The sequence below is a fragment of the Phaseolus vulgaris genome, chromosome 7 (assembly GCF_051622355.1).
Source record: "Phaseolus vulgaris cultivar YP4 chromosome 7, ASM5162235v1, whole genome shotgun sequence".
Taxonomy (NCBI): Eukaryota; Viridiplantae; Streptophyta; class Magnoliopsida; order Fabales; family Fabaceae; genus Phaseolus; species Phaseolus vulgaris.
In genome coordinates this window covers 22784773-22843404 of record NC_143504.1, presented here as the reverse complement: position 1 = coordinate 22843404, position 58632 = coordinate 22784773, and the positions used below count along the sequence as shown (strand labels likewise).

Sequence of the window (58632 nt, the reverse complement as noted above, 5' to 3'; positions counted from 1 at the left end):
GTGCCTGAACAACACCCCATCTACCAAGGTATATCTTACGGCGTTCCTTTTGATTTTCTTACCCTCTTCAGGGTCCACTGGAAGGGCCCCATCAAGGTATATCTTACGGCGTACCGTTTATAGGGCGTCATCCAGGTGTCTCCCGTGGACAGGACACAAACCTGCATCTGCTCTTCCTCAGACACACCCGCGTACATACTGATGTGGGGCGCCCTCTGCGTATCTTGGGTTAATGAGGAGTGACTCCTCGGCCTTCCCCTTGATGCATAAATCTGGAGGACATCCACTCTGTTGTCTTCCACGAATCGACGCGGAGCTTTGAGGGTCTCCTGGATCACTGTCCTCTGTCTACCCCCCTTGCCTGAGCTGGCCAGCTTTGCAAGCAGGTCAGCTCTGGCATTCTGCTCCCTCGGGACGTGTATCAACTCAAGAGCGTTGAACGCCCCTCTCAACAACTGGACGTATTTGAGATACGCCGCCATCTGTGGGTCCTTCGCCTGGAACCCACCCGACACCTGCCCCGTGACCAACTGGGAGTCGCTCTTCACCAGGAGGTTCTGTGCGCCCATCTCTTTGGCCAAGAGCATTCCTGCAATCAAGGCTTCGTATTCTGCTTGGTTGTTACTTGCCTTGAAGGCAAAACGCAAGGCCTGCTCGATTAGTATGCCGTCGGGTCCTTCCAGCACTATTCCCGCACCACTCCCTTGCTGGTTTGAGGAACCATCGACCGAGAGCAGCCACTGTGAACCCGCTTCCACTTCTTGCTCACCTCCGGGCGAAAGTTCTGCTACAAAATCCGCATACACCTGCCCCTTAATGGATCCTCTAGGCTCGTACTGTATGTCGAATTCCGACAGTTCCACAGCCCAGCGTACCATTCGTCCTGCCACATCGGGCTTCTGCAGCACCTTCTGTATGGGGAGGTTGGTCATTACCACCACCGTGAAACTGTGAAAGTAATGACGGAGCCTCCTAGCCGAGAACACTACCGCCAGTGCCGCCTTCTCCAGCGCCTGGTACCTTGTCTCGGCTCCCTGTAAGGCTTTGCTTACAAAGTAGATGGGCTTCTGACACTGGCTCTGCTCTTGTACCAACACAGAACTGATGGCCCTATCTGTTACAGTAAAATACAAACGGAGGGGCACGCCCGTTACCGGTTTGCAGAGAACCGGAGGCGTCGCCAGGTACTCCTTCAGTTTAACGAAAGCCGCTTCGCATTCCTCAGTCCATGCAAAGCGACTGTTTCTCTTGAGGCACTGGAAGTACGGGTGCCCCTTTTCCCCTCCAGCGGAAACAAACCTCGAGAGCGCCGCCATCCGCCCTGTCAACTGTTGAACCTCCTCCACCGATGTCGGGCTCCGCAAGGCAATAATGGCCGCACATTTGTCGGGGTTCGCCTCTATACCCCTCTCGGTGAGCAGAAAACCCAAGAATTTACCGGCCTCTACCCCAAAAACACACTTCTCGGGGTTCAACTTGAGGCGGTACTTGGATATCGTGTTGAACAATTCCTCCAAGTCTGCCATGTGCTGCATCCTGTTCTGCGACGCCACCACCATGTCGTCCACATAGGCGTATACATTCCTCCCGAGCATTGGCGCCAAGACCTTATCCATTAAGCTCTGGTACGTGGCGCCCGCATTTTTGAGTCCGAAAGGCATCACCTTATAACAATAACTGCATGTTTCAGTCATGAACGCAGTTTTGCTCTCGTCCCTGGGGTGCATCTTGATTTGGTTATAACCTGAGAAGGCGTCCAGGAAGCTTAACACTTTGCTGCCAGACGCGCTGTCCACTAGGGCGTCAATGCTGGGCAGCGGATAGGAATCCTTCGGGCACGCCTTATTCAGGTCCGTGAAGTCAACGCACATTCTCCATTTCCCGTTTGCCTTCTTCACCAGAATGACATTGGCGAGCCACTCAGGGTACTGAATCTCCCTAATGTGGCCAGCACTCAGCAGCTTCTGCGTTTCGTCTTTCACCACCTGTTGTCGCTCCTCATTGAATTTCCTCCTTCTCTGACGCACGGGGCGAACCGTGGCGTCCATGCTGAGGTGGTGGCACAGAAAATCGGGGTCGATGCCCGGCATGTCCGAGGCGGACCACGCGAAGGCATCCATGTGGCGCGAAATCACTTCCGCCACCCCTTCCCGTTCTTCTGGGTTTAGCGAGCTTCCTAACTTGAAAGCTTTGCCGCCAATCTCCCTCTCTAGGATGTTGGTCGCGGGTTGCTTCCTATTATCATCATCGGCGGGCGTCGCTTCTTCTACGGGCGCCGCCTCCTCCACGTGTGCTTCCTCCATTGGCGCATCCGCTTCGGGCGTCGCCCTTTCTGCTATGGCCTCTTCGGGGGTCTGCCCAGCGGGCGTCGCCTCGATCATCGTTGCGTCCGCGCTCGGTGGACGCTCGTACACCATGAAAACGCCTCTCTTCGTCTTCAGGCTGTTTTCGTAGCATTTTCTTGCCTCCTCTTGGTCTGATCTGATGACTATCACCCGGCCACTGAGGTCCGGTAGCTTCATCTTCATGTGCCGGGTGGAGGATATTGCACTCAGACGATTTAGCGCCGGTCTGCCCAGCAAAATGTTATAGGCAGAATTGGCGTTAACGACGAGGTACCGAATGCTCTCTGTTCGGGAGGCCTCTCCGTCCGTGAACGTAGTCCTCAACTCCAGGTACCCCCGGACCTCTATCTGGTTATCCCCGAACCCATACAAACATCCCGTATAGGGGCTCAGTAGATCGGGGGACAGCCGTAACTTATTAAAAGTCGACAAAAACATGACGTCTGCCGAGCTTCCCTGATCAACAAGCACTCGGTGGACCTTTCTTCCAGTCGTGACGACCGAGATGACAACGGGATCGTTGTCATGGGGCACCACATCTCGGAGATCCCTTCTTGTGAACACAATATCTGACTCCCAGGGCTCCCCCGAGAGCCTCTCTTCGATTGAATTTACCCCCCTCGCGTATTTCTTCCGCTGGGAGGCGGTGGGTCCTCCGCCGGAAAAACCTCCAGCAATGGTGTGGACCTCGCCAAGCACAGGCATCTCGTGCGCTGGCTCATCCGCCGGCGACGGCAGGGTGGCGGTCGTGGTGGACTCTGCGACGTAATCTTTCAAAAACCCAGTCCTCACCAGCTCATCTAGCTGGTAGCCCAACGACAGGCAATTATCAATTTGGTGCCCGAAAGCCTCGTGAAATTCGCACCAAGAGTCTTTACGGGGCCCTAGCACTTTGTCGGTCTTCGCCGGTCGCCTCAGCCTCTCGGCTATGTTGGGCACGGCGATCAAATCCTTCAACTCGACTACGAAGTTGTACCTCGCCGGTCTTGCTCTTTCTCTGGTGGGGCGTTCACCTCCTGCTGGGCCCCGAGGCTGGGGCTTTCTGGCCTCGTAGGGGCGTCTCGCCTCTGGCTTCTTTCTCCCCGTCGTGGTCTCATTGACTCTGACGGGTTGAACTCGCGCCGGTCCCCTTGGGCGTGAGGGCACGGTACTAGTGCGCTTCACACCTACCTCCCCTTCCGAAGCGATATGCTCCACCGCCCTGCGCCGTAATTCTGCGAAAGTCCTAGGGCGATTGCGGATAATAGATTCTCCAAAGGGCCCTGGGCATACGCCTTTCACAAATGCGTACACGATCATAGGCTCCTCGGTTGTACCAACCTTCACGACCTGGGCCCCGAAGCGATTGATATACTCCTTCAGGATCTCCCCCTGATACTGCTTCACATCAAACAGGTCGTAGGAGACCGGCGGCGGGGCCTTGTTGGCCAAATACTGTTCTCTGAATAACCGCGACAACTGGCGGAAAGACGTGATATGGCCCTCGGGAAGGCTGATGAACCAGTCCATAGTCATCCCGGTCAGGGTGCTCATGAAGAGCTTGCACTTGGCGGCATCAGAGCCGCCTATCAGGACCATCTGCGTGTGGAACGCCGCGAGGTGCGTCTCCGGGTCCTCCATCCCAGTGAAAATTGCCTTGGGTCCCGCGAACGTGTTCGGGATTGCTGCGTCTAGGATCTCTTGTGAGAACGGAGTGGAAAACTCCCTTGGTGGGGAGTGATTCTCCATCTCATCATGCCCAGGCCGCCTCCTATCGTTTCTCAGGCCCTGGCGCAACTCCTCATTCACACGGTGGAGCTCTTCGTTGCGCTCATGCGAGGCGTCAAGATCTGCCTGCATGCGCTCCTGCTCCATCTTCGAATCCGCCATGTCCTGCTGCAACCCCCTCATTATTGCCAGGACCTGCTGCATGGATAGGTCTGCGGGGGCTGCACGCGCTGATCTTCGTCTGGTGGGGGCCATTGTCACTCCAACCTCCTTCAGCACTACCGTAACCTGGTAGATTTTCACGAACTTGTGTGATGGGACTGATGTTTTATATCGGCCCCACGGTGGGCGCCAAATGTTCCGTCCGGTTGACCGGGACGTCTTCGTGCGTGGCCTCAATCGTCAGCTAAGGACTCCTTCCCACTGAATGCCTGCAAATTTCCTGCAAAAAGAGGGCAGAGTGGCGCCCTAGCGGCCGTTTGCACTCCGACGCTCAAGTCAGCCAGCAAGAAACACCAAAAACTGTCCACCCACGTATCTGAGCACCGCGTGTGGCACTCTGAAGGGTGGTAAAAGAACTGTGTATATGTGTGTGTGTTGTCCCCTTCAGGCAAAAATATTCTCCAGTCACTTGTGCGTAATCCTAAAGCACGGGCAAGCAACCAGAAAGTTTCTCGTAAATTTGCCAAAGGTCCCAACCCCTTTTTCTGACATTCTCAGCGTTATTTAAACTGCCCCCAGCATTTAAAGCGCCTTAAAGCGCTTTTAAACTCAAACGTAACGCGCTCATTAAAGCGCTTAATTATGAAACGTAGCGCATTTAAGACGTTGAAACGCTTGGAAGCTATAATAGTACCTGAATGCCAAAAAGGGAAACTGTATTGAATATCTTTAATTACCTGGCACCTGACTAGAGGGTGTTTCTATTCCGGCATTGCTGTCATACACGTGGAGGGCCTCACGACGCCATGACCCCATCCGGGGGCGTTTCTGCCCATCTGGGGACGTTTCTACGTGTGGGTCCTCCTGCTTGGGAGTGCTACTGTGCTAGGGGTGGCTTTTTGGGTACCAACTCATGCCCCCAAGTATCTAGCCACTTACTCTGAGAGCGTATCTGCCTTCCTCTCGCACCCTGCACCCGGTTATCCTGGGCGTGACCTTCCTCTTGGGTCGTATCTGTCCCGAAGGCGTCTCTGGGGCAGCAGGGGTACTTCGCGAGTCAGGCTACCCTTCACTGGTACTATTACTATGGCCTTGGAGCCACCTTTCCTTTCTCTTTATTACTTTCCCGAGATATCGGGACCTGAGGCTTTCCCACGACGTCGCTCCCTCCATGGTCTTTCCTACCCATGGGTATCGGGGAACCACACCATGATTGCCTTGCTTTTACACTGTTTAATCTGGCGACGCCCTCACCAGGGCGACGCCTTCACCTAGGCGACGCCTTCACCTAGGCGACGCCTTCACCTAGGCGACGCCTTCACCTAGGCGACGCCTTCACCTAGGCGACGCCTTCGCTTAGGCGGCGCCTTGTCCTGCCTTGGCGACGCTTCCTCTTGGCGTCTCTACATCTGGGCGACACCTCGAGCTGACTTTGACTTTCCTGTTGTTGACTTTGACCTTGACTTAGTCAACGCCCTGATACGGGACGGTACAAAATCCTTATAAACAATGGTTGTCACAACGAGACTATCCTTACACATAAGAGAAAGAGTCTTCATGAAGGAGAACTCATGGGACAAATTAGAGTTGATAAAACTCTAGAGCTTTTAAAAGGAAAACTTTTGTCCCCCATGAGAAAAGAAGTTCAAAGACATTACCTTAGGTACAATTCTTGTTTTCAAACTACACCCAAGGCAATGTCTCATGAACTCTATACTCCTTCACCTTTTGCAAATGATCCTTGGGAAGATATAAATTTCATATTAAAACTCCCTAGGACAACAAAAGGTTGTGATTCAATCTTCATGGTTATGGATAAACTCTTCTCTAGAGAAGTCATACATCTTCATGGTTTATCTTCAAGCATAATGTTGAATAGAGTTCCAAATTTCGCAAACCATGATTTGAGGATTTCCTTTGAAAACTTGCAACTAAATTGCACACTTTAAATTCTTATCATCCTCAAACGCATGGTCAAAATATATTTGAAAATCTAGCTCTTTCTACTATGCCTAGAATAAACATGAAGTGCACACACAACTCTAGAGGTGAGCAAACATACCATAAAGTAGTCCACAAAACTACTTATATTTCTACTTTTAAAGTTATGTGTGGGTTCAATCATCTTTCTCCTTTTACGTTGTTACCATCTTCTATAGGATTTATGCCTAAAGAGAAAGTAACCACAAATGAACCTTTTAAAATACATAAGATGATTAGAGACCACACACAACCATTAAAAGAGAAACTTTGTCCAAGGTTGCCAAAACCAAAAGAAAAACAAAAATGGCAACCTAGTAAAATTAATTTGCAAACTAACACCTATGCCTTATTTGATTATTTCTATAGGTGGACGTTTGACCCAGGAGGACAAGCTTTGGCGAAGCAAGAGGCTGCTATCCGAGATCAAGTCTGAAGATCTGAGGATAGATCTTCTCAAAGAAGGAGGAGATGATGGACACCATCCAGCCACAACCATCCCCTAGCCATCAAGAAGAAGAAGCAATGGATTTGAGGACAAATCCTTTTCAAGAGGGAGGGGATGATGGAAGAGGCCCAAGCACAAGCCCACATGCAAGCCCACCAAAGGGTAGATTTGGGCCAACCATAGAGTTATGGCCAAGAGGATCCAAGAAGACGTTCTTTTACATGTTCAAATGCCATAAACTCTAGTGTAGAGTAGACTTTAATTTCTTGTCAAAATTAGCATAGGAACTTTATTTGTAATTTTCTTAGAATTAATTTTGGCACCTAAAACACCAACCTAGGTAAACTTAGAGTTTCTAAAAAAACCTCTAAATTTACCAAGGCCGGTCTAGAAAGCCCATGGAGGGGGTGAACATAAAAACTAGACACACCCCTCCCCATGTGCTCATTTGTGCACCCATGTGCCATGTGCACCCATGTGCTTCACATTTACATTTCATTTGGCTAGCATTAGGGTTGCATTATGGTCCTCCTTAGCCTATAAAAGGAGGAGCCTACACCTTGTATTTTCAAGTTTAATTGAGTAAGGTTATGCTGCCATTTTTGTGCACAAGCTTTACTTCTCCTAGAAATCTAGGCTCTAAACTTCAATCCTTTCACCTTCTCCCTTGAGCTGGCCGAACCACTCAAACACCATACTCATCATGCACCTACAAGGCCAACACAACTCCTAGGAGGGTCTTGATCATCTCACCCATTGCTTCCGCACCTTATTTTCTACTTTGATTCAAGAAGAACACATGAAAATGCCATCAGGAAGCCTCGCCCTTACGAGCCTAGGAAGGACCAGGGCAGGGGCGCGCGAGGGAGAGCAACGCACACCCCAGATTTGACTTCATGGTGGAATTGGCGGAGCAGATCGCCATTCCAGCCATAGCGGCAAGATTACGAGCACCGGAGAAGACCGACAAGGTGCTGGGAAGGAAGAAGAATGTGTGGTGTGAGTTTCACCAGGCTTATGGCCACTCACTCCACACTTGTTTGGCATTGGGACACCAACTCGCGGAGTTGGTAAAAAATGGCTTTCTGAGCGATTACTTGCGGGAGACGCAAGGTGATCGGGCGTCGGGGCCACCAGCAGAAGATCCGCAACACGAGGTACCAGTGCACGGGGAGGTGCACACGATCGCGGGAGGCTTCTCTTGGGGGGGTGTACAGCCTCTAAGAGGAAGAGGTACGCTCAGTCGGTGATGATTGTTGACACGGTGGAAGATCATGTCCCCGATGCTGACATCACCTTCACCAAGGCGGATCTCCAGGACGTTGTGCCTCACGACAACGATCCTATAGTTATCTCCCTCGTCACGGCAGGGAGAAAAGTGCACAGGGTCCTCATGGATCAGGGAAGCTCGGCAGACGTGATGTTTTGGCCGACGTTCAACAAGTTGCAGCTGTCCCTTGCTCAGTTGAGGCCATACCCAGGGTGCTTGTACGGCTTCGCAGGGGACCAGGTGGAGGTGCGAGGCTACATAGAGCTGAGGACCACGTTCACGGATGGGACCGTGGCCCACAGTGAGAAGATCAAGTACCTAGTGGTCAACGCTCCATCCGCTTACAACATACTGTTGGGAAGGCCGACGCTCAACAGGTTGGGAGCCGTACCATCGACGAGGCACATGAAGTTGAAGCTGCCGTCGATGGAGGGGGTAGTGATCACCGTCAAGTCAGACCAGAAGGAAGTTAGGCGCTGCTACGAGAACAGCCTCAAGCAGTAGAGGAGTGTATGCCATGTTACCTCGACACCACCACTAGGTGTGGACGAGAGGCGATCGGAGGGGTACACAAGGTAATGTGAAGATGGAGGAAACAGTGTTGGGGGGCTCAGGAGTGGCCCAAGAAAAAGCTGAGAAAGAGAGAGTGATCACGCCCAGCGAGTCAGGGATCACGACCCCCATATCGGCTGGAGACTTTGGGCGGAGGGGCGATCCCCCGAACGTGGAACGCCACCCACCTAAAGGTCTATTTCAGTTGAAAATGTAAAGTAGTCGCGCTTTCGCGCTAGTATAAACAGTTTGAACAGTTCAGGGGGCACTCTTTTTCCCAGAAGAGGGTTTAAATGAGGCCACCCAATAAAAAAGAAGTTATAAGTATAAAAGTTTGCAAGTTTTAAAGATAAAATCCTCCTCGCCCCAGGCGCGAGCGCAGGTAATCTGTTAGGCCTTCCTCGCCCCAGGTGCGGGCAGGGCAACCGGTTTAAAGTCCTCCTCACCCCAGGTGTGAGTGCAGGCAACTAAGGTTCGAAAAGCCAGGGGTGCTAGTAAGCCCGAAGAAGGGAAAGGAAGGATTTCGAGAAACGCCTTTACCCAAGTGGCATAGCATCAATATTGGCGCAGTAGAACTCTTAGTCAAAAACCCTTCTCACCCCAGGAGTGAGAAGGTGGACGTATGACCCGACGTGTTAGGGGTCGATGACCTTGGGGCAGGCAAGAGGGGTTATCAAGAAACACTCTTCTCCCCAAAACAGGGCATCATCCTTGACCGATCGGTGGGGAGTCCTCTATGCACTTAGCGCTGGAGCGACAAGCAATCCAAAAAGACATAAGGTGGAGGCAGAGCGCGATGACTGATGAGTGGTTGGCTGAAGTATCCTGATCGGTTATCGGTGGTTAGAACGCTATTTGAGGAGTCTTAGATAAGTTCTTACGCGATAGGCCTAAGCAAGCAATGCCACGCCAGAACAGTTATCAAGCGTTGTTAGTCGCGATCAGAGTCAGAAGTAGAGAATTCAAGGTACAACGAAGTTTCATGCCAAGTTTAAGCAGGTTAGCAGTTAATCGTGCATGGCAAGAGATAAAAACTAAAGAAATACACAGCAGAAGAAATAGTAAGAAGAAAGTGGCATTTTATACGCAATCAGAGTTTTTACATTCAAAAGTTTATATACAAAGAGATGTAAACTAGATAAAAGATGATCAAGGGCGAACGATCTTGCCGTCCACCACCTCGAAGTCTATGGCGAATTGGGAGTAGTCAGCCTCCGGAAAGACGCACTTAACTTGCTCGAGGGCCAAGTCGAAACCCTCAGCAAAGGTATCAGCAGCCTCTTCCCAGAGCCTGGCCTTCTCAACCTCGAGCCCAGCCTTGACGGTCTCGAGCACGACCTTCTCGGTGACCAGGGTGGCATTGGCAGACTCGGCTTCCTTGAGCTTTTGATCGTTTGCTGCGAGAGCCTCCGCCATATTCACGATCTGTTGGCGCAAGAAGGCGTTCTCAGCTTCAAGTTGGGTGGCCCTCCCCGTGGTCTCCAACAGATCGGCATCAAGAGCGGCGACGGCATCCCCCATCAACATCTCCGTCTTGATGGTTTCTTGGACTTGCAGGGCAAGCCCTCTCTTGGCTTCCTCCACCATACCCTTCAGCATGTCGTTAGTGCTCTGCAGGGCCTCATAGTCGCTTTGAAGTGACTTTTTTTGGTTGAGCAGCTCGCTCATCTTACCCTCCAGCTTTTCGAGGCGACGATGCTGTGTGGAGAACTCAGGGGAGAGCACCATTTGGCGGGCCAGATGAAGGTCCACCTCGCTGGCGCTCCACTTGATTAGCTCGCGATTTTGGAGCAGTTGTTTAGTCAGTCGGAGGACCCTGGTGAGCCCTTCAGCGCTGGAGCCCGATGCTTGAAGGGAACTCTCGCCACCACCCTCGGTTGTGGTAGCAGAGTCTTGAGGGCATGGTGAGGTTGGGGGGCGAGAGGTTCCCTCCGAACGAGCAGCCCCACTCCCAGCTGTTTGAGTTGGTAAGGCAGGGAGTGGCCTGGCTGGGGGCGGGGAGGGAAGAGGGGCTGGGGAAGGAGAGCGTACAGGAGAAGCCTGTGCTTGAGGGATCCAAGTAACATCTCCCTCAAGGCCCTCGGTTCCCCTCTTTCTCCGTTGGACTAAGGGAGACCCCGAACTCTCCTCTTTGATAGATATAACGGTGGTGGGAGCCTTCACCAATTGTTTCCTCTTCTTATCACCCCTGGTCTCGGGGCCTTCAGCTGGCGCGACCGAGATGGGGGAGGCAGGGATAGGCTCGGCGGTAGCCTCCGTTCCAGAAGACGACCCGACAGCTCATCGGCTCTTAGCTAGCGCAATCAGCTTCTGTCGTCGTTCTTTGTTGGAAGTCATATCAGCATCAGTTAAACACGGCAAAGGGTTAGTGCACAAGGAGCCAAGAAAGCAAACAAGTGCAGAAAATTAATTAACATATGAAAATACGCAAGTATGGCAAGCAAGCGCGAGGATGCATGCCCAAAGAAGTAGCAAGTTAAAGGAAAGAAGAGAAGGCAAACCAATGTATTTCTTGAGCATTTCTGCGTCGAACTCGTGCTTGATGAGGGTGAAGGAGCCGAACTTAGCGCCCAAACTCAAAAGTAGGTCGCACAACTCGCGCTTGTATGGTGCCATGGCCTCCAAGCCTCGAGGTTTTCTGAACTCTACCTTGGGGACCCAGTAAAGCGGGAAGCCCTCAAGTAGAGTCGGGTTGTGCTCGTTGGAGGTGATCATGTAGAACCTACCCTTCCAATCCTTGAAGGATTGCTGGTATAGGCCCAAGATCACCCTCCCTGACACACCATTCAAGCTTACCCACGACCTATCACCTGGGTTCTTGGCCTCAAAGAAGTGGAGGAAGACGTCAGTTGATGGAGGGTGCCCGAAGTGGTTGCAGAGAATTTCGAACGCTCGGATGAAGGCCCAAGCGTTCGGATGGAGTTGGCAGGGAGCCACGTTCAGCTCGGTAAGGAGATCCTTCTCGAAGAAGGTGAAAAGAAGTCGGAGGCGCAACCTCTTGAAGATGGCAGAATAGATGAAGGTAAAGGGCACCCCATTGGTGACCCTATCATCCACACATATTGGCATGCCTCGGGGGGGGATGCACACGCCCAAGTGTGAGTCATCCTCCCTGTCAAGACCGCATGAGGGTTAGTCTGTATTGCTGCTCAGCAAGGTAGCGAGATGGTCGACGGGGAGTTGGCTAGACGTCTCGGCGAGCAGGTGGAGGGGAGCCCACTGGTACACCCGCGCGTAGTCGTGGTGAGGAGGGTGCGCACTCGTTGATGGGGGCGCACTCGTCGAAGGCGATGACGGTGCACTTGCAGAAGGTTGTGCACCAGAAGATGAAGCAAGACGAGCGGTGGTTTTCATACGAGCCATTGTGCAATAGCTACAATGGAGAAAGAAAAGAAGGAGTGAGGAGAACGAAAAAACTATGGTCGAAGGGGTTGGAGAGGCGAAAAAGACGAAAAAGAAGAATCGAAAACACAGAAAATGCAGAAAAACCAGAAGAAACCCTGGTACAGTGCAGGAAAAGGAAAAACAACCCACAACGTATGCACAGTGCAGTTATTGGATTATGCAATCGGTAGAAGGTATTCAAATATTCCATAGATAAAGAAAAGGGGTACCTTTTGTTGATTGCAAACGGTTTCTGGAAGCTTGATGTTGGGGAAGACGAATCGCAGAGAGGAAGTTCGAGAGTCTCAGAGAAGAAGTGTTGGAGAAGGTGATGGAACAGTAGAGGCGCGTAAGTTTTGAATGTAATAAACGCAAACGACGTTTCATGCTAGCCGTTGATGCGTACACGTGTCGCAAGATTAGGGAAGGAAGGCGTAACGTCACTTAAAGCACAGCACGTGATGTGGCGCGTGATGTGGCACGTGACGTGGCGTCACTTGCCACGTGGCCACTGAGGACGATCACTTAGTCTGATGTGAATGCAATAGCAAGAATACATGATTCTTTGACATTCTTAGGAACAACTTGAGTTGGTCATGAATTGGCACTTTAATTAGAATTGGATCAAGGTTCTAATACAAGAACTCACCAAGACTTTGCACCGAACCAAAGCTCACATGGAAGTCCATGTTTTATCAAATTGAATCAAACAACAAGAATGGAAGGAAAACACAATTGAATGCAGCTAATTAAAAGAAACAACCGAATAGAATTGAAAATACAGCTGAAGAAATCGAATGGAATTGAAGAACAAGTGAACTAAAACATGAACATGAAGAAGAAACAAAGCTTGAGAATAGAAAACTTATGCAGATGGAACAGTAGGTGAGTGATCACGCCACTTAGAGTGTGGATACTCCAAGATTAGTGTGTTGCCGCCACTTGAGGTTCACCATAGACACCTAAGATGAGACTTGATGAAGGCACCAAAGCTCTTCCAATTTCTCTCTCAAATTGAGTAGAGTTTTCTTACTTCAAATTCCAAATCTGATTTCTACAAGGCAAGCACCTTTATTTATAGCCTATAAGGTGCTGAAATGCAAAGTAAATCAAATGCAAATGTGCCCCTAAATGACATGTAATTTCGGCGCCAACTAGTGCATGAAGGAAGTGTGACTTTCCTTCCTAATTTGGCACCTCCTAACTCATATCTACACTCCCCCTAGCATCCCTTACTAAGTTCACACCCCCCTAAGCTTCTAATATTTCTAAACTAGAACTAAGGATGCTTTTACAAAAGAGGTTTCTTATGTTTCCCTCTTAAGCACCATCTACCAAAGATATTACAAATAAAGAAAACAATTGTCCATTATTTCCTAAGGCCTTGAACATGCTTCTTGTAAGACTTTGAGGAGGATGAATGATGTCTAGCACAGCTACCTCTTGATCCTTTTCCTCTTCTTGTCCTTGTTGATTGGCTTCTATTTGTCCTTGGCCTTCCATCATAGTCTCTTCGCTGAAAACAAGTATATAGCTCGAGACTGGGGGGCTTGTGATCCGGTCGGTCATCGGTAGTCGGTGACGTCAGCAACAGATAGCCACGTGGACCGTTCTTAATGGGACACGTGGGCCAGGGAAGCTGATGTGTCTTGGAGAGGGTCACCCAGGGGGTGATCGGTGATCAGGTGGTGATCGGTGGTCAGAAAGAATGCGCGATCATCGTCTAGATAAGCGCCATGAAGCAGAGGGCGTGGCGCAATGGGAAACCGATCGGTCGTCTGGGGTGAGTGACGGTCGTCGGGTCTTCGTGTTACGCGCAGTTAAGCTGGGAACGAGAGGCGATTCCCGGCGAGAGCGTTTTATACGAGCCTTGTGTGGCAGAGTATCAAAGAAAGGAGAAGTTATGTGCTTTGTAGTGTCGTGCATGAGAGTGGCCTAAGAGAGCTAGCAGTCAGTCGGTGATTGGTGCTCTCTTAACCCATAACGTGCATGGAGCAAAGCAGAGGTGATCGTTCACACAGTAGGTGACGCCTGGTACGTGCGCTTAGCCAAGCCACACCTTGTACTCATGCTGAGGTTGCGCGAGACACCTAGTGAAAGAAACACGCTAAGTTACTTCGTACACGAATAACTTAGGCGCGCAAACAGAGTATATAAAGGCATTCCGCGCTCAAATAAAGGGAGGTAAGATTCATTCTTGCAAGTGACTAGTTTACACATAGAGAGAAAGAGATAATCACAGAGTGCACACGAGTCTCGCTGAGATTCCTAGTTCTTAGTTCTTTGGTGGTTTTGCGTGGCTGACTTGAGCGTCGGAGTGCAATCGGCCGCTAGAGGCGCCGTTTGTTGTGTTTCGCAGGTTCGCTTGGAGCTTTTGGGAGGTGCTTGGAACGTTCTTGTGGAAGACAGAGTTTGACGTGGCGATTCTGATGGCAAAGTCATGGAGCTCTTCTCGGATTTATGATCAAGGGTGCGGAAGCTATGGATTGAAATGTGCAAGATCCTCCTAGGAGCTATGGTGATCTTGAAGGTGCATGATGTGTATGGAAAGAGGGAGGTTCGACCAGCCCTATCGTAGGTGATGAAGATGAAGATTAGGTCCTAGAAACTAGGCAAAAGCAATGTATGGCACAATGTTGGCAGCATAACATTACTCTCATTAATCTTGAAAATACAAGAGCTAGGCATCTCCTTTTATAGGCTAAGGAGGCCGTAATTCTTAAGCTAAGTGCAAATGAAATGCTAGCTAAATGTAATGTAAATGTGAAGCACATGGGTGCACATGGTCCTTTATTAGTAAAGGCTTCTAGAAACCTTTAGCTAATCAAGGTTACTGCTTCCTTAATTCTAATGTGCAGAAAATTAAACAATTGTCCACATGGTTATGCTATTTACACCTCATTTAAAGCTAAACTACACTTGATGGGCCTTCACGGAATATGTGCTATTAGGCCTTTTCCCATTCATAGCTTGATCCAAGTCTTCTTGTTCTAGACGCTCTTGGCTTGGTCTTAGACGCTCCTAGCTTGATCTTAGATGCTCCTAACTAGGTCTTAGATGCTCCTAGCTTGATCTTAGACGCTCCTAGCTTGATCTTTAGACGCTCCTAGCTTGGTCTTAGATGCTTGGCTTGGGTCTAGACGCTCTTGGCTTGGGGTCTAGACGCTCTTGACTTGGCTCTTGCCTTTCATGGAAGGTTGTGCTTGGCCCTCTTCCATCATCCCCTCCTTCTTGAAAAGGATTTGTCCTCAAATCCAATGCTTTCTCTTTAACTAGGGGGATGAGTGTGGCTGGATGGTGTCCATCATCTCCTCCTTCTTGAGAAGATCTATCCTCAAATCTTCAGGCTTGATCTCGGATAGCAGCCTCTTGCTTTGAGAACTAGGAGTGCCCTCCCGGGTCAAACGTGTACCTACGGAAATCATCAAATAATGCAGAGGTGTGAGTTTGAAAATTAATTTCACTAAGTTGCCATTTTTGTTTTTCTTTTGTGTTTGGCAACTTTTTACGATATTTCTTTTTTGATTGTTGTATGTGTTCTCTAATCATCTTATGCATTTTAAAATTTTCAATTGTGGTTACTTTCTTCTTAGTCACAAATCCTATAGGAGATGGTAACAACTCAAAAGAAGAAGCCCACATACAACCTCAAAAGTAGAAATATAAGTAGTTTTGTGAACTACTTTATGGTGTGCATGCTCATCTCTAGAGTTGTGTTTATCTCTCATGATTACTCTAGGCATAGTAGAAAGAGCTAGATTTTCAATTGTATTTTGACCATTCTTTTGAAAAATAATCTATGCAAGCCTCTTTTAAGGATTCTTCTTTTTTTTATATGTTTGCAAGTGTTCCTTTACAAAAGGTAAGGCTTTGAGGTTGTTCAACAAGACACATATTTTCAAAGGTATGTTCAATGTGCTTTCCTTATTGAATGACCTTGTGGGAAGGAACACTCTTCTCCCACGCCTTTTGTTTCTCAAGGGTTTTCTCATGCTTTTCTATTTTTACATTTTCGTCACTCTCACTAGCTTCTTTTTCTTGGCTACTATTCTCATCTTTGTCCCTTAAGATCATAGATCTTTCATTGAAACATTGAGATGCTAATTGATCATTGCCAAGGTATTCTAAACATGGAATTTCTCTAGCTTGAGTGTGAGAGATATGCTTGGATAGGTTTTGGGAAAGTTCTAGAGATGTTTCTTCCCCTCTATGGAACTCATCCTTGTCATAAGATACATAGTATGAACTTTGTTTTTGACTTGATTGTTTTCTCAAAATTTGTTTTTCAACTTTAATGCTAAGTTGAATCAAGTCATTTAAATCTTTATAAGGTAAAAGTTCAACTTTCTTTCTTATCTCAAGTTTGAGACCACTTAGAAACCTAACTATGGTGATATGGTTGTCTTCGTTAATCCTTGCCCTCTCAATATATGATATCATCTTTTGCCAATATTCTTCTACACTCATATCTTTTTGATGAAGTCCTTGGAGCTTGTCCATCAACTTCCTATTATAATGTGAGGGAATATGGCGACATCTCAAGGTTCCCCTAAGGTCATTCCAAGATGTAATGGGAGGGTCCTTGTGGAGATGTCTCTCTCTTTTTAGGGCATTCCACCAATACATAGCATCACATTGAAAACTTAAGGTAGCTAAGGGTACTTTCTTTTTTTCACTCACATGGTTGTAAGCAAACAATTGCTCTACCCTCATCTCCCAATATAGATATGTTTCTACATCTTCTTTTCCATAGAAATGAGGTAGCTCTACCTTATCCTCCTTTAGGTTTTCTTGTCTCTCTTTTCTAACTCTCCTAGGGGGTGGTTGATGATATTCATTTATCCCAAGACTTTCTTCCCCAAAAGATTCATAAACTTGAGAGCTATATGCATGAGAATGTAATTTTTTTGAATTTTGAGACTTCTCATCCTTTGCTTTAGTCAATACATTAAGTTTAGTCTCACTCTCCAATTGTCTATATGAAATTGATTGCACAGCTTGTGAAACTTCTTTCAAAAGAGTTTTTAAAGATTTTACTTCACTTCCAATAGACTTTGCAGAATGAGAAGAGGAAGACATGACTAGAGCTTTGTGTATAGAAGTGTTTTACTTTGAGAAAAATTAGGGAAGTTAAAGAAGGTAGTTTTCCAGGTAAGAGAGGTGAGTCATAATGGACTACTTAAATACCAAGTCTTTGCCTTAGCCAAAAACTATCCCTCAATGTCTTCACACAAATTTTTCTCTTGGTAAACCACTTAAAACACAATTAAGTTGGAGAAATCAAGATTTTAATGCAAGAAAACAATGCAAGCTAATTAATTAACCAAGCAAGAAGATTTAGCAAAGATTAAACAACGCAACACAAATGAAAAGCGTAGCTAATTAGGCAAGGAAATGCAATTAAAATCAATTAACAATTGCTAATTAGAAAACTCTACACTAGTCGGCCCTAGGTGAGGCTTCTTGGACACTTGGAGCCCTTGAAGACACACTCACCGTCTAATCACGTAATTAAAGAAGTAATTAACAAAAGTTAAGTTGCAAAGAAAATTAAGAAAACTCCCTTTGTTGATCTTTTTTTGCTATTGGCACTTCCTTGGTTGTCTTTCTTGTTGGGCCCTCCAAGTGTTTGTGGTGTTTTGAGAAGTGTTTGTTTCTGCCTTTGCTTTTGTTTCCCTTAGAATTAAGGACTTAATTCTCCAATTCCAGCACCTATCAAGAAGACTAGACCTTACTCAAGTCAAATTTCCACTCAAATAAGCACCAATTGAGAATCAATTCCAGCACCAAATTTAGAGGCCAAAGAATGAAAGCAAGAAACAATTTAATTGGAAAAAGCAGTACCACACAAATGGAGTTAGATTGTGACAACTAGAAAGAGTTCCAAGAATATTAGACAAGCAAATAAAGGCACTCAAATAAAGGTAGGCACACAAAATGAATCCTAAGAATAGCACTAGAATAGATTTCAAAATCAAAAAACAACACCACTGAAAAATTATTGTGGGCCAGAGAACGTGATTTTCCCCGATTTATGCTGAGCTGCCCCTTTAAGATTTGATTCTGAAAATTTATATGCAAAATATTCAAGATCTTCACTAAATTCTGGCGTTGGTTTCACTCCAAACGCATGAACCATTGTTTTTTAATAAATTTTTCAAATTCAGTGTTCAGTTACGCCAACTGTAGCGCCCAGATTAGCACACACTGTTTTTAAAATATTTATCATTTTTTTTTCTATTGATTCTTTTGAGTTGATTCTTTTTTTTTCTTTTCTGTAACACCTCAATCTTGCATAATTCAGATAATCAAACATTTCCTATGTAGGGAAATAATTTTCTGAAACAAAATAGCCAGCACAGAGTATGTAAAACAGGGGATTCTGTAAAAACTGGAAAAAACAGCAAGAGACCAAAAGATAAACACAATGGAATTGATGAAAAAGGAATTTGTGTAGATCTAAACACAAATATGAACTCAAGCTAAAAATAAAAGGCACCAAAAGATCAAAACACAGCAGATTCAAAACAAATATTTAGACCAAAATCAAGAAACAAATAAGCCAAACAAAGTACTACTTATGATTTGATGACATTTTGGAAAAACATGACTAGACAAAACACATATGGATTCAAAAATTAAAAGACTCAAAAACCATAAAAAGAACCAAATAAACTTGCAATAAAGACTCAAATACCTAAAATAAAAACAGCCACTCAAAGGTGTATGGAATCCTACCAAAAATTGCATAAGGATTGCTCAAGATCAATTAAGCAAAGTGCACCGATTGGATTTTCCAAATAGCACACCAAAACAAAGTAAAAATTAAAAACAGCAAGACAAGTATGAAAACAAGATGAACAACATGAAATAAAGAAGAACTCAAAATGAAAAAAGACCAAGAACTACTCATCTTTGAAGAACCTATGCTCATGATACCAAATGATGGCAAAGTCATGGAGCTCTTCTCGGATTTATGATCAAGGGTGCGGAAGCTATGGATTGAAATGTGCAAGATCCTCCTAGGAGCTATGGTGATCTTGAAGATGCATGATGTGTATGGAAAGAGGGAGGTTCGACCAGCTCTATCGTAGGTGATGAAGATGAAGATTAGGTCCTAGAAACTAGGCAAAAACAATGTATGGCACAATGTTGGCAACATCACATTACTCTCATTAATCTTGAAAATACAAGAGCTAGGCATCTCCTTTTATAGGCTAAGGAGGCCGTAATTCTTAAGCTAAGTGCAAATGAAATGCTAGCTAAATGTAATGTAAATGTGAAGCACATGGGTGCACATGGCACATGGGTGCACATGGTCCTTTATTAGTAAAGGCTTTTAGAAACCTTTAGCTAATCAAGGTTAATGCTTCCTTAATTCTAATGTGCAGAAAATTAAACAATTGTCCACATGGTTATGCTATTTACACCTCATTTAAAGCTAAACTACAATTGATGGGCCTTCACGGAATATGTGTTATTAGGCCTTTTCCCATTCATAGCTTGATCCAAGTCTTCTTGTTCTAGACGCTCTTGGCTTGGTCTTAGACGCTCCTAGCTTGATCTTAGATGCTCCTAGCTTGGTCTTAGACTCTCCTAGCTTGATCTTAGACGCTCCTAGCTTGATCTTTAGACGCTCCTAGCTTGGTCTTAGATGCTTGGCTTGGGTCTAGACGCTCTTGGCTTGGGGTCTAGACGCTCTTGACTTGGCTCTTGCCTTTCATGGAAGGTTGTGCTTGGCCCACCTTACGGCTTTCCATACACAGATGATGCTGGTTGGGGGCTCCGATGCGGTGCGGTGCAAGTTGTTCATGAGCACTTTGGCAAGAACGGTGATGGACTGGTTCGTCAGCCTCATTGATGGCCATGTAACGTCGTTCTCGCAACTCACAAAACTGTTCAGAGCATAATACATCACGAATTGAGCGCCCCCCCCCCTCCCCCCGTCAGTATCCGATGACCTCTTTGATGTAAAACAGTATCAAAAAGAGTCTTTGAAGGAGTTCCTCCACTGTTTTGGAGCGCAAGTGGTAAGGTTGAACCTCACAGAAGAAAAGATGATGGTGCACGCGTTTAGGAAGGGCATCGTGCCGGGACCCTTCAGCTAGTCACTCATCCAAAACAACCCTGAGACCTTCGCCGAGATAAGGCGCCGGGCGGTGGCCCATATAGCAGCGGAGGAAGAAGTTAGTGAAAAGCGCACATGCGTGGTCTCCACGCAGCCGCGCGTTGCAGGTCGTCCTCAAACCCTAAGGGTCCACGAGGCGACAACAGAGATGAAGACTCCCGTGAAGCAGCAACCCTATCAAAGGCCTAATATGAGGGGGTGCGGGAGAGATAATGTGCCGTCAAGGCACGACTTCATAGTGGAATTGAAAGACCTCATCGCTATCCCAAACATAGCGGAGAGGATGAAGGTGCATCCCAAGACCTCATCAGTATCCCAAACATACGACCACCCCATACGCAATTGCTTAGCGCTGGGACACCAGCTAGACGAGTTGGTGAAGAACAATCTCCTAAGAGATTATCTGCAAGAGAAACAGGAGACCGAGGACGTGGCGGCAATAGGGGGTGGTCCGGGGCATGAAGTCCCCGTGCATGGTGAGGTCCACACCATCGCATGAGGGTTCTCGGGTGGAGGTTGTACCGCCTCTCAGCGAAGGAGATATGTGCGAACAGTGATGTCGATGGAAGCACAGAGGACCAACGACGCCTTCGACGTTGACCTGGTTTTTACCAAGGCCGACCTGGAGGATGTCATACCCCATGACAATGATCTGGTGGTAATCTCAGTGGTAACCACAGGAAGGAAGGTGCACCGTGTGCTAGTAGATCAGGGAAGCTCGGCAGACGACAACCTCAACAAACTGCAACTATCTCCTGACATATTAAGGCCCTATGGTGGTTGTCTCTACGGTTTCGCAAGAGACCAGGTGGAGGTGCGGGGATACTTGGAGTTGAGGACCAGCTTCACAGATGGCACTGCGTCACGAACGGAGAGCATTAGGTACCTTGTCGTCAACGCCTTCTCTGCTTATAATATGTTGTTGGGTAGACCAACGGTGAATAGGTTGGGAGTGGTACCATCGACAAGGCACATGAAGATGAAGCTACCGGACCTGACAGGAAAGGTGATTACTATCAAATCAGATCAAAAGGAGGCCAAGCGGTGCTACGAGAACAACCTCAAAACACGGTGAGGGATATCTGTGGTCACTAATGGACCGCCGTACATTGAGGAAATTCCCCTGCCCAAGGTCAGTTTCTCCAAACCCGATGAGACCATAGCAGAAATCGCCTGCAGGACCAAATCTGATTCGTTTGGCAACTACGGGGAAAGAGAGATTGGAGAGAGAGTCTCCAACCTAAGCAACGTCCCCGGCCAAACGGCGCAAACCCCGGTTGAGAAGACCGTAGAGTCCAGAATTGAGGTAACCAGTGATGATCGACTAGGCGATCGGTTCGACCCTATAACAGAGACAGGGTCAGTTTCAAGGTCTTACACACAGGGGAAACAGAGTATGCTAAAAAGCCTGGAGAGAAACACCAGGTACCAAGGAATATAGCCCCGATAGTTTCACACCCGGTCACTTCCGTGTGGACAAATTCCCTCAATATAACAAAGATCTTTGGGACGAAGCAAACAGGACTTAAGGCGCTGAAGCAGGGCTCGGTTCCTTGCACATGGAATGCAGCTGATTTCAAGTCTTATTTCAGTTGAGCAAGGATATTGTACATGGTATTAGAGGATACTTTTTTTTTCCCTTACAAGAGTTTTTTAATGAGGTCCCCATATAATTACGGTTGAAATATTTTCTCGAGTAATGTACAATTCAGTTAAGAACTTGTTTTCCTTGCGTTAGAGGTCTTGTGAGCAGAGAGGTAGGTTCAGAGAACACCTCCCCTCTCGAGTGAAAGTGCCAAGGTTGAACGAAATAGTTCGCCAGATAAATCCTCCTCGCCCTTGAGCGAAGTTGAGGTCAGTTAAGGACTTTGCGTTAGAGGTCTCGTGAGCAGAGAGGTAGGTTCGTGAGAGAACACCTCCCCTCTCGAGTGAAAGCGCCAAGGTTGAACGAAATAGTTCGCCAGATAAATCCTCCTCGCTCTTGAGTGAAGCTGAGGCCAGTTAAGCATTTGTTTTCCTCGCGTTAGAAGCCTCGTGGGCGGAGAGGTAGGTTCGTAGAGAACACCTCCCCTCCCGAGTGAAAGCGCTAACGTTAAACGTAAAAGTTACCAGTTAAATCCTCGTCGCCCTCGAGCGAAGCTGAGGTCAGTTAATAGTTATCAGTTAAAACCTCCTCGCCCTTGAGCGAAGCTGAGGTCAGTTGAGAATTAACTTCTCTTGCACTAGAAGCCTTGCGAGCAGAGAGGTAGGTTCATGAAAGAACACCCCCTCTCGTGAGTGAAAGTGCCAAGGAAGAAAACGTCGAGGCTAAATGAAATAGTTCGCCAGATAAATCCTCCGCGCCTTTGAGCGAAGCCGAGGTCAGTCGAGAGTTTGTTTCCCTTGCGAAAAGCGCTAAGGAGGAACAACCTAGTTCATAGTTAAAACCTCTCCTCATGATAAGGGGAACATGCAACAAAACACTAAAAGAAATGTCTTGGCACCAGGCACCATGACAAAAGTAGTTATGAGAGTCAAAAAAGAAGTTCGCCATACAGAAATAAAAACAGGTATGAGTTCGGGAAAGTAAAGGTTGCAGACCGATAAAAGAGTTTGTGCATCAGCCAAATACAAATCAAGGAAGGACCCTGGGAGCGATCTTCCCGTTTTCAACAAGATTCGACGCGGTGAAGGGCGTAATATCCACCCCAGGGTGCACACAAGCAACTTGGGCAAGAGCATCTCTGAATCCCTCGTCGTAAGGGTCGAGAACGTCTCCGATCAGCTCAGCCTCAGCTTCTTCAAGTGTGGGCGAAGGCGCACTGACAAGAGGTTTCCACGTCTCTGGAAATCCCATGGAGACTAGTGAGAATGTCAGTTAACGTCGCTCGTTTTTCCTCACTTAGAACCATACATGCGCACACATTCCAAAAGAAACATGGAGATAAAGCATGCAAATGTGCGGAAGAAAAGCTCAAACACGACGTTACTATAACAAGAATCTGCACCTCTTAGAGTTTGGGGTTTCTTGAATCAAAGGAAACCCAGAAAGTGAGGGTGATTGATGCAGAGATTAAGTAACATAGGCAGTTATCCAGAACCAGAATCAGTAAACAGGTGTGAATGGGAATCAGAGTTCATACCTACGGTCGATAGCGAGAGAATGTGAAATGCATAAAGGAAGCGCGAGAATGCTTGTGGAAGAAGGTGAAATGATCAAAGGGTTTCAGAGAATGATGTAACAAGCGATTGGACGCACGCGTTTTCTAGAATTTAAAAGCAAACAAAGAAGCGTAAGCGACGTTAAACCCTAGCCGTTGATCAAAGACACGTGCGTATTGATAAGACAGGCCTAGAAAGACGTCATTTTGGCGTCGTATTTACGTCCTGTCGCACAGAGCCACGTAGGTCATCCAGGGCAAGGACTTAGCCTCTTCGCTAAACGAGTTGCAGCTCGAGGCTGGGGGGTTTGTGTACCGACCAGTCCCCGGGCGTTGACTAAACCACTGGTAATGTTGGTGCCACGTAAGCGGGTCCCACGAGCAGCGCGGACCAGTACCTCGCGAAGCACGTGCGCCAAGGAACCAAAAGTGGTTAGACATCGGTCATCAAAATGTACCGACTTGCCACTATACAGCGTGGAAAGGTCGGACATCGGAAACTCAAACAGTAGAGATGGGCCACGAGAAGTGGATCCCAGATCGCGCACCAGTTATCAGTAAGGGAGAAGCCTAGATCACGAGTGCCCATGCGTGTAGAGTGGACGACACATTTTGGTGTGACACAAAGTATAGAGCCACTGGAAGGATGTGGCATGCAAGGGTCACGTTCTGGGGCGAGCTGCATGTATGGCACATGAACAGCTAGGGCACTCCCAGAGGCGGGTGACCCCAGAGATCAGGTGCACGAGGAGACATCCAGGTGGTCATCCCGTCAGAGGTTGCACTCTAATTAGAGACCCCATGCGCTAGGTTATCCTGAGAGTAAGGTAACAACTGTGTTGGGCCCACCCATCAGAAAGGCCCATTTCAGGTAAACAAGAACCCTAGTTTCAGTCTATAAATAGTAAGTTAACAAACTTGACAAGGGAGAGTTCTTTTGCGCCGTAACACACACAGTAGCAAGATTATACAGTTTTCGATGTTTCCTAGCCCTAGTACTGACTTGAGCGTCGGAGTGCAAATGGTCGCTAGGGCGCCCTTTGTCTTTGTGTTTCAGGTGTTCATCACAGGAAAGGCACACACGAACGCAAGGACTTTGGACCTAAGAGTGACGTAGGCGTACAAAGGCGTTTCGAGTCAACCGGTAGGAACAATTTTCTTAAATTTAAAAAAGTGCAAATGAATATTCCACATCTCTAAATCAAAATCATTCAGAATCAAACAATCAATACTTACAAAATCTTACACTTCAATTATATCATAATACATTTCAACTCATTCATACTACCATTCAAACACTTCCAACCTCAATCAAAACACATTCATTAACTTTTCAAATTCAACATATATTATACAAAATTATCAAAATAAACAATTTCACATCTAATTTAACTTAGTACACTACTCAAAAGAAAACAATTAGACAAGGAGATTTTGAAACTGGTGACCACATCACCCCACAGATCTTTTAGCCTAGAGTTTTATTGAAAATTAAAACTAATTTCCCTCACCTAAAATTGAGTAGGTGGGCTCACAAATAACTCAAATCCTATAAATCCCAATAATAGCTTAACCTGCGACACAGTCATGATAAAAAAATCTAATTATATCACTAGAACTCTAAACTAACAAGGACTAATCCTGAAACTCTAAAATTCACATGCAACATACCAACCAAACCACCTAAAGATTAAAAACCAACTCAAAGAAAAATTAACAAAAAATGAACTTACTCTAACTGAATTTTTGATAAATAAGTCTTGTAGTAATTACTATTAGGAGTCACATAACGGACTCTGATCATATGATGATAAATGTGTTTAGAAAGCTAGAGAAAAGATAAAAAAAAGAAAAAGAAAATAGAGAAAAAAATTCTTTCAAATAAGACTTGAATAATTAATTTTTTTATTTATATGCTATTTTTTATTTTAATAATTTAATAATAAAATATTTATATATTATTTAAAATATAAGAGTTCTATTTTATACCTATTTTCTTTATCCTTACATTTTATCTTATACATTTCTTTCTCATTATACATTCATATATTTCATTATACTTTCTATCTAAACTACTTAGTGTAAATTTAAATACAATTAAAATATTTAAGACATTTATTTCAGTTATATTATAATTTTGCTGTTAAAAATATTTATTTATAATTATTTTGTTAAATTTAAAAAAGTGTAAATGAATAATGTGATGGCGTGGGTGTTGTATAAACCCTTGGCAGTGAGAAGGATGGAACAAAAGCAGGAACTGAAATTACAGTGCCGAAGCAAAAGCTTAACTCAGCGGGCTTCAAAGGGAGAGAGTAAGTAACCGAGGTACCCTTTCTCCCTTTTCTGTCGTTTTATTGCGAAAATCATTCATTCGTAGCGTCGTTTCGTGTATCTATGTGGAATATCTGTGGTTCACTGAAAGAAGATTAGGAATGGGATTTGTTTATCTCTGTGCCCATAAGCGAGACTAAAATTAACCTTGTTTTTTCAAGAATCGTACACGTGAATTTGAGTTCTTGGTCCCTTTCTAGTTCGCAGGTGGCTTCTAACAATTTAGAATCATGTCCTGGTGCACCATTGAGTCCGATCCCGGTATGCAAAGTTCATGGCATTTTTACTAGGGTTCTGGGTTCATGCAGTATTTTGTTTGATATAGATGCTGATTGGCACATTGTTTTAGAGTTTGATTTTGCTTCTTTTTTTCCCCAGGCGTGTTTACAGAGCTTATTCAGCAAATGCAAGTGAAAGGTGTACAGGTATTTTTGTTGGACTTATTTTATTTTTCATTGTTTTTAGCTTGGTCTTGATGTGGGATGTTGGTTTTTGTTTCTTGTTTAGGAGATTTTGCTTCCCTAGGGGTGTGGTTGGGAATTGGGTTTTGAAGGGTAAGGGAACGGGACAACAATTTTTTTATTTTTTATAAATTAATAAATATTCCCAATTTTAATTATCTTTTAAAATAACATGATATGTTTTTTATTTTTTTTTAAACATTGCATAATTGTTAACCTGGAATTAATAAATTACCCTCCCCTGCTTGTCCCTCTAAAGCCTAACTCCCAAATACTCACAAAACCTAACTCCCAAATACACACTGAAAGATTTATTGGGGGATGTATTGCATTCCTGGGAATATTATGCTTAGGAATATTATTCCCATGAACAAATTTGGTTGGCATTTAGTATCAACATTACAGAGATATTTAATTGACAATTTTTTCTATTTGTTAGTATTGTTGTTCAGGTTGGTTTTTGCGAAATCTTTGTTTTGCAGTCTGTTGTGTACTAGCATCTATAATAATAACCTGTTGAAGAGAATAGAGGGAGAATACAACCAAGAGAAGCTAAAATATCCTCCAAAAACCTTATAAAATGATACAGAAGTAAGATGAACAGAATAAAGGTTGCCGAGCCTCTAGGTAGATGGTAGCTAACTCCCTTGAAGCAATCATGAACCTATGAGCACAGCAGCAATAAGAATAGATTAACACAACCTATCGTGTAATAATTTTAGCAGTAAAGAGACTTTCCTAAAGATGCAAGCATTTAATCCGACCAAATTCACTAAAGAACTATGTAGACTTCACATACTCTTTCGAAAATGTCAGCCTCCTTGTTTTCTCAAAATTTGTAATGAAGTAATGAACCATCAGAAGTGCCTCCAAGCTCCAAAAGGACACTCTCCGCTCAAACAGATATGTTAAAAGGTTATCGCATGGTAGATGAGCTTAAACAATGAAAAGGGCTGCAGGTCAATCTAATAGCAATAAAAAGTGGAGTTAAAGAAGATGATATTTGTAGAATTTAAGGGTTTATGAGGAGGTGGAATACCTTTATCTGAAATTAGATTTCTCATAAAAGTTCTCTGGGCAAGCGGATTGCTTTTCGAACTGGAAAGTATGACCTATAGGGAAAATGAGAAATTATGCTGTGGAAGTGGAAGGGGAAATGGACTGTTTTTCTACTTCTGCATGTCCTTAGGAAAAGCTTTTACACTGTCAAAAAGGATTTATATTCCTGGGCACGAGTGAAAAAAACATTGTTGATTGCCATTTTTTGCCAATTCAGGGCATGGTTGTTTGGAATTATTCTGAGTCTGTTAATATCAGACTTGGAAACTACTAGAAAATTACAATTTGAATTTTTCAATTCGATGACCATGGAATTTATTAAATTTGTTGATCCAAAATAAATCTGATAAATTCTAGGGCATATCAAAATAAAAAAATTTCCTTTTGGTTCTAGTTAGAATATTTTTTGTGCATGCTTTCCTCAGTCCTATATGCCTTGGCAGGTTGAGGAACTATATTCTTTGGACATTGAGTCTCTCAACAGCCTAAGGTTGGTGTGCTATTTCAGCTAGTTTTGAACTTACATATATTGCGATAATTAATTTATGAATGTTTGCCTTCTATCTGTCTTTGGGGATTTTATTCTCGATTTCAGGCCTGTTTATGGGTTGATTTTTCTTTTCAAATGGCGTCCAGGAGAAAAGGATGACCGAGTCGTAATCAAAGATCCCAACCCTAACTTGTTTTTTGCTAGCCAGGTTAATTGTTACTTCTTTAATAATTGAAATCCAAAATCATAATTGTTTTCTGCGTGATTTTACTGATCTTGTGGTTCATTTGTAGGTAATAAATAATGCTTGTGCAACCCAAGCGATCTTGTCCATTCTTATGAATTCACCAGATATTGACATTGGTCCAGAGCTGACAAAATTGAAAGAATTTACCAAGAACTTTCCTCCTGAACTAAAAGGTTTGGCCATCAATAATAGTGAAGCCATACGAACAGCCCATAATAGCTTTGCTAGGCCAGAACCTTTTGTTCCTGATGAACAAAAGGTTGCCAGTAAAGATGATGATGTTTACCATTTCATAAGCTATCTACCTGTTGATGGGGTGTTATACGAGCTTGATGGATTGAAGGAGGGTCCTATCAGCCTTGGTCAGTGCACTGGTGGGCAAGGTGATTTGGAATGGCTGAAGATGGTGCAGCCTATGATACAGGAGCGCATTGAAAGGTATTCCCAAAGTGAGATAAGATTTAATCTCCTGGCAGTGATCAAGAACAGGAAAGAGATGTACACTGCTGAGCTGAAGGAGCTTCAAAAAAGGAGGGAGCGCATTTTGCAGCAGCTGGCAGCATCAAAGTCGGATAGACTAGTGGACAATAGCAATTTTGAGGTACTGAACAATTCCCTCTCTGAAGTGAATGCTGGGATTGAAGCTGCTACTGAGAAGATCTTGATGGAGGAAGAAAAATTCAAAAAATGGAAAACAGAAAATATTCGTAGGAAACACAACTACATACCCTTTTTGTTTAACTTTCTAAAGATTCTTGCTGAGAAGAAGCAGCTGAAGCCCCTCATTGAGAAGGCCAAACAGAAAAGCAGCCCGTGAAGAATGTTTAATACAAAACCTTTTATGTGGATTTCCCCGATATGAGTATCACGTTGCACTTGGTTATTTTTTTAACATTTTGTTAAGTACTGATGCACAACCCTCTTTGGTAAAGATTCATTAGTTCTATTTACTATTGGTTCTGGGTTAAATAATATACTGTTAGGGGATGAATTTAATCTTCAAAGCAAATCTTTACTCCCCCTCCTCGTATTCTCTGTCTGCAGTTGAAGGACATAGTTCAGGAAGACTGGTGATATCAAACTCCTCCTGTCCTCTTTACTAGTGAATAAGAGACATTTCCGAAATATTTAAAGAAACCATCTCACTGATCTCACGAAAACATCTCACAGATTGTTTGACATTCAGAGGAATATGAAACATGAATGTTTACCGTGAAAATTTGATCCGTAAAACACTGGTTTTTCAATTTCAGACTATCGATGCTTTAGGGTCTTGATTCTCTGGCTGCCCCATAAATGTCTTAATTCCACATTTGCCCTTCAGTAAAAAAGTTAAAAAGCATGAGGCATTGGTTGTGGAAGTGTGGCGGTGTTGAAGTTGTTGGTTATTGATTGAAGAGAGTGAGTGTTGAAGGCGCCAGTGGTGGTTGTGGTGGGTTGGGTTGGTGATTGTTTGTGACAATCTGAGGTGAGTTTTCAGCGATGTGTTTTTTGTCTTAACATTTTTTGTATATGTGAATGTGGGTATTTTGGATAGGGTAATCTGGTGCATCTACGGATTGCATAAGCATTTTAAAAAAATAATTACTTTTTGATTTGGATAATTTGGAACTCCAATCTGGATTCGGATTAACATATGCGAGATGCGGATTACTAATCCAAATCCGGGTTAGAAGTTCTGAATTACCTGATCTGAATTTGGTGTTAAGGGTGTTTATTAATGGATGACTACTGGACTATCCAACCCAGGTTCTGGAAAAAAAAAACAGTGGCGAAATGACCTTCATTGAACCACACAGTGCAAGAGAACAATCCAATAAACACAAATATTGACCTGTACAAGCATACAATCACAAGCGAAGGAGCAAAACCTTTGAATCTCTATCAAGAACCACCACAAATGAGACCTTGAAGGTGTTTCATGATGCAATATAGCTTGGGGGTCCCGTGGGGTGAGAGAAAAGAATAGAGAGAATAAGGTGAAATTTGTTTAGAGTTTTAGATTTTTAATTTTTTATTGAAGGAAAAAACAGTAATTTCATATTTACTATTGGGGTGCCTAAAAAACACATGGGTGCAGGAAGAAGCACCCTGATTCTCTTTACAACTGAGTTGGATATATGATAATGGACCAGGCATCTTTTAAGTTTTTTCGTTTTCTTCCTGCACCTTTATACTTTTGGTGAAAGTCATATTTAACTTTAATGAAATTAAAATTTAAGTCCAAGTCCTTGCACCCTCCAGTCTCTTCTTCTTCCTGAATTATATAATTTAAAAGTCATTTCTGAATTAAAAAAATAACTTTTCAAATAGTAAAATTTAAAAGTTAACTTTTTATTCTGAATTGTATAATTAAAGTCATTTATAAATCCAGAAAATAAACATATTTTTGAAATTAAAACAAATATGAAGGAGTATGAAGAAAATATGGAGTAGCAAATTTTTGGTTAACTTTGGTCCAAGTGTGCAACCGATTAATATTTGATCTTGTGTAATGAAATTGCAAATTTACAGGTATACGTTTGCATGAAACCTTCCCGTTTGTAAAAGGAAGTATATAAAATATAAATTGCGAATCACTCCAACCTTGCTGTTGTATTATTAGTGGGTGGTATTTGGAATGATCGTTATATGATTTAAATTAACACAAATTAATAACTATAGAGGTATTAATTACCGCCAATTGTGTGGCTTGCAAATAAAAAATATCCATAATTACGAAACAGATTTATCTAGCGCAGCACCAACCAAATATTTAGAACGGAAAAATTCGTTCATGGACTCATGGAATACTTCATTAGCATTAGCATCACCACTCCCTAAATATAGTAAAATTTATAAAAAATGTGCAATTCACTTTTAAAAATACATTTAATTGACAAATAGCAAAAAAAATTATAGAAATAAACATGAGTCAAAGTTGTTAATGGTATAGGTAACATCAATTGAATTCATTATCTACTTCTTTTTTTAATTAATGTTGTCAACTGAATTGACAACGATTTCAGTTTAAATAAATTGTGAAAAAATTAAACACTGAGTTGACAACTTAAATGTATTTTATCTGAATTGAAGTTGTCAATTTTGTTAGAAACTTCAGTTGAATTATTTTTAAATAATAAATATTATTTTTAATTAAAAAAATATAATAATAATTTTAAAAAATTGTTTAAAATTACATTAAGTGAATAAAAATACTTTGAAAATTTGTATTTATAGATAAATAATATTAAAAAACATTAAAACTAAATTTTGTTTTCAAAAAAAAACAAAGTTACTTTAAGTTGAATTAAAAATAGGTTGTATAATAAATATAAAATATTTAGTACTTTTTAAATATTTTTAAAATTAAAAATATTTTTGTTGTTTTAAAAAAATTGAAATTATGTTCGTGAATTAGCATTTATAGTTGATACAATTATAAATAAAAGGGATAGCGTTTAAACAATATTTATAAAATGATAAATAAGTACAATTTATACATGATTAAAAAATAGGTTGTAATTTCAGGTTAGGGATGAAAAATAAAGTAAACTAAATTAAAAAGTGAGAGGAAAGGCAGAAGGAGGATAGGGGTTGATTTGTCAACATGATTAGAAAAATAGAAATGTTGAAAAAGTTGTCATCTATGAGAAGTTGTGTCACAGGGTGATCTTCTTTGTTGTCTTCGTGGTCGTCCTTGTGGCTATTGTTCAGATGGAACGGTAGGAGGGGACGTAGGTGGAATGTCATCGTCAGTGCCTTCGACTTCATTGTCCTCACTCTGATTTCAGACACCTGTGAAGACATTGTAGGTCGATAATACTGCATGGATGACATTGGATTGTAGACAGATGGGGCGCAGGGGGGGTCACGGTAGAGGTTGTAAAGGGATTTGATGGACCAACAAAAAATTGTTTGTTGAGATGAAAATATTGAGTAGTTGAAAGGTGGTTGATGGAATGACATGTGAGGTTAATCCCTGTATCTGAACAACTGAGTTGGGTGAACACCTGACAAACGAAAAAATTGTTGTTGAAACGATTCAACTTGAGAAGAAGACCCGACATGATGTTGATAGTGAGGTTGTGTAGTCTCATGTGGCATATCATACTGTTTTGAAAATATGTGTTAATTTTGCATGAGTCAATAAAGAATAATAAATGATTTTGTAATTGAACTTACATCGTCATTATACGGTGACTGTATAGGCGAAATGTAGTGGATAATATGGTTGATGTATCATTGTATGTATGTTGACTTGTCATGCAAATGATCATTTCCATTAAACTGATTTTCCTGAATTATACGATTATAATGGTTATAACACATAGTTATCCATGGGGCAGGATATTGTGGCTAATATCAATCAGTTTGTCCTCTCATATCTTCTTTGTGAAGTTGATTAAGGTTCAATGGGTCACTTGGAATACTCTGTCAAAATCCAAATTGACGCATAACCTTATGAACATGATGAAATTCAACCGTTGTGAAACATATGAGAGGAACTACCGCCCGTGCAATTGGGGAAAACTCAATAGTGATCAAAAGCCTAACATAATCCACTTGATATGGAGTCCAAAGAAACTGTAAATAAATGTTTGAAACATCAGTAATATGAAATTTTCAGTTAAAATGGTATGTTAGTTTATATATTGTTTACAACCTCTCTAGCTTTAATGCTATCAAACATTGCTTGTATTTGGGGAATAGTGGTTCCTCATGTATATGTCCTATGCATCCTCCAAGTCTACCTAATGTAAACAAAGAAATATAAAGAAATTTACAATTAAGATAACTTGAGTTGAACTTTGTTTTCTTGTCTCGAAAATTAATACAAAAATAACATACCTTTTCCCGAGTGGGAAACCAACGCCTTATTCAACTTCTTCATCAGTTAATGGTTGAAGTTGTGGAGAAATGCGTGTTAGGCATTCCCACGCCCAACACTGTAAAAGCAGCATGCAACCACCGGGATTACTAGTGGTGATTTAGTATCTTTGTGTGAGTAGTTACTCATATTTGTACCACCCGCTACAACGGTGAAAGGAAATGCAATTAATTTGTCATGTCTTAACAACACTTTTCAAGAACTGCCACATCATGCAATCGACGATGTTATTGCTCAACATGCTCGAGCCCACATATTAACACTTATTGGAAGCCTATTTATGCCTGATTCATTAAGGTACATATAATGTATATATTATTGTTGGTTGACTTAAACAACTTCAGGAATTATAGTTGGGGGTTAGTTGTATTGGCTTCTCTCTACCGTGCGCTTGATCACAAAATAGACTTTAATCAGGATAATATTGAATCTTACATATGAATGTTAATGCAGAATTTTTCCTCAAGAGCTTGTCTTCCTCTGGGAGTCATCCATGGATGTCTAGATTGTAGTAATTTCCAAAAGGTCTATTTATAAAATATACATGATTTATTTCTGTTAGAAATTAGTATTAGCCTCATTATTGATGAATTAACTATAATTGCCTTCATTCTCCTCTATTACTTAATGTCAAGGGTTCAAAGTAATATGAAGAGGAAAAGGAGAAGATGCACCAGAATGAGAGTGGATAATCGCACTATTTGTTGCCCTTATTATATGTTGTTCTGCTTACATTTAATTTTCTATCACTTCCAGGTGCTTTATGGAGCTGATCTAGAAACTGGAAGCATATTGTTATAGAGTTGTACCAAGACTTCTATATCACATGATAATTTGTTGCTTGGGGCTGCAAGGGAAGAAGTACGAGCTCAATGGGAGCTTAATTTGCTGAAAAAGAATACTTTGGATAATTTGCTCAGTAGCCTTGGTGCAAACTCCTAGCTTGAGAATTAGAAAGTGAAACAATTTACATTTTCACAATTTAATTTACTTGTTGTTTGGATTAGTTTGACATAATCAACTTTGTTCTTTCAATGAATGAATGAACTCATCTTTTGATTATTATATTTCTCAATTTTAATTATATTATGAAATTAGTTTATGTTATAACTTAATTATATATATTATGAAACATAATATCAAATTAATTAATATTATAAAATCAAATTATAAAATAGAATTAAATAAATTATTATAAATATTAAAAATAAAATTAAAGTTTAACTATAATATGAAATTAAATAATATTATGAAATCAAATTATAAAATAGAATTAAATAAATTATTATAAATATTAAAAATTAAATTAAATATTTAATATTCGAATTATGACAGTTATAAAGTATATTATAAATGTCATACTATACTGTATTAAGTGGCGGTTAAAACTGCCACTATTTACGTTAGAATTGGTTTACCCAGTTTTAAAATTACGACATTTATAACTGACGCCAATTGCACGCTTAAAACCGCCACATTATACAATGCATACTATGGTGTCTGCTACAACGGTTCTCATTTGACCGCCACATTAAACTTTGTGGCGGCAAGAATTCTGGCGGTACGCGATACCGCCACAGACGTTTTTTTGTAGTGCCTCCAAAAGATTAGTCACCTTGTGTTGCAATGTCTCTTAAGCCTTTCTAAACCTTCCTCTTTTCATGGTAACACCTAAGTCTGAAATTATGTTTTGGTCAAGTTCCTCCTCACCATGCCCTTGGGCTCATGGTTTTCCTCATCACAGATATGTGGCTCATGATGGAGGGTGCCAATGGAGATTACATGCATCTTTTAGTAAATTCTGAAGTCAATGGGAGATAAAGAAAATTGATGCACAACATAGTTGGTGATTGGGAACAATCCTACAATGATCTTCCTAGATGGTTGTAAGCAGTAAAAGAAAACAATCTGAGGATAATTGTGCAGTATATGGCTTCTCCTTGTATGGTTGATGGTGTTCAAGACAAATCTTGTTACACGTTGGATCACGTGTTTTGGTCTTTCAAGCCTTGTATCGATGGCTTCAAGTTTTGCAAGCCAATGGTACAAGTTGATGGGACATTTCAAACCGAAAGATACCATGCAACATTGTTGACCATAATCGCTTAAGATGGGAATTGAAACATATTTCCATTGGCGTTTGCAATTGTTGAAGGCAATAAGACTCAGAAGGCTCTGATTTGGTTCTTCTAATTATTGCGAAAATATGTTACACCTTAATTGAATTTGTGCATGATTACTGATAGAGGAACCGATATAATTTCAGCATAACAATCCAAAGAAGTTGGATGAGAAGGAGACAACCTCATTTTTGTGTATTGCATATGCCATATCACATCTAATTTCAATAAAAAAATTAAAAAATGTCGAGTTCAAACGACAGTTGATTAACATCGGTAATAACATCCCTCACCTTCCCTCAGAGATAATTATGACATTTTACCATTTAACTAATTTCATTTACTTCTTTATGACAACTTATGAGATGAAGCAACCCAATGTAGAGGCAAAACTATCAGTTTTGCAATCTGAGTTCAAGCAAGCAGTTTCCTCGATAGATCGCATACTGTTAGAGAAATGGACTCAAGCATACTATGGGGGAAAGAGGTATGGTCATATGACCACAAATCTAGCGGAATGCATTAACTCCGTGCTTAAGGGGATTCGTTCCTTGTCGGCGACCTCAGTCATATACAGTTAGATTAAATTATTGGTGGTGTGATCGTGGCCACTTCCAAGCTCTTCAACTTCCCTGTCGTCACACTATTTTCGTTTGATCCTTTTGTCATTTACTAATGACGACATTCATTGATCCAAATTATAGCCTCCATACGATTAGAAAGACATATCAAGTTGAATCTCATCCCATTCGAAACGAGGATTATTGGTCTACTTATATTGGGTCAAATTCCATACTTAACCCCCACATGCAACGTAAAGACTCGAGACAACCAATTACAACTTGTTTGCATAATGAAATGGATCAACCAATTTAGAACAAGTCAAAAATACATTCTTACTATCGCAATAAAGGTCACAACTGAGAAAATTGTTCATTTAGATGGTAGAATCATCCTTTGTAATGTTATATTCAATAGTTTAATTTTTTTTAATAAATTTATTTTAGCATAAATACATGTATATTATTACTTTTTACATACTATATAATCTATATTTTCATATATTATATAATCTAAAAATTTATACATAAATCATATCTTTTTTATAAGTATATTTTTAACTTTAACAATATTTAAAAAATAGTCAATTTTTTTAATTTATCACACAAAGCATTTTTAACCCAATTTATTTAAAGTTATTGTAAAAAATTCATTTTAATTCTTCAACTTTATATATCATTTTCTTAAATAAAAAAAATTAAATTTTGGTATTATTTATAAAAAAAAAAATTTAACTATATATTTTTATTTCAAAAAATATTAATTATCATTCATTTTGAAAAAAAAAATCAGCTGAACTTATCAACAAAAATGACAAATTAATGAATTTAATTGATATTGCCTACATTATTAACAATTTTGATTTGGAACTGTCATTTGTGTAATTTTTTATATTTTCCTATCGTGTAATTTTAAAAGTAAATTGCACCATTTTAGTAATTTTTCCCTAAATAGTGGAAGCAAAATTATTATTTTTATCTTCATAAAGTAAATTACACATGCTTAATCAAATGATTAGATGGTATCGTGCCATGGAAACGGTGGTTGTTACTTGTTTGACAAGAATTTATTTTGATAAATTCATTGGAGAAGAAGAAAAAGGTTATGGAGAGAGAAATTGAAGGCGATTAAATAATTTATATAGTAAAAAAGAAATAAAAACCAAGGAAAGTTAAGATATGATTATGGGAAGATAAGAAATTAAAAAGCACGTTAAAATGAAGGTGGCCCGAGCATTTGCATTTCCCTCCTCCACGATGCTACTTGCTTCAATTTCTCCTCCTCCTGTTGTATTACGTTGAGGAAGAGTGTTGTATGTTTCAGATCCTTAAACGGTACTATAGCAGGAGTTATAGTTATTATAGGTAGTTGCATGCGTGGTTGATCAGTGATCAGATCAGAATTGTGATCGTGGATCGAAGAAATGTTCAAATTCTTGAAAGAGGTGGTGGCTGGATCTGGCACCGGCCTCAAAGATCTTCCATACAATATCGGTGAACCTTACGCTTCTGCTTGGGGTTCGTGGCTTCATTTTCGCGGCATCTCCAAGGTACCTCAATCTCACCTATTTTTCTTATTCCTAAACGACTAACTCCTAAGTCCAATTATACGTGCATAATGTTTATGACAATGTTAGCTTCAATTTGGAACTATACCTGACTAATTTGGTTTTGGTTTCAGGATGATGGTTCTCCAGTGTCAATATTTTCTCTGTCTGGGAGCAATGCTCAGGATGGACATTTAGCTGCGGGTCGTAATGGTGTTAAGCGTCTACGCACTGTAAGCGCTGCTTGTCTTGTGTTGCTGCGGGGTTTCAAATTTTGGATGATTTTCTCCTTTTGATGGTGCACTGTTTCAGGTTAGGCATCCGAATATTTTGTCTTTTCTTCACAGCACAGAGATTGAAACTGTTGATGCTGGTTCTCCCAAGGTTACAATTTATATGGTGACCGAGCCTGTCATGCCGCTGTCAGACAAGATTAAGGAGCTTGGTCTTGAAGGTACCCAAAGGTATCAATGGAGTTCCCGCTTCATGATGTGCTTCAGTTGCTGAAGCATTGTTTGGCAACTTTCATTGCACATGATTTTGAGTGTAACATTAAATTGAAATTATGCAGGATGACAGCTATGACTTTGATTTTGAACTTCATTTTGTTGTTTTGTATCAATTGGTTTTTGAATTGAGTAAATAGTATTCATTTATTATATTTTACAACTTATTGGGATTGTAGGGATGAATATTATGCTTGGGGCCTGCATCAAATAGCAAAGGCTGTCAGCTTCTTAAATAACGATTGTAAACTCGTGAGTGTTCATGAGCTAATATAAATATGGTTTTTATGCTCACTGGTTACTTTTTTGGTTTTTTCTTGACAAACTTTGCGTGTTGCAGGTTCATGCTAATGTTTGCTTGGCAAGTGTTGTTGTCACACAAACTTTGGACTGGAAACTCCATGCTTTTGATGTTCTGTCAGAGTTTGATGGGAATAACGAAACTTCCTCTGGGCAAATGCTGGTAATTTAGTGTTTGGATGTATACCTTCTTTTCTTGTCAACTTTAGGGTCGATTTTTGGTATGGGGTTAAAAAGGGATGGCCTTACACTTTAGCAGACCCAAATGTGACATCAAAACTTGTTCTCAAGCTATGGCTATGTATTCTCTCTTGAAAGAAGGAGTTTTTTTCCCAGGGTGGGGATGGGGAGGACCTTTGCTAGGATTTGTGAACCTTTTATCGTTAAAAAAAAAACAACTCAAGCAGTGAAGAAACCTAATATATATTCCTCGCATGTTTTCCATTCAGCAATATGCATGGCTTGTTGGAACACAATACAAATCAATAGAACTGGCAAAATCTGACTGGTCTGGAATTAAGAAGTCTCCTCCATGGGCCATTGATTCTTGGGGCATGGGTATGTTATTCTCAGTTATAATGCATTATGATGGTAATTTAAAATATTGGGTAGAATGCAACCAATTAACATTCTGGTATTGTTACAGTTTCTCTTGCTTGCTGATGGTGGCATTTCATGTCCTCTGACTAGCCTAATAAATATGGTTGTACCATGGGGCCCAGAACTTGTATTTTGGAACTCGTTTTCATCTATTGCTGGCCATAAAAAGAAACATGTATTTGTGAAACTACATTAATTTTCTTACTAAAGATATAAAAACCGATATTGAACCTTCATCAAACATCTTAAGCTTTTGCAAGAGTTGGTCCTTGACATGGTATCAAAGTTTCTATGATAAAATGGTAATGAATTTGATCCTCCACCCCTTCTTCTTGTTCTTCTAAAAGCTGAATTTCAGCAAGAGGAAGATTCCCTGTAAATTATTTATGCTTCTTACCCAAAAGGCTTATTTGCAAGGAGGTATTAGTAATATAAAATCTATCTTGACCCATCACCTAACTGCTTAAGCTTTTGGACAGTTGGTCCTTTATAGATGCTTACATAAAGAAGTGGTGCTATAAGTTAACTAAACCAATCCCCATCTTTCCAGTCCTAGTAAGTAGCAAATTGTATTTATTTTGGAATTTATTGTTTACGTATTTTTTTTAACCTTTTCTCTCATAAATATTCTTTAAGAGTATGTTTATATATTAGAAAAAAATGTTACCTTTTGTCCATGCATTAGTAATATTGGTTCAAACTATGTAATCTTCCACAGATATTGTTGGTTCACAGAATAGACATCTCAAAACCAACAAATTCTTATTTTATAGGTTGTCTAATCTATGAGGTATTCTCTGGTTTAAAGTTGGGCAAAACGGAGGAGTTACGGAACACTGTCTCCATTCCTAAGGTCAGCCTGCCTGCTTAGGAATTTACAGTTGGTTTGTGTTTTAGTTAATACTGCATATAATGTTTATGTGAGGCTTTACTCTGTTGGTTACGTTTTTATATCTCATTCTAATGAAATATTCATTCTTCATCTCTGCATGTCTTTTGTTTGTGGCTTACAGTCTCTGCTCCCAGATTACCAGCGGTTGCTGAGTTCTGTGCCCTCTCGGAGATTAAATACATCAAAGCTTATAGAAAACAGCGGTCAGTGCTTCTTGGTATATTTATAATTATTTCTTACAGAAACTTTGTTAGCTTAGCATTGTTGTAGTTTAACTCCTTTGTTTGAACTTTGAAGGATTGTTTTGAAGTTTGTCTTATATACTATAGGATACAGTATATTCCTCTATAAGGCTACTTAAAATTTTGCTTGTTATATCTAGATATTTTCCATTTGGTCTGGCTTTACTGCGTTAGGACTGTCATAAACTGTAGTTTAAAACTGCATGGGAAACATTGGTAATGATTGGCATTTTGACAATACACAGTATTAGTTATAGCTAAAGGGTTTTTGAGGTGGTTGCTTAGCATTTTTGGAAAGAGATTTCATGTTTGATTTAATGCATTCAAGTAAAGTTTTTAGCATATCAGAATGCCATTAAAATTGAATGTGTTGTATATCTCTAACTTCCTGAATAGATTGTATACAAGAGAGTAGAGAAATTTGATGGCTTTTCTTGAAAAGAGGATTAATCACGGGGAGGGGGCGCAGAAATGCATGCAGAGGTTATGGTTTATATGATAAGAGTGTTGTTGGGAGCACTTTCTAATATAAATTGATCTTAGCTTTTTCAGATTTAGGACTTAGGAGGGAATTCTTCTGCTTCATGATCAGGTGAAAACAAGCTAAAAGAAAATCCACTTCAACAATCTATACCACATTATAAATGCTTGTTTTTCTTGTTTTGAACTTCTGATAGTTATCGTTTTCTGTCCTGATATAATCTCTGCAACTTTTAAGTTTGTTGGTAATGGACGTGCAGAGTATTTTCAAAATAAGTTAGTAGACACGATACATTTCATGGAAATTCTTAGTTTGAAAGATAGTGTTGAGAAAGACACTTTCTTCCGCAAGCTTCCAAATTTGTCAGAGCAGCTTCCTCAGCAGATTGTGTTGAAAAAGGTCTCTTTGCAAGTTCAAATTTAAAACTTTCAGTATGTTCAACATTTTATCCCAATTGATAAATGCGACAATTTTTGGTTTTCACAGTTACTTCCTTTATTAGCTTCTGCACTTGAATATGGTTCAGCTTCTGCCCCGGCTTTGACTGCATTGTTGAAAATGGGTTCTGGGCTGTCAGCTGAGGAGTTCCGTGTCAAGGTGTATAACAACTTCAATACCTTTTTGATGCCCCTTTTCTTCCTTCTTTCTTTGTGTTTGATTCTCTCACCAACCAGGACTCATCTCATGCCTGTATTGGATTTCACTATATATAGGTACTTCCAACCATTGTTAAACTTTTTATATCAAATGATCGAGCTATTCGAGTTGGACTTCTACAACATATTGATCAGTATGGGGAGTCATTATCAGCACAAGTTGTTGATGAGCAGGTATGTTGTCAGAATAAGATTGTTTAATTTTTTTCCAGGTTTAATATACGAAGATTCATCTTATCAATGTGGATATTTTGCTTCTATTGTGGACATTTTATGATCAGGTTTACCCTCATGTAGCTACCGGGTTCTCTGATACATCTGCTTTTCTGAGGGAACTTACTCTTAAGTCCATACTAATTCTGGCTCCAAAGGTATGTCTTTTAATATTCATGTTGCAAAAGAATATTGTCTTCTCATTTTAGATTAAAAACGAGAGGTGTTCTTGGTGTAATTAGAATTTCAGGCACTCAGTTTGTTATTACAGTAATATTGCTAGTACCAATTTTCTGGTGTTTGCATGATATGTTTTGCCTGATGATTACAATTTAACACATTTAGCACATGGCTTAAATTAGTTTCAGCACATGTATATATCATTAGAATTTTATTAAAGTTTATAGTGTAATATTACCATAATATCTTGCCTTGTTAAGAAGAGGCGTGGGTTGTGTCAGTGCTTGGGAATTAGCATCACGGTCGGAGAAGCTGCAATTGCTATTAGAACTACCAAGAAATTTTAACTACATTAATCTGTGTTTGAATAAGTACATGTTTGGAAATTATTAAATTTTAGGAAATTATTGCTTATTTTTCAAGATACATTACAATTTTTCAAAGAATGATATTTTTTTTTATCAACAAAGAATTAAATAAATTAGATGAGACATTAATGGGGTGTCAACCCATATACAAACCAAAACTCATATCAGGAAAGACATAGGTTTCTTAAAGAAAAACAAAATTACAAAGAAACACCTTCCACCTGCACAACAGTTCAAAAACAACACTTAAGGGAAGCCCAAGTGCCGCATATAAGTTGTATATATATGCAACCAGAATGCCACTGCAATGCAGCAGAAGAACAATAAAAAAAAGCTAAGATTAAGGCTGCATCATGACATAGCTATAGCAATAAAGAAGCAAAACTGCAAAAGAACAAGCCCATCCAAAAAGAAACTAATCAGCTGCTGATTTTCCTTATGACAACATCAACCGCACCAGTTCCCAAGCCTTCAAAAACACAGACCAAGAACTTCCCCAAAAGCAGAAATGGCTCTAGTAAAGCTGCTAAAAAACTCCACCCCTCTGTCACATAACCTTCTTGGTATTAGCTATGGAAATAGATAATTCTGCTCCAAAATGCATATAGCATCTGCACAAACCCAAACCAATACTTCCCCTGAAAAACAACTAAGCCGAGACAACATGATCCTCTTTCTTTAGAACTAAACATGGTCATTACAGCAGCACCAACAGGCAGGACGTCATTAGCAAAGGCCAGGGATTGCCCTATTTTGCAGCACCACGAGACAACCTGTCTATTCCAAAAAGGCAAACATCAACCCACTTATAAAGAGTTCCTTTATCTTTAGTGTTCCTTTTCCTTCCCAAATCTTCTCTTCTATCTGATAAATCTTTATTAGCTAATTTTTCTTTGTTAAAATGTTATTTCTCTCGTAATTGCAGTTGTCTCAAAGGACTTTTTCGGGGTCATTATTAAAGCATATGTCAAGGTTACAGGTACCGACCGCTTCAACCATTAATGTGTGGGGAATGAAAGCTGACTGGGAAAGTGAACAATTTTCCTGTTTTTTGCTTTTCAAAAATTTATAAAATCTACAATATGTTCTGTAGGTCGATGAAGAACCAGCCATACGAACAAATACTACCATCTTATTGGGAAACATTGCATGCTACTTAAATGAAGGGGTATGATTAAATGATGTTTTCTAGTTCAGATAGTTGATATACTTGCATTTATTGTTAGAAAATATTAATTGGTTAATAACTCCTCGAGCTCTTTTTCAGACAAGAAAAAGAGTGTTGATTAATGCATTCACAGTCCGTGCTCTACGTGATACCTTTCCACCTGCTAGAGGAGCAGGTATTAGACTTACACCGATCGACCTATTACATTTTTTCTTCAGTTTTTCAACAAAAAGTGTTTTTTCGCTATTTTAAATTTTAATTTACAGGCATTATGGCTTTATGTGCCACCGGTTCCTACTATGACATCACTGAAATTGCAACTCGGATTCTTCCTAATATTGTTGTACTCACAATTGATCCTGACAGGTTATATCCTACTTATGCTTTATTTTCTTATATTCTCTTGCAATTTGTCGACAAGCTTGCAAGTAACTTGATTTCTCTATAACTAATATTTTTTAGTGGGTTAAATCCTTTTTTAAAGAAAAAAGTTCTTGTATTGTGCAGTGGCTTCTTAATTCCTTTTTTTAATGTTTTAATTTTCTTACGTTAGCCTCTTAAATAATGGATGTTCTTTATATTTGTGCTATGTGCTAATTTGTATGTTTTGCCAATCCTCATATTCTAAATAGAGATCTTTCTTGTCCTTCGAATTTGTCACCTTTTTCAGTGATTATATGTTATTCTTGTCATGATTCAAACAGTGATGTGCGATCTAAGGCATTTCAAGCTGTTGATCAATTTTTGCAGATGGCAAAGCAATATTATGAAAAGGTATACTATGAAAGTCTTTTTGACTGTTACCCAGATGCATAATATGGTTCTAAACATTGACATGTATCTTTGAGAAGAATATAAGTTTAAGTCCAGAGTTAATTTTTTAAAACCCTACTTCTGATTTCATGTAAACCACTCCAATATTTTTATTAAAGGAAAAGAAAGAATAGGGTAAATCCCTTGTGTATATTGAACACATAGGGTTATGTTTATATAGGAAACGAAACATATGGGCTAAGCCCATTACATAAATATGAGATATCTAACAATATCTATAATATCTCATAATATCAAATAATATCTAATTATATCTAATAATATCTAACAATTTTAAATCAAAATACGCTATCTTAAAGGCTATGTTTGGATTGATGGAAAGGAATGAGATGAAATGAAATAATACCAGCTTCCATTAATTGGATTGTTAAAAATAAGATGGCATGGGTGTTCCATTTCATTTTGTCAGATACCCTTCTCCCTTCCAATTCAGGTATGGGATGAACCAATCTGTTTTTTCATTCCATCATAAAATTATCCAAACAATGCAATTGTAATTCTGTTCTATTCCAACTTATTTTATTCCATTCTACTCACCATTAGATATCCAAAAGCATATTCTCCCTCAAGGAATTATTAGTCATTCTTAACTTCTTATAAATTCAAAATTGTAGTTGTAAATTAATAACTTTAAAATTTAAACGGGCAAGCCTTGGTGCAAAGGTAATATTGTTTCCTTGTGATCAAAAGGTCACAAGTTTAAATCTTGGAAACAGCCTCTCTCTGCTTATAGGGGCAAGGCTCTGTACATCTACCCTCACTGTATACAACTAGGTGGAGCCTTGTGCACTGAACACTCTTTTTTTTCTATTTTAATATATATTTTTTAGATTCTACCTAAATCATTTATTCACATCTCCCTTATAATTAAATTTTTCTCTTTTAATTTAGATATTTTTTAATTTACTTAAATCTAGAAATAGTTGTGCAATGTACAAGAAGATACTTTCTAGTTCCTGCTTTACCTAATAATGCTCTTTGTTACACATTTATCAAAACGAAATTTCATTGTTTAAAGAAAGGGTAACTATTCTGCATATTGTACTGATTGTCCCCTAATGCCTGCTTCTCATCATTTAAACTAACAATATATAGGATGGTTTGCATGGGCATACAGCTGAACGTCCAAACCTAATGTCTGTATAGTCAGGGTATTCTTTTGCTTATGCACTGCCGTAGTAGAGAAAAATATTTGAAAAAAATCAATGCAAGTGACAAAAGGGTTGAAGCCATGGGAAATTATGGGTGTTTGACAATCATTATCTGTATCAAATAATTACCAGAATAACCTAATATTAAAAGTTACCACCTAAGTAGTTTAGTGTTGCACCAAATTAAAAGGGCCCGTGGCAGGCCAGCATTTGGAGTTTTGTAGATCATCTGTAAGTTTTAATAACTTCTTAACAGTGGCAATTGTTGCCACCTTTAATGGTGAATTGTGATACTGATGTTCATGCTCTTGTCTTAGACAAATACGGCAGAGGCTACTGAGGGAACTAGCATGGGGATCTCTTCTATGCCAGGAAATGCTGGTTTACTTGGGTAAGTCGGTTCAAACTTTTGTGGCCAGGTTGTTCACATGTTAAACAACAGAGAATAAGTAGTGCCAGCTTGAGTTTTATGATATTAAGGAATTTAGTTTACACTATTCAAGGTGAAGTTACCCTTCTTTCTCTTTTAAATTAGTCAATTAAAAATGCATGGATTCTTTCTTGTCTACTTATATAGAATATTAGTAGTAAATAATAGCTAACGCACACACATATGTAGAATATTAGTACTTATGTAGGCTTCCTTCCTTATTTGGTGGGTTCCATTCCAAAATTAGTGGGACCTACAGGTATTTCAATTAATGGAGAGTGAGTGTTGCTATCACTCCTCTTGATATGATGGTATAGTATACAACATAAAAAAATTACTTTAGGTTAGGACTTGGAAGGGTTGTGTATAGATTTTGCAAGTTTCAGTATAAAAACTAGTTAAATGATGCTGCTATCTTTTGTTATGCCAATGTAGGAAAGGTACTTAATCAGTTGCAAAAAAAAATAACCTTGCAGTAGTTGTCTTGTCTAAACAGTCTTGAGGATCTCTGCATCGCATTAGGGGTGCCTAATTTTTTGGCTGAGATTCAGTCATCATTAATTGCACTAAGCTGCTGAGCTGTTTTTTTTTGCATTATGGTTTCTGACTTACTGTCATCATTGTGTAGATGGGCTATGAGTTCCTTAACTCTGAAGGGTAAACCTTCTGATCATGCTCCAGTCTCTGTGAGTTCTACTGCAGATACTCCAATATCTGCTAATGCCAGCTCAGGTACGGCAGATGATCGGCCTCTTGGCTATTTTTAATATGATTTTCTATTGTGTATCCTCTTAGTATGTGATCAAATCTTCCCCTCCCCCCTCCATTTTTGCCTGCTAACCTTCATAACTTAGTATACAAGGGTGTTTTGAATATAATTTTTGGACAAATTTATCATTATAAACTAAATTAACTACTGTCCTTAATTCTGATGAACAAAGTAATTGAGGCTCGTAAATAAGAATGAAGAGTGACTTTAAATCTTGATATTAATTTTGCAACCAACTTCAGTCACTCAGTTTGCTAATACCTTCACAGGAATAATGTCATCACCTTTGGTGCGCATTTTGGCACGTAGGCAATTTAGGATTTACAAGTGCGTCATTGCATTTGTTAATGTGTTGAGATGATGAAATCCTTTTCAATAATGAAATTTTGACAGAGGCAGGAAAATGCTTAAAGAACTTGTTCTCTCTCTCTCTCATATTTGTATAAATTTAATAGAAAATTGAGCAGCTGCTCCTATTATGAGACAAAGTAGGCTAAAATTGTGGTGTATGTCCATTGTTTGATCTTCATGTCTAGTGAACCTCTCACGTTTAAAGACAAAGACCTTTTCTTGTGGATGATGGGGTAAGGTCATAAAAATATCTTAACCTGGCACTTTCTTTTTAAAATGGCCTGGCTTACATAATGAGCCCAAAAACTCAAACACATTAGATGTGGGCGTAATTTTATGTTATTATTAAATGAAGAAAATAATGAGGAGACTGAGAAACCGTGATGGGAAGGCATAACTGAAGATCTGTTGCATGATCTCCCCTATCCATTATTCCACCTTAGAGGAAAATCTATGCAATTTGTTCTGCTCCATTATGAGTAAATCTTTACAATTTAACTCGTGCTTATTTAACTTCCTTTTTGGGTATTCTTGTTACAGATACTCCTCCAAAAGCACCTGTTCGTGTAAGGTCTGCGCCAGATTTTGCTCAGCAACCTGTCCCTACTTCCCCAACATCAACAGACGGCTGGGGGGAACTGGAGAATGGACTCGACGAGGAGTGTGAAAATTTAAATGATAAGGATGGGTGGGATGATCTGGAGCCACTTGAAGAAATGAAACCAACTTCAGCTCTTGCAAACATTCAAGCAGCTCAAAGGCGACCGGTTTCTCAACCTGTTTCGCAGACAAAGCTAGGTATTAATTATTCAACTGTTAGTAGTTTTGTGAGGATTCCTCATTTCCCTGTTTTCTAGTCACAATTTATAATTTTCGGATGTCAGATTCTAAGTTATTTATCCATTTATTAGCATAAAAAAAATACTTATATGCCAGTGCCAATGATTAATGAAAATCCTCAAAGTGATTGATGCGACTGTATGATTTGCTAGTTCAGGTCTGCAACTTTTGATTGAATTTAGTGTTTAGTCACTTTTTGATAAGGCATGAACTTTGATCCTTTGTTGCATGCTAGGATTATTAATTTGATAATTGCTACTGAAAGAATAGACTAGTGCCAATGATGCTGCCATTTTATTTAGCTTTTGATCTGTGCTTACTCTTGAAAGTTTGACAGTGTTCCCTACTCCCTAGATACAAAAGGAACATGCCCAGCCTAATTACTCAAATTCAGTTATTTACTTGGTGAATTTTATGTATGTGTACTAATTGAAATTGGTGTGTGCCTAAATTAGCCTCGAGTTTGCAATCCAAAAGTACATCGAGAAAGGATGAAGATGATGAGTTGTGGGGTCCATAGCAGCTCCTGCTCCAAAAACATCAAAACCTTTAAATTTGAAATCAAGTGTAACCGATGATGATGATCCTTGGGCTGCCATTGCTGCTCCTGCACCCACTTCTAAGGCCAAGCCCTTATCAAGTGGCAGAGGGCGGAGTGCAAAAGCTGCTGCTCCAAAGTTAGGTGCCCAGCGGATAAACCGAACAACATCATCCGGCATGTAAACATAAGTGCTTCTTGCCGGTGATCCCATCTACTACGTCAATTATTTCTCATTTTTCTTTCAAGGGGGAAATCTCAAGTGCCGCAATAGTTCAATTATTCCAACCCAACTAGGCTACGGTATTTACTACAATACTTTGAGGGCATCTTTACTTCATTCTTTTTTTGGTTTTGGGAGGAGGTTTTCGATCCATTAACATTTTACATGTAATGTAATTACCTTCATAATATTATAGGAAAGTTTTCGGTGGAATAGAATGACAACCACCATATTAAAATTAAAGAGAGAAATATTTTTGGGTGGCATTATTTAGTTAAACCTGTTCTATCCTGAATGGTTAGCAAGGGTGCGGCTCAACATAACTTGCATCTCTTACAATGACGAAGTTGATTTGACTGAATTGGTTGGTTAGATATGGAATTGACTAAAATCATTGAAAAGGATAATTCAGAAAATTAATGAAATAAAAAAATAAAAAAATTTGGTTGAATCAATCAAGTATGGTCAAAACCATTCAGAGTTGGATGATTGTATTGGATTTAAAAATAGTTTTTGTATAATTTATATTGCTTTATTATTTAATATATTCTAAAACATTAAATTATTTTATCAGTTTCAGCTTTGGTCGAATGGTTGAATTAAAGAACCATAAATTAATATCTTTGTCGGTTTAAATTGCCCACTTAATTAGAAAAAGTGTTGCATTATTTATGTTCTCAGTTTTTCAACAAAAGAAATTTATGTTCTCCTTTTGCAGGTTGTAATTAAACATATAAGCACATAGTTTTTGCAACCAGCAGATCACAAAAACATAATGTCAGGGAATAAAAGTGTTGCATTATTCTCAAAAAAATCATTAAATTTGTATTATTCTAAGGTGACCCCTAAATTTATTAATTATACATTAATTGGAGAATGAACTACATATTTATTAAAAATAATTTTACTGCAAGAATAAATCTATTTTCTCCTTTTTAAATCTTAGGTTTGGAATTAAACTTTTCCAATTTCTAAAATATTAAAATATATCAAATTTAAATTATTTTATCTTAAAATGTTTTATTTGATAAACCAATTCAAATTTATTAAATTTTAATTTTCTCATTTAAATAAAATATTTCAATTATAATCAAATTACATAAAATTATTTAAATGTGAAACAAGTTAATGTTTGTTGAAATTCTTTTCCGTCAATATTTACAAAAATTAAAATAAACTATTGATAAATAATAACATTCGTGTCGATGAAAAAAAAACACTATATACGCACTGAAAAAATAATAATCTTGACAGTTGAAAAAAAAATCTAGTTTATATCGGTTAAAAAAGTAATATAGTTAACATTCGTCTAGAAAATCTTAATTAATATTAAGTATAAAATAATAGAATTCTTTTGTGGATCCCGAAGCTGTTGTTGTTTATTGAACGCAAATTGGTTCCACAAAAACGAAGGTTTGAAGAAGTCGAAGGTTTCATTGAGTAGATACAATATTAGCTTGAATGAAAGGACGATCAAGAGACTTATGTTTGTCAAACCTTTCTTCTTGAGTCAGGAGCAATGCTTCAAAGTCCTCAACCGTGTAGGGATCAAGACCGGACGTGACAGAGGTGATGAACGCAACATACTCCTCAGGAAGACCAACCGAGATAGCTTTAAGAGAATCAACATTTGAACCAACAGTTGCAAGAGAATCGATAACTTGCTTGATGTCAAGAAAATAAACGTTGATAGACTAATCCAGCTTAGGAGTTTCCAACTGGGTTTTGAGCTTACGAATTTTCGCATGGGTATTGGATGCAAAGTAGACATTCAGCTTGTCCCAAATTTGATAAGCCGATTGTAAACCAACTATTTTGGTTAACAATGAATTCGACATAGAAGCCAACAACCAAGCAATCATAAGGTTGTCTTGTTGTTTATGGAGAAGAGAGAGAGGATTAGGGGTTTCATTACCAAAAGAGAGACAGGGGAGCGGAAGAAGATTCCAAAAAAATGAGCAAATTGAGACCTTTGACCTGCGCAAGAACTTGTTGATGCCAAATCAGAAAGTTGTCATCGGTGAGTTTAAGGGTGAAAGGTGTAGAAAATGTATGAAGTTGAGAGGCAGGAGAGGAAGAAGAAGAAGGGGTTTCTTGAGCAGAAGCAGAAGAAGATGAAAAAGACATGATAAGATCCAATAAAAAATGAAGGTGCTCTTGATACCATGTAATAAGAAGAGTGAAGGAGAAAGAGTAAAAAAGAATATTATTTTGTATTTTGTGTATTTACACAGGTCAAAACTTGTATTTATATAAGGGAAAGACCTATGTAAAGAAGCTACTATAACAGAAATTACTAGCTATGTAATAACACTACCAGTATTATATATAACAAGTTTTGACAATTTTAATTTAAGTGTTGAAGTATATTTTTATTGGGTTATTTATTTTTTTAATTTGGTCATTTCGTGTAATTGTTGATTTGAAAATTATATGTTTTAGTTAGTAGTACAAGTTTGAAAAAAAAATAGTTAAACAATAAAACTTTGAGAGATCTTTGTAAAAATATGGAGAAGTGAAAATGTTGTAAAAACACTTAGTTAATCAGAATACTAAATAATTAATAGTTAAATATGTTTTTTTATTTTTAATCCAAATTTTAAATTTTTTAAATACATTACAAGAAAATCATTAAATAAAAACTAATTTTATAGACAAAAATAATTAATTGTTATAATGATTAAATTAAAAATCATTTTAAAAATTAAAAAAACATTTTTGTTTCTAAATTAGTTTCTATATTATTAAATAGTTTTAAAATTTGTATCTAATTAGCTACCAAAGTTTTAACTACCAATTATTTAGATTCTAAATTTGGTAGTAAAAATTTTGGTAGCTAATTAGATATCAATATAAAAACTATTTAACACTAATAGAAATTAATTTCGAAATCATAGATTTTTATTTTCTAAAATGATTTCTAATTTAATCAATATAACAAATAATTATTTTTTGTCTCTAAAATTGATTTTTATTTAATTATTTTTTTATATTAATAATTGTAGTAAGAAAATTATTGAAAATAATTATTGTCAATTTTTTTTACGAGAAAAACGGATAACTAGTGTGATTAGAATGTTAAAATATTTTATTGTTACTATCTTTACTATAAATATCTAGCATATATAAATTTTAGGTTTAATTACCTTTTTCGTCCCTATATTTATAGCCAATAGTCAATTTGGTACAGTGGTTTTTAAGAAATTCAATTTGGTCCCTAAGTTTTTTAAAATGTATTCAAAATGGTCTTTTTTGTTAAATATCACCAAACGACATTAAGTGGTGCTTATGTGGCAGACACGTGTAAGTTACGTGGATGGTGCTTACATTATTTTAGTGAATACTGAATTAGGGTTTAGGTTATTCAAATTGGGGATTTCGAATTTCTGATTTAGGGTTTCTAATACGATGATTGCTCCCCTGGTTGGATTCTGTGGTGCGCTTGCCTGCTTCGATTCCATTCCGAGGTGTGCTCCCCTCATTCGATTCTGTGGTGCGAGTGAATTCGGAGGTGCGATCTTGTGGTTTTGCTCCCATTTGCGATTGTGGGGAATTTGCGGTTTTGAGAACCGCAACAACGGTCAAAAATTGTGGGAGGCAATTTTGGGTGTCCAAAGTATAAGGTGAGATGTATTAAACTATGGCTTATGAAAAAAAATGCATTGGTATTGATTTTTTGCTTATGGTTTTGTCTAATACAGAGTAGGAGTGACGTAAGCATGGGATATAATTTTTTTAGATGGTGCAAGTGCATTGAAGACATTGGGGATGACAAAAATAGAACTATTGATAGACAAAGAAACAAGATTTGTAGCTTGGAAAAGCGTTTGAAGATGTCAAGAAAGTGGATAAAGATGTTGTTAGTAGGGTTGTGTGTTGTTGTAATAAACCTTGCTATGTTGATTATTTTCTTAAAATTCCCTTGAGTGACGTCTAAATGTATGTTTTGGTTGGGATTATGATTGAAAGAATTAATGTAATATGTATTAGTGTGTTGAGTTGATTATGTCTAGTATGTAATATGTATCCTAAGATCTGTATCAATGAAAAATGAATTTTAGCAAGTGGTCATAGAAGTTATGTACTATTTTCTTGTTTTGTGGTGCTGCATAATTTTGGGGTTGAATAAGTTGGCATTGTGGAAAATAAGAATGGTGTAACCAAATTAAGATGCAGATTCATTTTTGAAATCAGTATCAGAATAAACTAACATGGGTTAGACTTGCTTAGCTTGAACATTAATGTTAAATACTGCATCTAGTATACATATTAACTTAAGCTTTTACTTTTTTATGAGACAATAAAGTTTAGCTATCCTGTGTCTGAATAAGGTGATATGCATCTCATAATGGTCTAATGGACAATTCCACAATGGTTGCAGTGAGCGAAGTAAACTTCATAATTGAAACTATGTTGGTTAACTGATTTGCAATTCACAGGACCAAGGCTGCATTGTAAACTCAAGTTTATTATATGTAAATGAAACCTGATCGAAGATTTCACAAAAGTGATGTGAGGGTACATCAAATACGTTGGCTTTTTAGAAGATATTTATAGAAAAGATAAGCAGTGATATTCTCATAAAAATTTAAACAACATTTAAAAATGTGCAACCGCTATATAAGTTTTTTCTCCAAGGACTTGAGATTGAAAGGTATTATACAATTGAAATTAAGAACCGAACAGATTAGTATGATGAACAATTAAGAACTCTGATTTGGACAACACAGCAAGAAAATTCAGAGCAAGCAGAGGCCAATCTCATCAAAGACTAAATAAATGAAGGAAAACTGTGATATAATAATATAAAGGTAAAGTATGTAAAAGTAATACAAAAGATATGTAATACATTAGAAGATAAAGCACAAGCAGATTTTCTTCACTAATGAATCCATAATAATTGTTTTTCAAAATACATAGGTTTAGAAATGAGTGAGTTCCAAAAGTGGCTTCCAAAAGCAGCCTCTGATGGACAGTAACTTAAGCCTTGTGTTGGGTCTTGAAAATGTTGCAGTTGTAGCTGCCTAACTTGGAGCTTCCTAAGATGGCCCTGATGCCCTTGTAGCTGCCTGACTTGGACCCTACATCATAAACAACTATGTATATGTTCTCTAAAAGTAATAAAAAACAGAACCACTCTGAAACTAAGTCAAAAATTACTAACCTTATAAAGGAGCAACCACAAAACGACACCACGGTCTGTATCGCAAACGCTGCCCCTTCACCACCTCTGGACCGCACCACATAATCGCTCCTCCAAATCGACCATGGGAACGCAGCTCACCATCGTAACTCACGATCGCACCACAGAATCGAATGAGGGGAGCACACCTCCGAATGGAATTGAAGCAGGGAAGCGCACCACAAAATCCAACCAGGGGAGCAATCCTCGTATCAGAAACCCTAAATCAGAAATTCGAAATCCCCAATTTGAATAACCTAAACCCTAATTTAGTATTCACCAAAGTGATGTAACTTACATGTGTCTGCCACATAAGCACCACTTAACGCGATATTTAACAGAAAGGACAATTTTGAATATATTTTAAAAAACTTAGGGACCAAATTGAATTTTTTTAAAACCACTGTACCAAATTGACTATTGATTATAAATATAGGGATGAAAAAGGTAATTAAACCTAAATTTTAAATTAAAAACAAAAATCAATTTCACTTACATAAAATTATATATTTAATTTTATAATAAATTAGATTTATGGTTTATGTGATTAATTTTTCGTAATTAAATAGAGGATTCAACTAAAAAGAATAACTATTCAAGAAACCAGTTAAACGAAATTAAAATTAATTATAAATTATCAAATAATTCATAAATTCATGAAATAATGTAACATTTTTATAATGAAAAATATGCATAAGAAAATATAGTTAAAAAGACAATTTAAATGCAATAAAACATCACAACCTAAAATACTAATTATTTGTATTTAATAAAGATTATCATGTGAAAAACAGTATTTTATCTTTTTGTATTTTTACGGTTAAATTATAATTGGGGGGAATGTAAAACTGGAAGTATAAAAAGGTTTGAGATAAAAAAGAAAGTGGAGATAAAAGAAAAAGGAGGGCAGCTATTTCCATCGATTCAACAAATCTGAAGCTGAAGTGAAGAGTAGGATATTTCAAATTTTTGTAATTGGGAACCCTAAAGCCTTTGACTTTGCTCAATCCTTCGATATGAGTATGACCCAATTCGCCATGGTATGCTTCTACGTTTCTCTTTTTATTTCTCTCTACAGTGATATTATAGATGGTGCTCAAATGGATTTCAATTTTGTGCTGTCATGTGTTCCCCTTTTCACTGTATTATCTACCAAGGTCGTAGCAATTGCATTTTTAAATATTGAAGTTACAAATTTCTGAACCCTAGGATATGTGTTAGCACAAAGGTTGTTCCTTTTTCTTTCCCAATGTTAATTGAGGGCTTTTTTAAGGACAATTGCTTCTGTGGTGTCAATATAATATGGTGCATATCTGATGGTTTTGCTTGGCCTTTATGTTATTTGAACTGGCATGGCTTTAAGTAGCATCTCTTTAGAAGGAGTTACCTTGCTGTGTTCAAAATTTTTACTGAGTCTTGGTACTGACTGATGCTTTTGTATTTCAGGTTGAGGAGTTGGCTTTTCTTGTCAAGGACAATCTTCCTTGCAAGCATCTAGTTCTCACAATGGAAGAGGTCTTGGTTAACTTTCTTCAGGATGATCACACTAGGTAACATTTTTGAGATAATTTGAGTGGTGTTTAACTTTAGTATTGGTCCCAGGTTTAGTTAATGCAAGTATTGATGGTTTACTTGTCTTGAGCATGGTTAAAGACAAATTTGAAGACTCACTGGATCCTTGCACATTGTTTCAAAGGAAACGGGGGGAAGAGGGGGGACGATTCTAAACAATTTTATGTTTTTCTTCAAGTTTCTCTTGTGTATGTACTTATGCCCCCTAAAAGAAAAGAAAGAAATTTAATGTGTTAGAAATGATGAGAGAATACATTGTTGCAATTAGTGTTATTAAAATTGGAGAAGCACTATTGCATCACAGATTTCAGGAAAAACGCAATCACAGCTCTGTTGTATTGTGAAGCTTGCAGAAAACACCATCAAGTTCGTGTTACTTGTTGTGGCTGCATGTTGTGTCATGTTTGTGGGTTGGTGGAATCCATGGAGGTGGCCAGGTTTTCAGCTGTTTTGGAAAGGTGGAATCCATGGAGGCAGATTGGATCTGGTTCTGCAAGGGATGTTGAGAGTTCTATGTGCTTGAGTTTGGAGAAATGAAATCAAAGGGGGCTGGGTTTGGTTTGCGTTAATCATAGGAGAGGGCTATATGAGTTTGAGTCCGATTCTTAAATTGACTCACAATTCTTTAGTAATCTTACATGCAACGTTTCACGTGACCATTTAAAACACTTCCATATTTCCTCACGTAGCCTCTGTATTCTATTTAGTGTTTATTCACTTGGCCTTTGAGTTTTAATATAAACCCAATATTCCCCCTCGGAATTTCTCTCTGAAGATTATACAAGACTGTTTCAGTCTCTCGGCAAGATTTATTTGCGTATGGCATAATATTTTATAATATGCCACTGTTATATTTTTGTATGTGTATATATATTATATTATATTTCCCCCCCACTGTGCGCCTTTTGCTGTTAGTATGCAATGCTATCTGCTATTTGATAGAGTGGATATTTAGCTTTTCCCAATTTTCCATGATCCCAATGTTGACAATACTGGTTGCAATTAAAAGTGGTTTAAAATTCAATGTAGTTAAATTTTGTTGCATGGTTCTTCTATGCAAAATAAAAGGGTTCATTTATCATATTCTAAAAAACTATGATAAACATTTTAGCTTAACAATTCAATTATTAATTTCAAAACCGGATAGTGCATTTCAAGCTTTCTTGCAATATAAATAGTCTTAAGGTCTTAATGTATGTTGATTAATGTGTAAATTTTGTAAAATGGCTCTAAAGCTTTGTCAGTTTTTGTGGCATTTAAGCATATGCATGGTGTGTTAAATAGTTGTTTTACAATGATTGGAAGCTTTTTCTTTCGCTGGTAGACTGGTATTATCTAATATGCTTCTTAATATCTGTTTTTATTGACTATAGTTCAGATGGGATCTTGGAATTGGAGCCAATGAACTCTTACAATCGTCTTCTCTTGCATCGCCTTGCTGAAATATTTGGGTACTCCTGAATTTTATTTTAGTCAGTTTCAAAATTCCTTTCTGGTTTTATTTTGAATCTGCGTCTACTTTTCTTTTCATTTGATAGTTTTATAATTGGTGCCAGGTTTGCACATGAATCTGTTGGTGAAGGAGAGGACCGTCATTTGATTCTGGAGAGATGTCCAGATACGTCCATGTAAATGAACTTCCCTTTGTTTCTCTCTCCTGCTATTCTTATATCAAGCACAGTTTGGATTACTTTATTTTATTGGTATTCAGTAATTATTGTATGGCTTCTTTTGTGAAATAACATTTGTTTTGGATGGATTGCAGACCTCCAATCCTTGTTAGTGATATCCTATGGAAGTATGATGATGAACCTCAATCTTTGGTTACTTCCCACCAAATATTAAGGAGAAGCGAAGCCTCTCCAGGTAATGAATGCTGCTGATTCTTAGATCAGTAGTTACCATAGCACATCATGTACAATATTAACCTACATGTAGAATCGACCATTATCAGTAAGTTGGATTTTTCTATGATGTGGGTTCCTGTTCTGGTTAGGTAGCCTTAATTTGTGTGATGCATCTTTCAGTCTCGCAGACAAACAAGGCGTCCTTTTCAAAGTCATTGGAGGAGAGAAAAGCAGCTTACTTAATTGCTCGTGAGCGAATTTTCTCTGTGAAGTTGGAAGAGGTGAAAGAGCCTGGTGAACAAAAGCCTCGGAGTGTGCCTGTGGTTGCCCAGAGAATGATTGCTCATGCACTGGGTCAAAGAATTCATACAAAGAATCAGAATGGTTTGGCTACTGACAGTATAAAGGATAGAGGCCTCAAAGATGAATTGAATGCTCAAGATAAGAACAGTGAAGTGTCCAATCTCACGAAAGATTCTGAAGAGTTTTTACACCTAAGAAGGAATTCAAACAGCAGAATAAGAAACACTAGCAGTTCTAATGCATCCTCGTATAATAAAAGGAATGATCAAACACCAGTTGACAAAGAGTTGCCTCTATTCTCTCAAGATAGAAAACAAGGGCAAAGTGTAAATAAAGACTATATGAAAATGGAGCACTTGGGAGCTGCAAAGAGAATGTTTGCGCATGCTTTAGGAGTTCAATCTGGGAAGGATGGTTCAGTTCCTAGAAGAAGTGAAGAAATAAAGAAGAATTAAGCTGAGAAGGTTGTGATATATTTAGAGCAGAATGATATTCTGTTGCTCCAAATGGACCTCTTAATAGGTGCTCCCCCGGTTTCAAATTTCAATCACAATCACAAAGATGAGTAATGAGCATTCTTTACTCAGGAGATACATGCAAATGACTATCCTAGTATTATGTTGGTTGCTTAGCTCTTCTGTGACTGCTGGAGTAACTTCCATAGCAGCCAAGTCAAAGGGCGTTATGAAAGCACTATCCAGAATCAAGTAGGACCTGTTTTGGTTATGTTGGAAGATGAATGAGCAGGCTATGGTGTTTGGTTCGTCAGCTATATGTTGTTAGACATGCAATTCTAGTTTCATGCTACTATGTTTAGATTGTTCTGTCAATGTGATGGTTTTCATTATGGCTGTTCCCAGGGCCAGGGGCAATGCTTGATTTCCCCTATCATGGAGGGTGTTATGTATATAATATTTAAAATTAAAATCATAAATATAATGTGTTATGCTTAAAAATTCCAAATTCCTTCCTCGTTACCCATAAAGACTGTAACAATTGTGTCATTGCCTGGTGGCTGTTTGATTTTGGAAATTTTTTCCTTAGTTTTTATAAAATACAAAAAAAAAAAATTATAGCAGCAGAGCAGCTTTCAGGGAAGTTCATGGGACTAGTAATAACTAATACTGTCAAACGCTAAGTTAGTAATTTTCTTCTAACATAATTTATTTAACATTTAAAGTGACATCTTTAGAAACTTATTTTTGAATTATTTAATTAACTCAAATTTATCAACTAATGCAGGTACATATAAATATTTCGACTATAAGTGGATAGTTTATATGAACTACATGAGAACAACTATATGCCTAGTTTTAGGCCATTAACGCATTCGGCCTTGGCTTCAAGTTTTGCCAGGACTCAAGTTTAATACGTTAAGGTTTAAGAATGATATTATTAATTTAAACAATTAAATAATAAGTTTTATAATATTTTTTTATAGAAATATTATACTAAGTTTAAATTCTTATACATAAAAGTGTTGTAGAACATCAAAATATTTTTTTTTTAAATTGATCCATTAATTACAGAATTTTATTTTATTAATAGTACAAGCAATTGTTGCTATCACTGATTTTTTATTTTCAAAACTGAAGTTAAAATCCTATTTGTAATTATGTCTCGAGATGAATTAATTAAATCAGTTATCTTAACCTCTGAAAGTGATATGTTAAAGTGAATAATAGATAATAAAAAAGCTTCATATTAGAATAAGCTTCGCGAGCTTTTTGCCTTAAGCCCATGGTCCTCCTAGTAAGAACAATAATATAAATAAAAATTCAGTATGACTTTCTAGTTTATCAGCTATTGAATAGTCAACTTAAATTACAATCAATTTTAGAAATGCAATACATAATTGTCATGAATAACAAACTAGCGACAAGACATTTCTTCCTATTCACGACCCTGTAAAATTAAAGTTTCTATTTCATCCTTTTTAGATAATGTAATTTAGAAGTAATTTTTAACTTCTGCACATTCAAAAGTAATTCCTTATCTTAAAAAACTTTTAAATTAAACTCCAAAGTATTTTTCACTTCTATATTATGAAATCCAAATATTATTCGAGTAATCCAAAAAATAAAAATTAACTTTATATATCTTTTTTTAAGAAAAGAATGATTTCAAAATTTGTGTAATTCAAAACTTTTTTTAAATAAAATAATAAATTTCAAATTATGTA

General features: G+C 39.0%; 3 protein-coding genes across 7 annotated transcripts; all 3 read left to right on the top strand.

Annotated features, from left to right (window-relative positions):
• Positions 1-25303: 25303 nt before the first annotated feature.
• UCH2 (Peptidase C12, ubiquitin carboxyl-terminal hydrolase 1) lies at positions 25304-28657 on the top strand. Of its 4 annotated transcripts, none has more exons than XM_068622115.2 (6): positions 25304-25431; positions 25651-25711; positions 25829-25875; positions 27414-27460; positions 27566-27668; positions 27754-28657. In XM_068622115.2, exons 2-6 carry the CDS (start codon positions 25681-25683, stop codon positions 28522-28524), a joined length of 999 nt encoding a protein of 332 aa, XP_068478216.1. In that variant the 5' UTR covers positions 25304-25431; positions 25651-25680; the 3' UTR covers positions 28525-28657. The 4 variants fall into 4 exon arrangements, with proteins under 4 accessions (XP_068478216.1, XP_068478215.1, XP_090161160.1 ...); XM_068622114.2 differs by having other exon boundaries at positions 25311-25444; XM_090305034.1 differs by having other exon boundaries at positions 25318-25444; positions 27607-27668.
• A 7774-nt stretch (positions 28658-36431) lies between these two features.
• LOC137818782 (uncharacterized) lies at positions 36432-47812 on the top strand. The gene is given in 22 exon segments (XM_068622389.2): positions 36432-36807; positions 36939-37037; positions 37117-37268; positions 37490-37562; positions 37651-37773; positions 38060-38168; positions 38984-39063; positions 39224-39305; positions 40085-40224; positions 40312-40422; positions 40539-40655; positions 40763-40852; positions 42168-42221; positions 42336-42410; positions 42510-42585; positions 42677-42776; positions 43115-43184; positions 44713-44786; positions 45454-45557; positions 46486-46743; positions 47241-47297; positions 47300-47812. Coding segments are annotated over 22 exon segments (2379 nt in total). The 5' UTR covers positions 36432-36681; the 3' UTR covers positions 47509-47812.
• Positions 47813-53610: 5798 nt separating this feature from the next.
• Positions 53611-57413, top strand: LOC137818760 (uncharacterized). 2 transcript variants are annotated; one of them, XM_068622359.2, is made up of 6 exons: positions 53611-53768; positions 54175-54278; positions 55674-55751; positions 55857-55928; positions 56066-56166; positions 56328-57413. In XM_068622359.2, the coding sequence occupies exons 1-6, from the start codon at positions 53745-53747 to the stop codon at positions 56903-56905; spliced, it is 957 nt and encodes a 318-aa protein (XP_068478460.1). In that variant the 5' UTR covers positions 53611-53744; the 3' UTR covers positions 56906-57413. The 2 variants fall into 2 exon arrangements, with proteins under 2 accessions (XP_068478460.1, XP_068478461.1); XM_068622360.1 differs by having other exon boundaries at positions 53613-53768; positions 55679-55751.
• Positions 57414-58632: the final 1219 nt, after the last annotated feature.

Bases quoted from the DNA above. Each gene is read 5' to 3' on its own strand.
- UCH2 (XM_068622115.2), top strand. From the start codon at position 25,681: ATGTCCTGGTGCACCATTGAGTCCGATCCCG. The intron at 25,712-25,828 runs GTATGCAAAGTT...TTTTTTCCCCAG, and splicing joins CACCATTGAGTCCGATCCCG to GCGTGTTTACAGAGCTTATT. The intron at 27,461-27,565 runs GTTGGTGTGCTA...TCTCGATTTCAG, and splicing joins GAGTCTCTCAACAGCCTAAG to GCCTGTTTATGGGTTGATTT.
- LOC137818760 (XM_068622359.2), top strand. From the start codon at position 53,745: ATGAGTATGACCCAATTCGCCATG. The intron at 55,752-55,856 runs GTACTCCTGAAT...AATTGGTGCCAG, and splicing joins CGCCTTGCTGAAATATTTGG to GTTTGCACATGAATCTGTTG. The intron at 55,929-56,065 runs GTAAATGAACTT...GATGGATTGCAG, and splicing joins AGATGTCCAGATACGTCCAT to ACCTCCAATCCTTGTTAGTG.